The 72,089-nt window shown below is 41.6% G+C and overlaps 1 protein-coding gene across 1 annotated transcript; it reads right to left on the reverse strand.

Moving 5' to 3' along the window:
• Nucleotides 1–12,844: 12,844 nt before the first annotated feature.
• On the reverse strand, nt 12,845–18,880 carry DMRTA1 (DMRT like family A1). Its single transcript, XM_020790394.3, is given in 5 exon segments — nt 12,845–13,580; nt 13,583–13,663; nt 13,666–13,871; nt 13,873–14,167; nt 18,072–18,880. Coding segments are annotated over 5 exon segments (1,341 nt in total). The 5' UTR covers nt 18,586–18,880; the 3' UTR covers nt 12,845–13,335.
• Between the last annotated feature and the right edge of the window lie 53,209 nt (nt 18,881–72,089).

A 72,089-nucleotide genomic window follows, 5' to 3' on the forward strand; every position in this document is an offset into this window, starting at 1 on the left:
CTGCCTGGAGGTGAGAAATCACCACACCATACCTTGCTCATGAATAAAATATTGCACAATAGATAGTATGTAATTATCCCAACCACTGGCTCTGAGTTTGGTTCTCCACTCAAGTCCTCACTATTGCATAATTCAAGACCAGACTTGGGCAAAGTGCGGCCCGTGGGCCACATACGGCCTGAGAGCCGCTCCTGTCTGGCCCGCTGGTCATCGCTCCAGTCCTGTCACCACTCCTGTCCAGCCCGCCCATCGCAGCTCCAATCCGGCCCGCCCGTCGCCACTCCTGTCCGGCCCGCCCATCGCCGCTCCAGTCCGGCCCGCCCATCGGAGCTCCAGTCCGGCCCGCCCATCGCCGCTCCAGTCCGGCCCGCCCATCGGAGCTCCTGTCCGGCCCGCCCCTCGCAGCTCCTGTCCGGCCCGCCCCTCGCAGCTCCTGTCCGGCCCGCCCCTCGCAGCTCCTGTCCGGCCCGCCCGTTGCAGCTCCTGTCCGGCCCTCCCGTCGCCGCTCCTGTCCGGCCCTCCAGTCGCTGCTCCTGCCTGGCCCGCCCATCGCAGCTCTAGTCCGGCCCGCTCATCGCAGCTCCTGTCTGGCCTGCCCGTCACCACTAGGTGAGCCAAAGTTCTGGCTCCGGTCACCCAGCACGGCAGGAAGCAAAACTCATGAGATTTGATGCTGCAACTTCACGAATTTTGACCATTACTCTTGAGCCGCAGGCTGCCGAGCCTGCAGCTCAAGAGGCCAGAAGCGATCCTTGCACAGGCAATCTGATGACACATCATGTTGCCTGCACGAGGCAGAAGACAGTCAGAGAGGAAGGCTGTGGGGGAATGGAGGACAGGTGAGTTAGCTCAGTGTCGGGTTCCCCCCCCCCTGCGGCGAATGAATTACAATGCTCACATAGTTAACTCCCTAAAAAGTTTAGGGAGTTAACTATGTCAGCCTTGTAGTTCCTTCACTGCAGGGCCTCACCCAATGGGGGCCTATTACTACCCACATTTTGGGGACCTATTACTACCCACCCCCGAACACAGTTCAGATTTTTCATGTGCCCCCCTATAGAAATTAATTGCCCACCCCTGTTCAAGACTATGAGAGGCTATGTAGTTCAGGAAGAAGCGTTAACCAGTTCCATGGTCTGAATTTCCAACCCAAACCAGCACTTTAAATAGCCACAATTAGCATGGGATAGGTCTTGAATCTCCAAGTTTCTAAACATCCTTGGGCTGCACAAGCTAAAAGGTATCCCTAATACAAGTAGACTTGTCACCCTTCATCTGTGTATCTACCACAATGTAGAAGATTACTATATACTATGCTGCACAATGAGGAGACACAGTTTGTTATCGCAGCTGGAATATTATATTGGGAGTGGAGAGATCCAGATTCCAGTCCCTACTGAGCCATGAAATGCAATGGGCAGCCTTGACTAGTTATTTTTCCTCACTCCGACCAACCTCAAAGAGTTGCCATGAGGAGAAAGTAAGGAGGAAGAAAACTGCATGCACCACTGCAGGGGAAAGGCAGAAAGTAAATATAAATAAGAGAAACAAAAGCAACTTGATCAATGGTAAGGGGCTGTAGGAACTGTAGTTCAAAACATCTGGAGGGCCAGATGTTCTCCATCTGTGGAACACCATAACTTATGCATGTTGCTGCATTAAATTCTGCCTGTGTAGTGGTGGGCAACTTACAAATGAAATTCATTAGAGGAGCAAACACGTTCTAACAGCAAAGTGAGCAGCATGGAAATGGCAGTAAGTCAGAAGAGCCACAACACTTATCAAATAAAAGGTATATTTAGAACAGCAGGTTCCAGCTCTTTAAAAGAGCAACTACATGCATCACACTCTTTTCTCCTCAGGGAAGGAGAAGCTGGCAGAAGGAGAAGTCTGGCAGCTTGTCTTGACTCTAACTTGGCCTTCACACATTTTGGGGAAAATTAACAGTGTAGACAGACAGCCTGGGATGGAGACCAAGCGAGGCAGACAGACAATCCAAGCACTTCCTGCTTGGATTGAATGCTTCTGTGAAATGCAACGGGGGGCTTTTACCACAGCTCTTAACAGTTATTCTGTTTATTTGTGCAAGTACATGCACAAACTTAAATTCAGAAAATCCTGCTTTTTATTTTTACAGTTGTCATGAGCAGAGTAGCCACAAGATGGTGATCATTGGCTGTAGGTGCAGCTGAGGAGACTTTTCCACAGACTCACACATGTAATGAAGTAAAACTAGCATTGAGTTAATCTTGCTGGAAGATTGAAGGAGGAAATCAGAGCATTTTGAATTACAGTTCTCAGGATTCTCCAGTCACCTTGGCCACACTGCATTCTGGGAGATATAGTCCAAAAGAGTAATATTTCTAAGCTCTGAGGGGAATCAATGCACCAAAGCTCTCCTTCAAAACCAACCAACCCTACATTAATAGCAAAACAGTTTTTAACTAGCCCCAAAAGGGAATTAAACAACCCTAAGGAATCCCCTTCACGGATTGCTGCCTTGTAGTGGCAAAGGGGCTTGAGTAATTCAGAGAAGCTATGGGCTATGCCATTCAGGGACACCCAAGACGGGCAGGTCATGGTGGAGAGTTCTGGCTAAACACAATCCACCTGGAGCAGGAGCTGACAAGCCTCTCCAGTATCTTTGCCAAGAAAACTCCATGAACAGAAACAAAAGGCTAAAAGATATGATGCTGGAAGATGAGCCCCTCAGGTCGGAAGGCATCCAACATGCTACTGAGGAAGAGCAGAGAACAAGTAGCTCCAGAACTCATGAAGTGGTTAGGTCAAAGCCAAAAGGACGGAAATGAAAGGAAAGTCCAATGCTGCAAAGAAAAATACTGCATAGGAACCTGGAATGTAAGATCTATGAACCTCGGGAAGCTGGAGGTGGTCAAACAGGAGATGGCAAGAATAAACATCGACATCCTGGGCATCAATGAACTAAAATGGACAGGAATGGGCGAATTCAGCTCAGATGATTATCATATCTACTATTATGGGCAAGAATCCCGTAGAAGGAATGGAGTAGCCTTCATAGTCAACAAAAGAGTGGGAAAAGCTGTAATGGGATATAATCTCAAAAATGATAGAATGATGTCAATACGAATCCAAGGCAGACCTTTCAACATCACAATACTCCAAGTTTATGCACCAACTACCATTGCTGAGTAGGCTGAAATTGAACAATTTTATGAAGATTTACAACACCTTCTAGAACTGACACCAAAGAAAGATGTTCTTGTCATTCGAGGGGACTGGAATGCTAAAGCAGGAAGTGAAGAGATAAAAGGAACAACAGGTAAGTTTGGCCTTGGAGTTCAAAACGAAGCAGGACAAACGCTAATAGAGTTTTGTCAAGAGAACAATCTGGTCATCACAAACACTCTTTTCCAACAACACAAGAGGCAACTCTACACATGGACATCACCAGATGGGCAATACCGAAAGCAGACTGATTATGTTCTCTGCAGCCAAAGCTCTATACAGTCAGCAAAAAAAAAAAAAAAAAAAAAGAACAGGAGCTGATTATATCTCTGATCATCAGCTTCTCATAGCAAAACTCAAGCTTAAACTGAAGATAGTAGGAAAAACCACTGGGCTAGTCAGGTATAATCTAAACCAAATCCCTTATGAATATACAGTGGAAGTAAAGAACAGATTTGAGGAACTAGATTTGGTGGACAGAGTGCCAGACGAACTATGGATGGAGGCCCATAACACTGTACAGGGGGCAGCAACAAAAACCATTCCAAAAAAAAAAAAAAAAGGAAATGCAAGAAAGCAAAGTGGCTGTCCAACAAGGCCTTACAAATAGCAGAGTAGGGAAGGGAAACAAAATGCAAGGGAGATAGGGAAAGTTACAGAAAATTGAATGCAGACTTCCAAAGAATAGCAAGGAGAGACAAGAGGGCCTTCTTAAATGAACAATGCAAAGATATAGAGGAAAATAACAGAGAGGGAAAAACCAGAGATCTGTTCAAGGAAATTGGAGATGTTAAAGGAACATTTCCTGCACAGGTGGACATGATAAAGGACAAAGCTGTTAGGGACCTAATAGAAGCAGAAAACATCAAGAAGAGGTGGCAAGAATACACAGAAGAATTATACCAGAAAGATCTGGATGTGCCAGACAAGTGTGGTTGCTGACCTTGAGCCAGACATCCTGGAGAGTAAAGTCAAGAGGGCCTTAGAGAGCATGGATAACAACAAGGCCAGTGGAGGTGATAGCATTCCAGTTGAACTATTTAAAATCTTAAAAGATGACACTGTTATGGTGCCACATTCAATATGCCAGCAAGTTTGGAAAACTCAGGAGTAGCCAGAGGATTGGAAAAGATCACTCTACATTCCAATCCCAAAGAAGGGCAGTGCCAAAGAATGCTCTAACTACCATACAATTGCACTCATTTTGCACGCTAGTGAGGTTATGCTCAAAATCATACAAGGCAGGCTTCAGCAGTATGTGGACCGAGAACTCCCAGAAGTACAAGCTGGATTTCGAAGGGGCAGAGGAACTAGAGACCAAATTGCTAACATGCACTGGATTATAGAGAAAGCCAGAGAGTTCCAGAAAAACATCTACTTCTGCTTCAATGACTATGCAAAAGCCTTTGACTGTGTGGACCACAGCAAACTATGGCAATTTCTTAAAGAAATGGTAGTGCCTGACCATGTTATCTATCTCCTGAGAAATCTATATGTGGGACAGGAAGCAACATTTAGAACTGGATATGGAACAATTGATTGGTTCAGAATTGGGAAAGGAGTATGACAAGGTTGTATATTGTCCCCCAGCATATTTAACTTATATGCAGAATACATCATGTGAAAGGCTGGACTGGAGGACTCCCAAACTGGAATTAAGATTGCCAGAAGAAATATCAGTAATCTCAGATATGCAGACGATACCACTCTGATGGCAGAACGTGAGGAGGAATTAAAGAACCTCTTAATGAGGTTGAAAGAGGAGAGTGCAAAAAAATGGTCTGAAGCTCAACACCAAAATAACTAAAATCATGGCCACTGGTCCCATCACCTCCTGGCAAATAGAAGGGGAAGATATAGAGGTAGTTACAGATTTTACTTTCCTGGGCTCCATGATCACTGCAAATGGTGACAACAACCACAAAATTAAAAGACACCTGTTTCTTGGGAGGAACGCGATGACAAACCTAGACAGCATCTTAAAAAGCAGAGGCCTCACCTTATCAACAAAAGTCTGAATGGTCAAAGCTATCATTTTTCCAGTAGTGATGTATGGAAGCAAGAGCTGGACCATAAAGAAGGCTGACCACCAAAGAATTGATGCTTTTGAATTATGGTGCTGGAGGAGGTTCTTGAGAGTCCCCTGGACTGCAAGGAGAACAAAGCTATCTGTTCTGAAACAAATCAACCCTGAGTGCTCACTGGAAGAATAGATCCTGAAGCTGAGGCTCCAATACTTTGTCCATCTCATGAGAAGACTCCCTGGAAAAGACCTTGATGTTGGGAAAATGTGAAGACAAGAGGAGAAGGAGATGGCAGAGGACAAGATGCTTGGACAGTGTCATCGAAGCTACGAACATGAATTTGACCAAACTCTGGGATGCAGTGGAAGAGAGGAGGCCCTGGCGTGCTCTTGTCAATGGGGTCATGAAGAGTCTGACATGACTTAACGACTAAACAAGAACAACAAGGAACTAGTTTAGCCTCACCAAGATATGAGATGAAATTATGGAGGAACAACAAGCCACCTTCTGGACATGTTCCACTTCTCCATCCAAGACTGGAGCTTAACTTTCAGGGGGTTGCTGCATGTAAAACTCTGCCACACAGTCTATCTTGCAATTCTTTTTATTTTTTAAAAAAATTAAATTTCCTTTTACCTGCATTGCCAGTTCAAATCTGACAAACATTTCCACATCCAGGTGTATAAAATTCTGCCAGAACATGAAAGAACTCAATGCAGATATTGTAAGTTTTCAAATAGCCCCAAAACAGGTAAACAACAAACCATATCCATGTTCTCCCATGGCATATACGTAGGCATCAAGTCACTGAGAAGGGTAGAGAGATGCCAGATTTTTGTCACAGAGGCATGGGAATCTGCCTTATATGGAGTAGGATATGAATACTGTACTGCAGCTTCTCTTGCCAAGATTTGTCTGCATGAGATCCCCCTGCCAAAAATTGTGCAGGAAATGTGGGATTTCCTATGCACAGAATTATTACTATGCCTGCACAGACCTAATGAACTATTAGCATTCTGGCACAAAATTATTAAAATTCCTGTGCATGCTGGCATCTTCCTGCACAATGTTCCCTACACATAAAAAGGCAAATGCAAGCAGCACTGAGTTGGACAGAAGTTGACAATTTTCTGTGCAAAAGAAGCAGAAAAAAGTGGAACTAGAGATATTTTCACAGGAAGCCAGGGAATCTCTCTGGCATGGGAAGTCTCAACAGGGGGTTTTGCACAGTGAGAGCTGGAAAACAGCCATGAATGAGAATGGGTGTACATCACATCTGTAAGGGTGTGATTACGTTTTCAAGTCAAATCATAGCAATCCGACTTTGCATCAGTTTGATTCACATTTCTTTTGTAATCACATCAAATTTAGTTACATATGACATACATTGAAGACCCTGGGTTGTTTCAATGCCGATTTCCATACTAGTCCCTCAATCCAATGCAGTTTGATCCACACCTACAGCATTCCTTCCTTTGATACCACTCTCCTGCCAATCCCCAGCTCTTTTTTATGGTTTGTCATCAAATCACAGGAACTGTTTAAACCATTGCATGGTGTGATGTTCGCCCTTCTGGCCCCTGCTTGTCTTTCCCTCACAAAGGCTCATGTCGCATTTTCCTCTCGCTGCCACTGGTGGATTACCTCAATCCACAATATAAATGACGTTTGTCTGAACACTTAATTTGTAAACAGGAACAGAACTTATTTATTGAAGTGAAGCAGATTGAATAATAACAGAAGTTCTTCAGATACACATTATACATTAACAAATAATCAACCGTTCTCTTGGTACATACTTCTTTTCTCTTGCTATATCATTACCACCTTCTCTACCTATTTTCCTAATCAGCTCTATCTCTTTCATTATCTGTTCCCTCTCTCTCTCTAACCAGCCCCATCTGACTCCTCCTTCTCCCGCCAAACCTCATGTAGCTGCTGACTCCACCTCTCCAGTTCTCTCATTGTTGTTTAGTCGTGTCCGGCTCTTCATGACCCCATGGACCAGAGCACGCCAGTCCTCTCATAGGTTCATGCAAATCAGCTCATGAATATGAATGGCATGAGTGACGTGGGCGATCATCACATAAGACAGTAGGGAAAAGTTCTCCATACATGCACAAGCATAGACACATACCATGGAAATACTGAAGTTTGCTGGAGTTGATCAGAGTTGTTTTGATTTTTTATTGATTTTTATCTGTTACATTTGTGTCTGTATGTGCAGAGGTGATTTAGCTCTAAGCAAATGTAACAATGCAGTGATAAAAGTGATCTAGCATATCCAATAATTTGTTTTAAAAAATAAACAACAACAATAACCAAGTCGCTGACAAGCCAACGGGGCTTTGACAGTGTGACTATGCTTTGCCTCACCCCACGGAAGGCGTGAGACCTTCAGGGTCTCATGAGACTTGTTAAAAGAGCGGGAGAATGCCCCTGGCTATATAAGGGGCGTTCTCCTCACTAATCGTCCTCTTCTTTTTCTGGCACCCACCCGCCTGCCCTACACTTGTGTGAGTTTTCTGGTTGCCTTTTAGAGGCCGGATAGGAATGTTTGACCTTCATCCTGATTGGCTTTTGGATGGGGGTGTATTTTTGCCTATCCCACACTGGTAAGGGTATTTGGCATTTTATGGTGGAAATCTGGTCGCACTGGCGGGTAATGCGGAAAAAAACAGGTATTTCTCGGTGAGTCCCACTTTAAGATCAGGTAAGCTAACAGCGCATCGGACTTCCCAGGGCTGCGAATCATGCGATTCAGCACCTGGGCGGGAAAGATGTGCTGGGCTACTTCCGGACCAACAGTCATCAAGTCAAGATGGCTCGAGTTCTGGGGGTGTTTATTAGTGGCCAGCTGGGTTCCTGCTGTCCTTAAGAACACGAGAACCTGGGGCCGGGGACTCGCCCATATGATTACGGATTTATCTGTTTCCACACTACAGCAGGGCCCCCCCATGCCAATTGATGGCAAAAATTTTCTGCATTATTATTAATAAAGTGTGGCCCATGTTTTAATCCATAATACTTGTCTTGCGTCTTTATTCCGGGGTTGTGGGGCAAAAATACTTTGGGGCACCCAGGAAGATTGCAGGGGTAAGTATTCCCACCATCCCAAAATATCATGCTCTAACTTACTACATCATCATAAAACCTCCTAAAGTCATCCAAGTCTTTTTTTAGAATGAAACAAATGAACACACAGCCAAAACAGTATTTTAATTGTTGTGGTAGGTTTTTCGGGCTCTTTGGCCGTGTTCTGAAGGTTATTCTTCCTAACGTTTCCCCAGTCTCTGTGGCTGGCATCTTCAGAGGACAGTATTTTGATTGTTGCAGTTTTTAACTGTTGCAGTTCAGGGGGAAAAGTAGAAGCTCCATGAACAGAAGGAAACAGATCAGATTGGAAGTGGGGGAGGGGAAGGATCGGTTGGCTTCAAATTCACTCCTAGAGAAAAATACAATGAATTCTAGAGAAAAATACGATGAATTTTCCAAAATAATCACACACTGTGAAGGAGGCCCAAAGGAGAGTGTGCCATCTCACGAGACAGAGGGCGGAGTAGGAGGTTTGGTACCAGAAAGTGTTGGTTTAAAGTTGGATCCAAAGGAGAACATGAGCGAGGAAGGGGAGAGAGTCGAAAGAAAGGGGAAGTTTGAAATATGTCTGGTAGAGGAGAGCGGGAATTGGAAAGGGGAGGAGCAAGAACTGTCAGTTTGGGAGGAGGGGATAAGTAACCAGGGAGAACAGTGGTTCGAGGTAGAATTAGAGCTATGGAAACGTAAAAGAGAGCTGGAAAGGTTACAAGAATACGAGAAGATAAAAACCCAAGAGTTATTACAGGATTTTCCCAACCTGAAGTTAGGGGGATTGCTCCTGGATCCCCCACATAATGAATCAGGTGAAACAAGATAAGAGACCTTAGAGTGGTCAGTGATAGTATTCCCAAAGGGGAAAGGGAGAGGACGACAGGTAACTCGTCCGGATTCGAGATTCAACATCCCCCCACCTGAGGAGGACTGGGCCCAGCACCCATGCTGCGGCACCATCTGTGCAATGAGGAGCACATCACTCCAGAAACCTACGCGGAGAAGTTTGGCCCAGCATCCCTGTGAGTTCAATAGACTTTGGGTGGGAGTTTGTACTGGACGGTTATGGCTTGCTGCCTGAGTTAAGTGCTTTCGATCCAATTATGAACAGTGCTGATCATCATGTAAATAATAAAGTTAAATATGTTGGAATTAAGAAGACGTATCCTGTGATATTTCCCACAGAAAATGAGGAGTTGTCAAAATTTGAAACTGAACCTGATCACACACACCACCATGTAATCAAACCATCTGTTAGTCGAACCAATTCTGTGCCAGAGACTCTTCAGAATTTCAGGCAGGATTTGTCTCTAGACTCCTCCCGCGCCCCCCCCCCAATGCCTGTGACTAAAACAGTAACCTCCTATCATAGAATCATGAAGTTAGAAGGCGCCTATAAGGCCATTGATTCCAAATCCCTACTCAATGGAGGAATACAGATTAAAAGATATCGGCCACGTGGTTGTCTAAATTTCTCTCGAATACCTCTAGTGTTGGAGCGCTCATCACCTCTTGAGGTAACTGGTCCCATTGCCACACTAATAGGGAGTTTTTCCTGATAACTGAAACCTGGCTTCCTGTAACTTAAGCCCATTGTTGTGCATCCTGCACTTTGGGATGATTGAGAACAGATCCTGGCCCTCCTCTGTATGACAGCCTTTCAAGTACTTGAAAAGTGCTATCACGTCTCCCTATCTTCTTTTCTCAAGGCTAAATAAGGCCAATTATTTCAGTCTTTCCTCTTAAGTCTTGGTTTCCAGTCCCTTGCTCATCGTTGTTGCCCTCCTCTGAACAGTGGTGTTCAGAACTGGTCACAGTACCCAAGATGAGGCCTAACCATTGCTGAATAGAGGGGAACTAGCATCTCATGGGATTTGGACACTATACTTCTGTTAATGCAGCCTAAAATAGCATTTGCCCTTTTTGTAGCCACATCACACTGTTGGTTCATATTCAGTTTGTGACCTACGACAATTCCAAGATCCTTCTTGCTTGTAGTATTGCTGAGTGAGGTATCCCCTATCTTGCAACTATGTGTTTGACTTCTTTTTTTCTAGGTGCAATACTTTGCATTTATCCCTGTTGAATTTCTTTTTCGTGTTTTCAGTCCAGTGTTCAGCCTATCCAGATCATTCTAAATTTTGTTTCTGTCTTCCAGGGGGTTATCTATTCCACCCAATTTTGTGTCATCCTCAAATTTGATTAGCATTCCCCGCACCCCCTGATTCAGGTCATTAAAACAAATGTTGAAGAGCACTGGACCCAGGACAGAGCCCAGGGGTATCCCACGTGCTAAACTCTGCTTTAGTTTTCTTTGAAATGAAGAATTCTAGTAGAACATGTTCAGTCTCACCCAGAGAGTTTACTTACTGCCACTTCCTCTATTGAGTTGTCCTACATGTAAAGCCAGAATTTTACTAATGAGTTTCGATACTTCCTCTTGTCGCCTAGTGTGGTCGAAATGACTAGATAGGCGGGGTATAAATAAATAAATAAATAAATAAATAAATAAATAAATAAATAAATTGTCCAAGAAACATATCTTGCAGGGATAGGAAAAGTTACAGTTTTGAACTACAGCTCCATAAACGCTGGCTAGAATATTCTTGGAATTATAGTCCAAAAAAGGAACTTCCTCCATTTTTGATGTTAGCATAACAATTTACAACTGGTTTAAACAGCTGGGGTCAAAACAGATAATTATTTTTAAAATGTGGGGTTCTTTCTCTTTTACTCAAGAACAAGCAAACAGGGTAGGGTCCAGATTGTGACTTTATAGTGGGGGAGAGGTTCTATAAGCTTTATACCTTGGTCTTACTGCAGTGTCAATTTAGATCAAGTAACAATACCTATAAGTTATATTGCCAAAAATTTACTCATTAATGGTTCTACTTTGGCAACAGTAGCCACTAATATCTTATAGAAGTCTGTTCCAAAATGATTTCCTTGACTTTGGTTAGAAGCTGTTTTGTTTTGAGGTAGGAGATACCACTTGAAGGCGAGAGTTTATTACTCAAATCTTAGAAAACCCTCTGGTTTATGAATGTGGGAATATTGTGCTTCTGTATCTACACTTTTAAACACCATGAAATGGCCTGATATTGCTGCATAATATTGTGCCCACATTGGCAGCAGGGGAAAAAAAGACACCAAACTTCACATGCCAAAAGGCCACCTTGAATTTTGATAGTGTGCTGCAGTATCAAGACATTTCTCGGTTTTTGAATGGCTTCTATGGATTACACACACACACACACACACTTGATCTTAGCCAAATATAGAAGCACAATAGTCCACATTCATAAACCAGAGGTTCTTTTTTTGAAGAAATGAAATTCTTGGCTTTTTAAAATGGAGGCTTATATTAAATATACATTCACTAAACCCAAATTCTAACAGATACTTCCCTCATGTAGAACTATCCAGTGCTAGAGGATCCTAGAAGATGAGCACATGATCTGTAATATCGCTGCAGAGAGACCAAGATTTCAGCCCCTGCAGCCTGGACTCTTTCCAAATAAAAAATATGTGGGGCCTTATTTCGAGATAAGCAAGACTGGTCATTTCAATTTATGTGATCTGTTTTAAATCTGGGGACACTTAATAGTAATCAATTTCTAAATCAGATAAACAGTTTTACTTTTTTTAAAATATCATATCTCAAAAACCTTTTGCTCAAACTTCCTCAAATCTGACACAGACCAAGACCAGACTGATTGCTACAACTGTACCAAACTTGGTGTGGACCATTTTAAAAGTTGTAAGTTTTTGTTTGGGCTGCCCCCATTTTTAGAAGCTCTTCATACAATGTTGATTTGCTCTGCCAGGACAAGATCACTGGTACACTCTTGTACAGAAATAGTTAGTTCGCCAACCAGTCCTACTGGTTTCAGTCCCAACCACTATTTTATCAATCAATACAGTACCAAGTAAAAAATAACAAACATATCAAACCACTGGTTGTTGTGGGTTGTTCAGGCTCTTGAGCCGTGTTCTGAAGGTTGTTCTTCCTAACGTTTCACCAGTCTCTGTGGCCGGCATCTTCAGAGGACAGCACTCTGTGCTATCCTCTGAAGTGCTGTCCTCTGAAGATGCCGGCCACAGAGATTTTATTTATTTATTTATTTATTGGACTTATATACCGCCCCATAGCGCTACAAGCACTCTCCGGGCGGTTTACAATTTTAATTATACAGGCTACACATTGCCCCCCCAGCAAGCTGGGTACTCATTTTACCGACCTCGGAAGGATGGAAGGCTGAGTCAACCTTGAGCCGGCTACCTGGGATTTGAACCCCAGGTCGTGAGCACAGTTTTAGCTGCAGGACAGCGATTTAACCACTGCACCACGAGGCTAGCGAAACGTTAGGAAGAACAACCTTCAGAACATGTCCAAAGAGCCTGAAAAACCCACAACAACCATTAGATCCCGGCCGTGACAGCCTTTGCGAATACATATCAAACCACCTCAAAAAACAAAAAAGAAAACAAAATGAAACAAAAACAAAACAAAACAACTCCTGGAGTCATATAGCCATGATTTATTGAGGTTCTTCTGCATTTCAAATTGTATTTTAACTCAAAATTTCTTAGACATTGTTTTGTTCCTGCCTGCCAGCCTAATATGGTAACCAAATATGAAAAGCATCATTAAGATTGGTGCTAATTCCAACAAGAGCTCGGCCAATTATACTTTAGAATTTTAGTGCCATATGTTTGTGTCAAAATGAAGAATTACATTAAAATCTATTTTTAAAAAATACAAAGGATTAAAAAGCAATATTATGTCCTTAATAGGAGCTAGTACCTTTGAGAGCTGAACCTAGCTGCTATTGTTAGTTCCATCTAGAATAAACCCACTTAGCAAATGAAATTTACAAAGCTGTTTACTTACAAAGTTCACAGTGAGTCACTGGATTTATTGTACTTGAGACTAATAATTGGATTTAGGCTTTTAGTGCCACTATTTGTCTCAGCCCACCTGAACACAATAGAATAAGTACTACAAAATGAAGATTTATTTAAGATGATACTTGTTTTCTTCACTTTGCCTGGTGTAAATTTTGTTCCTGACAACATCTTTACAGGGAAAATAAGATGTGTCATTAATCATTTCTGAGAAGGAATGGCCCATAGCTGGATGAAAAGGCAGAGCAGGAAACAGTCCAGTTCTTAAATAGGGTATAATCAACCTAGGTCCAGGTCTTCCAGGAGGAGCATATGTCACCCTTAGAAGTTGAATCCCCAGTCTAGGCCGTAGATATAAAAATTCACTTCACTTCCAAAAGAAGCCAGATTGGTGCAGAAAGGAGCAAATGCCGATGTACTGCCATGTGCTGTGATAAACTGAAGAGATTACAATCAGAAGATTGTTGGAAGGCATTGTATTCTGACAAAGGAGGGACTGAATGCTCTCCAAATTCTTGCTTCTGTTCATTCAAATTCAGTATCTGCTCTATAGTTTGAACTATATCTCCTCTGCAGGACTGGAGAAGTCTCTCTAGCCTACTTTGTTTGTAAAGTGGAAAGACCTTCATAAGGATATCAAGCACCAGTAGCAGGAGAAGAAGAAGTAGCAACAGCAGCAACACTAGTGTTGAAGGCAACAAAGTCATTGGGACATTCACTGTCACTTCCTGATTCCATGTCTGAAGATGACAGAGATGTTGAACTTTCCATTCCTTCTAAAGACTCATTAAGACCTGAATGATGAGCAGCCATTTCTTTACTTAGAATCTGCATGCCAGATGACTTTTTTCTATGGCCTCCAACAGATCCAGAATATGATCTCGGAGAAGATCTGTATAAATGTTCATTGCAGCAGAAGTCAAACTTCTGAATCTTTTCTTCTGGGGGAAAAATGAAACATGTAATCAAATAATCTGGATTTCCTCAAGTACATCAACTATCTGCCCATCACATTCACAGAAACAGAGAACCTAGAGTGGTCATTCGACTAGATAGGCAGGGTATTAATACAATAAATAAATAAACCTGCTTCATTATAAAGGTACACAATGCATGGAATTAAGACCAGAAAAGGGAACTTCTCATTTTTTTTCATTCCTACTCTGCATGAAATGGAATCCTTCTGAAAAGCTCATATTTATCTGTCAAAACCACTGATTCAATTCTCATGAATGCTAGGAGTACACATTTACCTCCACTTCATACACCATGGATTTCCTCCCCAGTTACCAAAGATGTGCTCAGCATATGCATAATCATATGTATTTAAATATAAACATTTTATTTTGCACCTATGAGGAGACACTAAGTGTACAAGTGGTGAAACAGATGTGTATGTGCTTACTTCATGTGGTGTTACACAATGGGAAACCAGAAGGCTACCATCAGTACTGTAGGTCCACCATCCAAGGAAGGGGATTGTTTTACCCACCAATGATGGGAAACTGTGGCTCGTTGCTAGGAACACAAGAGGTACATATAACTGTTTTTAACAGCCCTTAAGAAAATAGCCTACACCATTGGTCCCCAACCTTGGACCTCCAGATGTTCTTGGACTTCAACTCCCAGAAATCCTGGCCAGCAGAGGTGGTGGTGAAGGCTTCTGGGAGTTGTAGTCCAATAACATCTGGCAGCCCAAGGTTGGGGACCACTGGCCTACACTGCATAACCATCCTGTTCTCCTATGTCACAGATATAGTTTAACACAAGCTTCTCAGAAACTAATTTGTATAAATACCACTGTAATAGATCTGGGAAAGAGTTGTGTATAGTGGATAGAATGTTGGCTATGGAAACTTACTGGGTGTGTCCAGCAATGATAAAGCACCCAATGACCACCTCACATATATTAGGGTCATTGTGAAACAACTCCATGGGAAATAAAAGCTGCAAACAAGAAACAGCAGTGCTTCACATTTCTTTTCAGCTGATTTTATTGCTAGACAATGTCCTGGTAGTTTGTAGCTTTTATCACTACAGTATAGCAATCTCCAGTTCCTTCAGCCCTGAACCACAATATCAAATGTTGAATGAACACAACTAATACAATCACCCAATCACTTATACTAAGACTGTGGATAATTTCATTTCTGAACAATTTCCAGATTGGGATTTGCATTTAAAGTAACTTTTTCAAACTCTATATACTTACCACATCAGGGCTGCAACACAGTAGTGCACAATGAATACTTCCTTCTGATGTTCTTCATCACTATTGCTAATTATTATTTTCAGTCACACTGCCTAATGTGCTATTATAACCTTCCTGAAATGATAGGTTAATGATAAAATCTCTAACACATATTATAAGAATTCAGCTTCTTCAAATTCACATTGGTCAAGATCACAAGGAAACACTGCAATCTGATCCATTCGGACATCATATCACTCAAACTGGATTCCATAAAATGCCTCGCAAACAACTCTTAATACTGTTATTTAAATTAATACCCTACCTGTTGTTGTGCAAGATAGGACATACTTTGGCCTTAATATCAAGCATTATTTAAATAAACTGGTCTCACACAAAAGGCAGGAGGTGGATTTTGGTTTAAGTCAGGGAGCACTCACACACCTCAGCATATGGGGGAGGGGTAGTCCTGTCAGGAAAAACAGCAATAAGCCTTGTGTGGCCTTAAAAACTAACAGGTGTGATTGAGCATCATCTCTTGTGGACAGCAGTCTGTTTTCTTTGATGCAAGAACTTCTGTTATCATAGTCACAGAGTAGGCAGATCTCTATAGTATAATCTATTAACATCAGTAACACAGATTCAAGAAGACTGTTCCCAGTTGCTGTCCAGGTAATAGCATAGTCCAGGATTCTCTGGCATTTCTTCTGTTATTCATCAGGATTCCAAACCACCCATCCCCTCTGACTGAAACCTGTGCCACCTGTAAGTATACTCATGAAATGAACACACACACGCCACATGTGATTGTTTGATTACATAATCCCCCCCTTAAATTCTACAAAATGCCATTATGCTGCTCAAAGCTTGCTGTCCTATCACTGCCATATGCTCCAAGAAGAACACATTTTGTACAGTACAGTGGGGTCTTGACTTGAGAACTTAATCCATATTGGAAGGTGGTCCTCAAGTCAAAAAGTTCTCAGGTCAAATCTGCATTTCCCATAGGAATGCATTGAAAACCATTTGATCCGTATCTGCTCTTTTCCGTCCATAGAAACTAATGGGAAGCTGCTATTCTGCCTTCGACCACTAGAGGGGGATATTTTGTTTCTTTTTTTCTTAGGTCAAGAAAGGTTCAGGGAAGGCAGGGAAAATACAGTCCAGGCAGTTACAGTACCAGGCAGTCCGAAGACTGTCTCCCAATCCACTCTCTAAACGCTGGGAGGAGTGAGGAAGCAGACAGGCACCCTTTTCACTGGCCAACAGTTAACTGAAAGTTCAAATTTTGCACTTTCCCTGCCTCCCACGTGGTTTTTTTTCAGTTCTTAACTCAAATCTAAGTACTTAAGTCAAGTCAATATTTTCCTAAGAGAGTGGTTCTTAAGTCGAAATGTTCTTAACTCGAGCCGTTCTTAAGTCAAGACCCCACTGTACAGTACATGGCCTTCAGGGAAACGATCACCCTTGTGTGTGTGTGTTTAGTCGTTTAGTCGTGTCCGACTCTTCGTGACCCCATGGACCAGAGCACGCCAGGCCCTCCTGTCTTCTACTGCCTCCCGGAGTTGTGTCAGGTTCATGTTGGTTGCTTCGCAGACACTGTCCAGCCATCTCATCCTCGGTCGTCCCCTTCTCCTCTTGCCATCACACCTTCCTAACATCAAGGTTTTTTCCAAGGACTCTTTTCTTCTCATGAGATGGCCAAAGTACTGGAGCCTCAGCTTCAGGATCTGTCCTTCAAGTGAGCATTCAGGGTTGATTTCCTTTAGAACTGATAGGTTTGTTCTCCTTGCAGTCCAGGGGATTCTCAAGAGCCTCCTCCAGCACCACAATTCAAAGGCATCAATTCTTCGGCGGTCTGCTTTCTTTATGGTCCAGCTCTCACTTCCATACATCATGACAGGAAAAACCATAGCTTTGACTATTCGGACTTTTGTTGGCAAGGTGATGTCTCTGCTTTTCAAGATGCTGTCAAGATTTGTCATCGCTTTCCTCCCAAGAAGAAGGCGCCTTTTAATTTCAGGGCTGCTGTCTCCATCTGCAGTGATCATGGAGCCCAGGAAGATAAAATTTGACACTGCCTCCATATCTTCCCCTTCTATTTCCCAGGAGGTGATGGGACCAGTGGCCATGATCTTAGTTTTTTTGATGTTGAGTTTCAGACCGTTTTTTGCACTCTCCTCTTTCACTCTCATTACAAGGTTCTTTAATTCCTCCTCACTTTCTGCCATCAGAGTGGTATCATCTGCATATCGGAGGTTGTTGATATTTCTTCCGGCAATCTTAATTCCGGCTTGGGTTTCTTCCAGTCCAGCCTTCCGCATGATGTATTCTGCATATAAGTTAAATAAGCAGGGGGACAATATACAGCCTACCGTTTGAGTTTGATAACACTTATTCCCAAGAACATGAACACAGGATTCCACTCTTGGGTCTATCAAATACACCAGTTGGCATTTCCAACGAAAGCAGACCCAGTGGAATCAACTGCTGAAAGGGGACTTCTGTAAATCTCATGAATACAATGGGCTTACTCTAATGGAGAGGTCCCGCGGGTGACGAGTCTGAAGCTCCAGCCCTCAAAGATCTCCATTACGCACAACTGACCCCCCCACCACCACCCCCAGTTCTGAGCGGTACCGCCACACTCCCACCTCTCGGCCCCCGCGCTGACTCCGGACAGCGGCGGGAAACGGGGTCGCCAGCCGTCAGCGAGTACCGCGCCGCCTCTTCGTCGCTCGGAAGCGGAGAGCCCGCCGCCTGCTTCTCCGGCCGCCTCTCGCTCTCTTCCTGCGCCTGCTGCCTGCGCAGGGCCACCTGGGCAGCCATGACGCGCTGCCCCTCCGCGAGGAGGGCGCACTTGGCGCACGCACAGTCCCGCCAGCGGCAGAAGCGCTTGTGCCCCTTCACCACCGAGACCGCGCCGTGGTTGCGGCAGCGGGCGCATTTGGGAGTGCGCGGGGAGCACCCGGCGCCCTCCAGCCCCGCCGCAGCGCCCGTCCAGTAGCCGCTGAGGGAGCGCCCCGTGGCTGCGGCGGCTCCAACCGCCGCCGCCCGTATGAAGAGGCCGGGCGGGCGGAGAAAGGAAAGCGGCATAGGAACTACTCCTAGGGGTGAAAGGGGTGCCAACCCCGGCGCCTCCAGACGAGATGAGTTTCTCGTCGCCATGGCTGAGCAAACGCCGCCTCGGAGCCCCGCAGACACCGCCTGGGTTGCCGAGGGCTCGCTCCCCGCCTCTCAACGCCACGAGCTGGGTCACCCTATACCGAACGGGCGTGGCGCCGGCTGCCCGGCCCCGGCCCAAGGGAAGAGGCGCGCTTTGGCTTTCTGGGCGAGGGAAGGGCCGCCCAGAAATGATGGCCGGCGTTCCTCGAACGTTCTTCTACGGTAACTCCGGAGACGCGCATCTTTTCTCTGCTGCTTAGCCGCCTCGGGCCTTGCTATGAAGCAGGCAGAGCGTGCGCTCCCCGGCTGGCTCTCACCTCACTCTGTATCGCCAGTTCTTGCATTTGTATAGAACGGAGTTACTTGGTAATTAAGGCACAACAAAATCCAGAAAGGAGCTCGAGATTTGCGCAAACATTTATTGTCAAAACAAAACAAAACTTGACACCAGCAGAGCTTGAGAGGGAAAATAGCATTGTCAAATACTTTGGAAAAGTGTAGATCCGGGGGACCAGAGAGCATTGCTAGAATTCAAAATGATGTTCTGTATCAATGTGGTTTTTTTTTTTGTTTTGTTTTTTTTGCACCACGGCTTGTTCAGTTTCATGCCTTTTTAAAATACTTTGTAAATTACCTTGAGTCCTCTTTATTGGAAGTCAGGTGCCATATAAATACAGTAAAGTGCATGAATGAAGTGAGTAAGTAAAATATCTATGCAAGATGGACTGGCATTTCTGAAAGTTGTAGTTTAAAGAAAGAAGAAAACCCAACATTGGGGTTTTATTTGGGGGCTGCATTTTTTTGAGCTTACAAAATTTCCTATAGGAGTTTGGTAGTTTTTACAGCAATACCCATCCTTCATGTGTTCCATTCAGCAGATGGGCGATGAGCATAGGAGCATTTTGGTAATTTTAGGTGCTCCTAGTGAGATCCTAAGCTTTGTGCACTCTCCATTCCTTGAAATGCTGTATGTCTTAGATATCCATCTCTCTTGCAGCTGTCAAACAAACAAGCTGCTTGAAGATAAAAGTTTTCTTAAGCTTCCGTTTTCCTACCTATGAAGCAACTTTGAATCTTTCTCCATGAGAAATTAAGTGGCTGTGGTGTGCAAAATGTTTGTGCAGCTCTTTAATGGTGATTTGCACAAGGCACAATTTTCCATAAGAGGGAGACATGTCTGCCTGGACTTGGAAATGAATATAGGATAACCTGACAACCCTGAGAGGGAGAAAGAATGTTGTGGTACTTGATAAGGATGGGGAAGAGAATCGGGAGAGGAAGAAGTGGGGTCAGGAAGCTGAGAAACAGGGGAAGGAAAAAGGAGGCACAGGGAGGGTTCCAACGCAGGCAAAGCCCTTTCAAGCTGAATAAGTACTGGTGGAGTGAGAGAAGAAGAGAAAGATGAGCATAAAAGGAACAATTTGAGATGGTGTGGTGGCAGAGGAACTAATGGATTTCAAGCCAGGATATGTTCAAAAGTGCTGAAGTAATAAATATGTTGCTCGTTGAGGTGCCACAGTACTCTGCTGTTCTTGGTAAAACAGATTTACATACTTGCCCTTCTAGCAGTACACACTCACTGAAATACTATTGCTTAGTGTAGTATGTTGGAACTAGAGTAGGCCCATTAAATCAATGGAACTTAGGGAGGAATTCACTCACCAGATCCCCACTGATTCAGTGGGCTTGTTCTACTTGCAACTCTCTATGCTAAGCAACAGGATTTCAACAATTGCTTAGTTTCTTAATACTGTTAAGAGATCTTAACAATGCATTCTGTTTTTGTGGTGCTAAAGCCTCTTTTATGGGTCCTGGAGGGTGGGAAGGCCAGTAAAGTCAGTCTACTTCTGTTTTGTTGTTAGGGTTCTGTAAATGACATTCCCAGAAAAGGGCTTCAGAATTTAGTTTACATTTGAATTCTCTGTTGAACATCAATTGGGCTACCCTATTTCTGTTGCTGAAAATAGTTTCAGCTTCTCTGTGTCTTCAACAGTAGTGGACGGGTACTCCTTTGAAAGGAGATGCTTGTTAGCTGCCACACTCTCAATTAAAGGAGCTACAGTATGTGGTTGGAGAAGAAAATACTAACTGTTCATAAGGGAAACTGATGAAAAGGGGAGCCATTTACTCAATGGCTGCTTGCTGAACTCATCATGTGGTTATGTCCTTTTTCAGAGACACTTTGTGTTTTCATGAAGGGTTGCCAGACCACTGCCAGAGGTTTTTGTTTGTGATAAAAGGTGGCAGCCTTTGATCAATTCTTTCAAAGTCAAGGCTTCAGTAAAAAAAAATAATAAAGCCCAACAACATAGTCCTAATATGAGATTTTTAAAAATAAGTTTAATAATTATGTTTATATGTAGAGATTATTATGTTCTTCTGGAACTGGTAAAAGAAAAGCTATACAAAAACTAATGTAGGCAAATAAGATATAAAGGTCAGGATTCAAGGGGGCAATTTCATTGACAGAATTATCTGTTTCCCTCCACCCTTCAGCCCCTATGTTCAACCCAGAAACAACTTCAGAAGGCTTTAAAACTGATCCACCCATTCCTGGTACAGTTGAAGGGAGGAAAGAAATCCACATAACCCTATTTCCAATACCATCATTGTAATTAAACTGCAGTCATGAGGCGGCTCTCATGATTAGTACCACAGCACCATAAGTGATTAACCCATGATACTAATTAATACCCCTACCCTACCCACCCAAACCCTAGCCAGTAAAATCTGGAAAATTATGCTGCAGAAGGAAATCTGCAATGAGCGCTAATGATCTCTTTTGTATGAAACAGAATTCTAGAGGTGGGATTTTGCAGGGCCTGTGGCATGAGAAAAAGGTCAAATGACCCCACATACTGAGATAGTCAACAAACAAAATGAAATGCAATTCTGTATGTCACGGACCATCATCTTGTTTCACCTTTCATTGGGCTCATCCAGAGAGAGTGTTATTGTATTTTCTGTACCCTAAAGTAAAGTGGTGGGGGGACTTTCCCCACTGTCCACAAGATGCAGATCTCTGCCAGCTGACACAAAAACTGTGTGTGTGTGTGTGCATGTGCATATGTACACGCACACTGTTCTGACTTATGGCAGGGTTTTCCAAGTAGAAAATAGGGAGAAATGCTTTTCTATTCCCTTCTTCTGGGGGCACCCTGGAGCTGCCCATGACTATACAGGCTGAAGGCACAGTGGGGAATCGAACTCTCAACTTCTGACTCTGCAGTCAGATACCTAAACTATTATGCTATCCAGCCATCTTTTAGGCTAATGCTAAACTACTAACAAACAGAACAACAATATTTATTAGAAAAGATAATCTGCAAGAGGTTTCTTCTATATCCTTTACAGAGAAGTTGTTTCCAACTGCTTTCCAAAGCAGATTTCTAATAGATATTTCTGCTACCAAAGGTTCTGATTGGATCAGGGATGCTTTCAATATTAGAACTAATCCAGTAAGTAGAAGAAAGCAGAGCAAAGATCAAGCATATCATATTTTCTATAAAGGTTTTCTTCAGGATTTTTGTAAAAAGGCAGCTGTTTTCTGAAATGGATCATAGCAGGAGACGACTATTGCCAAGGGTTCCCATTAGAAGGTTCAGTTTCATGCCAAGCTAAGTAAAGCAAAGGGGAAAAAACAAAACAAAGATTCAATAGTCAAAATAATTTAAAATTAATTCCTTCATATTTTAAAAGCTTTTAAACTTTTTATTGAAGAGAGGCTGATTTCTGAAAGAGAAAACACATGGTGGTTTAAGAATACAGTGTGACCAATGCACAGTATACTAGTCAAGTCCCAAGTATTTCAACATAATTAAGGGATTTGTGGCCACACATTGGATCAAATGGAAAGCATTTAATTTCTGTGGCTGGAAATTTCACAGCTGCACCAAAATTACTGTTACTTAAATATATTTTGATTCAAACTTCACTTTACATTTTTATTGCACAGTATTTTTGTGTTCTCTTCTTTTCATTACACTGGGTAGCTACCACTATGTGAAGAACATTTTCCTTAGCTTAATCATGTTATCTTGGCTCTCAGAAAATATTAGCCTATTACAGAGTTTATACTTGTGTCAATCCTGCGCTTTAGAACCAAATTAGTAATTATGATATAGCCATGGTAATGGCTGCCATAAGAGGCAGCGTTATCTAGCCTCTCCCCCACACCTGTCAGTAGATTTTAACTGTGCCCTGAAATCCCTGGATTTATGTGACAGTCATTGATGGGCATGAAAAATGTGAAAGACAGTGTTGGAACACAGATGCGGTGTCCTGGACTTCATGGAGAGAGAAGACGAAGTAAGAGAAACATTGTGTATTTATGGCAATGTGTATGCACAAACAAAATTGTAAAGAGAGAAAAAAAAGGTTTTCTTTGCCTTGTCTAAAGGGCAAAGGATTTGACTACAGGCAGTTTCTCAACTGGTCCTTTAAATCACGGCAAAGAATTTTTTAAAAATATTTTTTGTAACTGATACAGCACATCACTTGTGCACATCACATCACAGTGATGGCCTAGCACAGTCTTTAAAAAAAATTCACTTCCCCTGCCCTTCTGCCAAGTTGCAGAGGAAGTGTTCATTTGCTTATATCCTGAAGTCATTAAGCCACTTCGTGATATTAGAAATTCAAAATGGAAGGTGCCTTGACAACCAGAAGGTTCACTTTAGGTCTGTTCCGAGTGATCACAAATGTGAGCAATCCTTTCTGCACCAAAAAAGAAAAAGCCCCTGATGGGATCAGAAAGTTATGGGTAGGGATGTTCTGGGGACAATTTGGTTCACTCCACTGATTACATTGTTTGATTGCTGGAAAAAAAGAGCAAACACACCTGTCCAGACAGCCAAAAGCAGGCTTTCTGCTCATCTGATTGCACTTTAACTTTCCTGGGTTATGGTCTAGACAAGAGAGGTTTAACCATCCAGGGTATCTTTTATTAAAAGACCTAGGATCCAAGAGATGGCAAAGCTGTTGCCTGAAGCTTGGGGGGGGGGTGGAGGGGGAGGTAGGAGGAACAAAAATAGAATCATTGGATACACTCAGGCTAGAAGTATTTTAAAAGAAATTGATCTTACATTTCAAGGATGATAAACTGTTCTCTGATCTTGAAGCCTCTGTAATTTAATTCCTAATTTCTACATCAGCTTTTAAAAAAACTAACACCTAAAAGATTATGCCTGTGTTGTCCAGTTTTGTATGTTACAAAAGTTTTGTCCGTAGTGCATTAGAGCACGTTATACCAAATATGGTTTCAGACAAGGCCAAAGTCATGCTTCCTCCACTGAGTTTTACAGGGGCTTAGTACAATATCACACTCCACTTGTAACTCTCACTGGTTCACTGCTACTCTTCATTTTTCTCACCATAGAAGGTCTCTTAAGAAATTTAAAAAAAAATGAACAGTGCATTCTGATTGTTGGTATGAGAAACTCTCCATCTAGAAACACAACTGATCTAACTGAAAGGAAAAAATATTTTTCCTTGCTATAGTCAGTCAGTTTACAAAATAATTAAATTAAAACCACCAGTAATTATCTTTCTGCATTACATTTCTGGTCTTACAAGATTCCGTCCACACACCCTGAAGTTCTCACAGTCTGATCAACCAATAGGCAAGATAAAAATAAAAAATACTCAGTATTTAATTGACATTGTAACTGATAAGATTTATTTCTCAAATGCATATATGGGTGGCACTGGTGGCTTACTAGATACATCTTATTTAAACTTTTTGTCATGCCTCTTGGTGCTTTTTTTACCATTTCAGAATTAACCGTTATACTTAAGAGCAAGTCTAGTATAGTCTCCCACTTTAGGGGCAGTGATGCAAGTTTACACATCAGAAAAAGCAGTAAATGGGGCAGGGGGATAAATACTCTGTCAGAAGAGTCCTAAATTGGGTTTAGCAGATTAAATTCCTTACACACTTACATATATTAAAAACTGCAGTTTTTAAAATGTAGATATGATCTATATTATAGCCACCACCATACCAACACATTCCACTCTGTACAACTTTACTGTTTTTACTGAACTTCTGATATCTATAGTTGACTCACTAAGTACATGACTTCTAACAATTCTGAAGGCCTGTTCCTTACCTTTAAGGAAGCCATGGCTGAAATCCTGTTGCTTAGTGTAGTAACTCAGAACTAGAGTTGATTTACCAACTGCTCCAAGACAGATTTGGTGGGTCAACTCCTCCATAAGTTCTATTGATTCAATAGGCCTACTTTAGTTATGACTTACTATGTTAAGTGATAAAATTTCTACTGAAGGATCATAAGAAGCCATCTTAGAACAAAATCCTACCTTAGAACAGAATCCTATCCAATCATTAACACTGACTGGTGGCAGCTTTCTTTACCAGCCCTGCCTGGAAAACCTGAAGATTAAAACTGCAGCCTTCTCTCTGCAAAGCAGCTGCTCTATTCCTGAGTTATGGCCCTTCCTTCAAGAAACTGAACATGTGTTCCTTGAAATCATACTGAGCAGTGGAGGAGATGTTGCTGGACAGGAATCTTTTATCTCCAGTTGTCTAATTGCTCTAATATTCCTAGCAGTTGACAAGTGGGAAAGAGTGAGACAGCTAATGGAAGACAGGTAGAATCGCAGCAGCGAAGACCGTGTCTCTTTCCTCTATGAAGATAAGTTTTTCTCTCTTTCCTCTATTGTTGGGAGTTTTCAGAATTTTTGGCAATCAAAACTTAAGTTCTTTTCACTGGATAATGTGAGCCCAGTTGTTGTTTTTCCAAGTATAGTGGGCAAGTGTGTCCTTCTAAATTTTGTTGGACTGGAATTCCTGTCATCTCTTTCCATTTACCACCTCTCACCATTAATATCTATGCTGCTAAAGAATTCTGAGAGCCACAACCCAACACTGCCTGGAGGTCATTATTTCCCCCAGTAGTCATTATAAATATAGGTTGGCAGTCTGAGATAAATTTGGAAAGTTCATATGAGAATCTGGATTAATAAGAGGTCAGAAATCTGTGATAAGAACTCCTGTTTCTTACCACACACCTTTAAAAACAGCCACGGAGAGGGGAGAAAAAATATACGTAGAAGGTTGATAGAGCTAGGGAAGAAGAGTTGAACCTTTCACATCTCACCATTTTCTTCACAAGCAGTGATTTAAGTCATGAGGACATGGATACATAATGCTCCTAGAAAGTCCCCCCAAAATAATAAAAGGAAAACATCTCATTGTTGCATGATCGTGTTATTGAATACATTCAAATGAACACAGAGAGGTTTGTCAAGTAATGCATTTGGAATTGCTGCGGGCCAGATAATTTCTGTAAAAATAAAAGGTTTTGTCTCTAATGGTGAACTGGAAACTTGGCCTTCGTTCTTTCTGATCCTAATAGTGATGCTAAGAAGAACCTTTGTCTCTGCATCACAGAAGGCAGAAGAATAAGAGGCACCATAGCTGTTTACTCACTTTTCAGAAGAAGTCTGGACCCTTTCAGAAATCATTGCCTTAGTGCAATTGACTGCATGACTGGAACAAGAACCTGTTGACACTAGAATAGATGGAGCATGATCAATCTATCAACAACAGCATTTGTTATATTCTTCTGTCATTTGCAGTGGATTCTCACATTTTATACGGACTTCATTCTTTCCTGGTGACATTGGCACGTTTTTACACTCCTCCACCAAATATTTGCAGTTTCCAGGCAGTAGCACTGATCATATTGAGAATTCAATAATGTTCCTTGTTGTGTTGTGTTTTGTGGCATCATGTTAGAATCATGATGGGGTGTGAAGGAGAGACAGAAAAAAGAGAGAACAGAGTGAGCCGTCCTCACGAATAGAGATGTCGGAGAGAGAGATAAGAGAGAGAGAGAGAGAAATAATAGAATGGAAAGAAGTGATTGGAGGAGAAAGGAAAGGAATGGAATCAAAAGAGGGAGGAGGGAAAGTTGAAATCTGTCTAGTAGAGGAGGGAGAAAGAGAAAAGGAGGAGGAGTTAATTATACCAGTATGGGAGGAGGATATAAAAGTTCAGGAAAGGAGGAGAGTTTTGAGTATAACAGAAAAGGAGAGAAGGAGAGAGAAGGAGGAGGAAAGAGAGAGGAGAAAAGGTGAGTACACATATGAGAAAACATGCAGGTTGTTGAAAGACTTTCCGAATTTGAAAGAGGGAGGAATACTGCCAGATCCAGAATTAAGGAAGGAAAAAGAATCAATAACAGAAGACTTAGAATGGACAGTGGTAGTCTTTCCCTGAGGGCAAGGTCACGGGAAGAAAGTGATCAGACCGGACCAGTCATTCAATCAGCCACCAACGGAAGGAGACTGGGCCAGGCACCCATGTTGTCGGACAGTATGCGCAGTGCACAGTGCTCCGTTGAGGAAACCTACAGACCGGGAGCAGTTCAGTCCAGCCCCCCAATGAGTTTTTCCCATCTACAATCAGTTGTTGCCACATTACAGACAGTTGCCTAATTTTAGTTGTTCTGATCCTATTGAAGTACTGTAGCTGTGGACTCGCCAAATGTTAAAATAAAATTGTTGGTGTTGCAAAAGAGGCTCAGTCATCATTTCCCACCAAAAGAAAGGAACTGCTTCAAAATTCTAATGAACTCAATCACATTGGGCTTTCAAGATTATTGAGATGTCTAAGGAGTGTTTTGCTCCCACACACACACACACACACTCTTGAGTATCCATGGCCAAGTAGGAATTCAAACCCACATCCAAGTCCATCATGCTGTCCACTACACTGGGTATTTTTATTGTTCTCTATCCAATGTATATACCTGTCTGAAGGTTTGAAGCATCCCTCTCTTGGTCTCACTGAATGGTAAGAGTACAAGACTTGAGTCCCAAGTTTTCAGGACCTTGGAGAGTTCTGTATCAATAGTGTGCTCTAAAATGCTTTGTGGTGCAAATGAGATTTGGCATGGTAGCTTTGCAGCCCAGATTACCCTCCTCAGTCCCTCCTCTATCACTTACCTTACTTCTCTAGACTCTGACTTACAGAATGCTAAGAGCCATGCAATCTAGCTACTCGCTATGAATTTCTTCCTTCCTTGACACATTACAGTTGGGAGTATAGGATTCCGGATGGGGAGACAGTTGATTCCTTAAGAACCTTATGCACAGAAGATCACTGTTCCAAAATCTCATGGCTATCAATCAAGCCTAGTGTTGGAACTTTCACTATCCTGTGGCCTTTCCTGCTCCCTTCTAGGTCAGAGTTCAAAGCCCACGGTGAGGGTGATGATACTATTCAGCACTTGAGTTATTGGATAGCCGGATAATTGAAAATGTTACAGTAACATTTTAGAGCTTTTCAGAAACATTGAGGAATGACTGGAACATTCAGGAATTGCTTCACCCACTTTCCCTAAATATAGAGAAAGTGGGCGAAACAAAAATAGCTGGATTGGTGATGGACTTTATAACACTACTTTTCTCTCCTCTCAAGCACCAGAAGATGTCTGCTTCCACAGCTAGGTCCTCCCCACCGTTTTTTCAAAACTAAGAATTTTGCTAACAGATATTATCCAGACATGCAGCTATTTTGCAAACAGTTCCTCTTCTTCAGCAGTATTTGACTTCAAAGGGGGTGGATTTAATCTGGCAAGTCAATATATGTACAGTTTTTGCAGTTCTTCAACTTTTAATTTATTCTGTGCTGGTTCTGTGTGGATTTTTAAAAAGGAAAATAGCCATGTTTTGGGGCCTTTTTTTAGAAGTGTTCATTTTCATGTGCATTTTTCAAAGAGTATTGCCTGCATCAGTCCATACATTGACTTCAGCAAGTTTGTAGATATTTCTGAAATATGCACTTTTCCATGCATAGATTTCAAATATGCAGATTTATTGCATGAGTTTTTTCTTGTGCTGCAGAATGTGTAATCTGGTTTACATTTGTTTCCAGGTGGTGTATATAGTGTAGAAATCCACCACACAAAAACTGCTTGAGTGGCTTCTCTACATATCCCTACAGTCAACTTACAGTTTGTAACATACGGCAGTCAATCTTTGTCAGAATCTTACAGCTGACTTGTAATTGGTTCTAATAAATATTTATTTATTTATTTATTTATTTATTTATTTATTTGTTTGTTTATTTATTTATTTATTTATTTATTTATTTATTTATTTATTTATTTATTTATTTATTTATTTATTTATTTATTTGATTTATACCCCGCCTATCTGGTCTACTCGACCACTCTAGGCGGCTTCCAGTATAGGATAAAACAATAAAACACGAGAACATTACATAATCATTTGATACAGTTACAATAAAATAGAGTGAGAATAAAATAAGAAGGAATAGAAAAGAAATCAGGTATTGACTGGAGGGAAGGCCTGGATGTACAACCATGTTTTTAATTGGGTTTTAAAGATTGTGCAAAATGCATTTATTCCTTTTTACAATTCAGGCAATGTCCATATAAACAGATGGGTGGAGAACCCAATCAGCTAGATTTGAAATGTTGAGCTTTTTATTTCAGTTCCATAATTTGAACAAGACATTTTGTTGTCAAATTTCAAAGTCAAAGCTAAGGTACCAAATTTTAAAGTTCAATTAACTCTGAATTCCCTCCACATGTACCTCTGCAGAGGGGCAGAAGATGGAGCCTCAACTGCATCCTCCCATGTCCCCCCTTCATTTGATGTGGTTGACAGTGACCCCAAGACCTGCAACTCTTGTCCTCTTCTTTCTACCATTGCGCCCTCCTCATGTCCCTCATGAGGCAGTTGCCCTTTTTCTACTTGTGGCAGGGTATCCCTGCCGATTAGGGCCCCAGCAGACTTGCTCTTTCCTCAGCTCCCCTGCACATGTGTGGTGGAGGCAGATAACTGCTGGTGGCACTCATGGCAACCTCCTCCTAGTAACCTACACAGAATATTCTTGTAATACTTACAGATTCAATAGAACATGTACTTTGATTTCCACCATCACTAGATCTATCACTAGATGGCAGAGACATCACTTTGGCAACAAAAGTCCGAATAGACAAAGCTATGGTTTTCCCTGTAGTGATGTATGGAAGTGAGAGCTGGACCATAAAGAAAGCTGACCGCCGAAGAATTGATGCCTTTGAATTGTGGTGCTGGAGGAGGCTCTTGAGAGTCCCCTGGGCTGCAAGGAGAACAAACCAATCCATTCTAAAGGAAATCAACCCAGAGTGCTCACTGGAAGGACAGATCCTGAAGCTTGACCATCTCATGAGAAGAGAAGACTCTGTGGAAAAGATGCTGATGTTGGGAAAGTGTGACAGCAAGAGGAGAAGGGGACGACAGAGGACAAAATGGTTGGGCAGTGTCACCTAAGCGACCAACATGAATTTGACCAAACTCCAGGAGGCAGTGGTAGACAGGAGGGCCTGACATGCTCTAGTCCATGGGGTCATGAAGAGTCAGACACAACTTAACAACTAAACAACAACAACAAAATTCAGCATCATAGCTGTAAGGTTTTTGCACTGACTAAATGGGATGTTTTGGGATGGTCCACAAAATCTTATTAAAACAAGCTTAGAAAACACTCATAGCCCAGTGATAAACATCTGTCTAGGTGACATTAGTGCATGGAATGGACTAGGCTGCTCTCTTACCATTACTTAGGAAAGTGACTTGGGCTGACCTTGATTGGTCTTCCAAATGATAGGCCAGGAAACTACTTGGTCAGAGCCTGATATAAGGTTGGTTGCAGCACAATATACAAAATGTAGTGGAGGAGGAATGGAAAAGGAAAAAGAGATCATAATTGAAATACAGGTCCCCTGTTCTGGAAAAACAGAACAGGGGCAGTTCTGTTAAAGGCAACAATTAAAGCACACAGGCTCTCCTTGCATTTCTGAAACCATACTGGATATTTATAGAGGGCAATGTCTGCACCCAGTGAATAGATGAACATGAAAGAAGCCTGGCTAACCTTAGACCCTTGTCTCTGGCATTCAGGTTTCTCCTAGTAATAATTCAAATAAAATAACAGCAGTTAGAAAACAATCATCAACAAAAGCTGACAACAGAAATAATGATGTTGCCATTATGTCAAAAGAGCTTGTAAGATAAAAATATCTTATCCAGGTGCCCAAACAACATTAAGATAAAAGAGCACCAGGAGAGCTTCTCTCAGGAAAACCACTAGTTGGAAGAGGCCACCAATAAAAATAATATTGTTTTTTTTTCCAATGAGATGACTTTGTCAGGTCAGCCTGGTGTAATAAGTACTAAGAGCACACATGCATACATGTGTTGTGAGTCAAGTGCTGTAATAAACCAACCAGGGTTCACACCTGCCCAACAGCCCCAGGGCTTCTGGGCACCAACATCCACACTCTTGCCTTACCTAAGGGTAGCATAGGTCAGCTGTTGAGAATGCAGCTAAATTTACAATGAATGCTAATGACTGGGGGCAAGGAGACCTGCTGATGAGAAAACCTTGGGCTTTAGAGAAATGTGCACAACACCCTAAGTTGAGACAGCACAAGAAAGTCATCACTTCCTGCTCTTGACACTGAATGAATACAACAAAGGGGGGCAGGGGAAACAAAGTTAGTAAGCATGAAAGAAGGGGCATTATCAATAAAGGTGCTGATGATGAATGTTGTGGGGGAGGGAGCACTTTTCAACAATATCAGCTCAAGGGTAGCTAATTAGCTTGACCAAAGTTAGTTTCCTGGAGAACATTTGCTGGCATTTGCAGATGTAAGGAAGATGTTGGCTTCTACTCCTGCCATAACCCCCTTTAACTCAGTGTTAACATCTCTGAGTTTTCTTTCTCAAGAAAAGAGTTTTCCTTCTATTTTCTATTAATCCAACCAAGGATAGTTTCAGATTCCTCATGAGAGGGAATTTAATAACTATTGCTAGCATTCCAGATTGATTGGAATGCCCTTATAGTGATTCCCAAACTTGGGTCCCTAGATGTTCTTGGATTAAAACTCCTAGAAGGCTTCATCACTAACTGTTTTGGCCAGGATTTCTGGGAATTGTAGTCCAAAAACATCTGGGGACCCAAGGCTGGGAAACACTGAATAGTATTAGCTAAAACCCTCTTGCTTAGTGTAGTAAATTGCAGTAGAGTAAACCCATGGAATCAATAGGATTTGGTGAGTCAACTCCTCCATAAGTTCCATTGTTTCATACACCTAAAGTAAGTTGCATGGAACTTAGTTGGGTTATCAATTCCCAACTCAGTGGGTCTACTCTAGTGTGATTTACTATGCTAAATAACATTGGCCAAAATCCTGTTGTTCAGCATAGTGTTTTGCACCAAAATAGATCTATTGAGTGGGGATGAGATGAGTCAACACTTCTATATGTACCAATGACTCAATGGGCCTAATCTGGTTGTAATTTACTATGGGATTTCAGCCATTGTGTTTTTATTGACATGTTTTTTTAGAAATTTATGAGCTGCCTTTTTCCCTTCACTAGGAGAAACGTAGTATCAAATCAAATCAGGCATGTGCTGGTGAAGCATTCACAGTAGTGCACCTTGAAAAATAAGAAAAATAGGTTCTTAGTTAAGTTTATTTTTAAAAAATATTAATATCACATTGAATAACTATTAATACAATGAAGCAAAATTCTTCCCTTTTAACTTGTTTAAAGCACCATTTTATTATAGTCTCTGTAACTAACAATGTCATATTATTTCCACTAACTATCCATGAGAGAATTAAAGTGCTAGAATTCCCCCTCCCCACCCCCATTTTTTCCCATACAATGTTCTAGCTGCTGAGAGGAGATCATATTGTTTTTCAATTCTGGACCAATGCAGAACCAAAACAAAATCCTTCTGAACATACAAAGACCAGGTATTTCTTGGTAAAAGGATTTGCAGTGTTTATATATCGGTAGCCTCATCTGATTCTTATGAGAAATTCAGCACCCCTCTATGAAGAAAATCAGATCCCTAAATGAGGGGATGTTGAGAAGAATGTTTCTTAGAAATTTCTGAAATCATGGTTCACAAAATTGTGGCAACAATGGCAAATAAACTGCTTGCCTCATTTAAAAAAACAAACCTGAAGTGTGCTGCTTGTATACTGCTCCATATCACTTAAAGCACTCTCTTAGTGCTTTAACTCAGTTTAAACAAGTAAATTATGCAAGCTACATCCCTCCCCTGGCCCCCAGCTAGCTGAGTATTCATTTGACTAATTGTGGAAGGCTGTTTGAAGCTTGATTAAATGAGCACAGTTTTGGCTGCAATACAGCAGTTTAACCACTGTGCTGCAAGGCTCATTTAACCCCTTTTCTGTCTCATTTCCACCCTTTTTACCAAGCATGGGATGATAGCATAAATGCTGGACGCAAATACTGCTATTGCGCAAAAGGAATGAAACTTGTTTAACAACAGGAGCAGCTTGGGATGGGTGCATGGATATCTATGTTGCCAGACCTTGAGGTATAGAGCTTAAAAGAAACAAATTAAATGGATGTTGGCTGTAATTAATTCCTTTTACCTGATGCCATTGTAGCTGTTTAAGTGATGATAGGATGAATGGGAAAGGACAGTTTTGTAGCACAACTTGTGACTTGAGGTTTTTTTTTAAGTAGCTTAGGTTTAAAATGAAAAGGCTATTTTTGAAATCTAATTCATAACTACTTTGGAGGCCATGGAAATAAAGCAGCAATGCATTATTTTCCAGGCAGTACTCAAATGTTGCTTGTATTTCCAATCCCTGGCCCTCACACTTGGCAAAGTCTACATGGGAGGACAGCAAGGTGGAATTTGAGGAAGAGAAAGCAGCTTAAAAAGGAGTAGTGAGGACCCAGCCCTTCTCTGAAATAACAGCCTTGTATGTTGTCTCTGAAGAAGGAAGTTTAGCCCCATTATAGAAAACTTGGTAAACAGATGGTAATGGAGCCACCCCAGCCAGGAGACAACCCATTCCTATTCTCGTTCCAGCCTGGTTAGGTAATAGGCAACACCAGCCCTACCATTTAACAGAGTAAAGGGATCACAGAAAAAGGGAATGGTGGCAAGATGCTAGAGGACAGAGCTGCATCCACCTCATAGCCTACTCCTCAATCCTCAAGCTAGCCTGGGTTAACAAGAGTACATGGCCCTCTTGTTAGTACTGATGTAAAATTCAGTTGCCAACTTGTGACTTCCATATGTGGTATTGTGTTGGGGGAGCACTATTTTCTCTTTTGCCTTTGAGAAGATTGCATAAAATATATACTTGTTTTATCTGTTTAAAGGAAAAACCAAGGTTGTAGTCACTTAGAACCATGTTATTAGAACCTGTGTAATTCTATCTCATTGACTTTTTGAAGTGTGGATATGGGTGCATCTATTTGTATCTGTGTCTCTATCTGTCACCATATTCAGGTGTTAATAAAGGCAGCCTTGTGAACATACTTAGAGAGGAGCATCTAGCCAGTTCACTCTATCAGCACATTTCTTGAATGTACCCGAACTTTCTTGGGCTTTTGCTAACATGTAGATCCTATGATGCATTACCCAGGCTTTGTGCCCTGGAGAGAACACTCCAGCTTCATGTACAGCATCAAAATACTAGACGCTGTTCCAAGTCCTCCATACAGAGCTCGTTACCATAGTCTCTTGAGAGTGAAGGATGCCTATGAAGATCTTACACACAAAGAAAAACCTCACCTCTTCAAACTGAAGACTGAAAGCCTGAAGAAGGAGATGATGGATGGAATGGGACTCGTTTCGTTTAGTCGTTCAGTCGTGTCCGACTCTTCGTGACCCCATGGACCAGAGCACGCCAGGCCCTCCTATCTTCCACGGCCTCCCGGAGTTGGGTCAGATTCATGTTGGTTGCTTCGGTGACACTGTCCAACCATCTCATCCTCTGTCGTCTCCTTCTCCTCTTGCCTTCACACTTTCCCAACATTAAGGTCTTTTCCAGGGTGTCCTCTCTTCTCATGAGATGGCCAAAGTATTGGAGCCTCAGCTTCAGGATCTGTCCTTCCAGTGAGCACTCAGGGTTGATTTCCTTTAGAATTGATAGGTTTGTTCTCCTTGCAGTCCAGGAGACTCTCAAGAGCCTCCTCCAGCACCACAATTCAAAGGCATCAATTCTTCGGCGGTCAGCTTTCTTTATGGTCCAGCTCTCACTTCCATACATCACTACAGGAAAAACCATAGCTTTGACTATTCGGACTTTTGTTGGCAAGGTGATATCTCTGCTTTTTAAGATGCTGTCAAGGTTTGTCATCGCTTTCCTCCCAAGAAGCAGGCGTCTTGTAATTTCGTGGCTGCTGTCTCCATCTGCAGTGATTATGGAGCCCAAGAAAGTAAAATCTGTCACTGCCTCCATATCTTCCCCTTCTATTTGCCAGGACGTGATGGGGCCAGTGGCCATGATCTTAGTTTTTTTGATGTTGAGTTTCAGGCCATTTTTTGCACTCTCCTCTTTCACCCTCATTACAAGGTTCTTTAGTTCCTCCTCACTTTCTGCCATCAGAGTGGTATCATCTGCATATCGGAGGTTGTTGATATTTCTTCCGGCAATCTTAATTCCAGCTTGGGATTCCTCCAGTCCAGCCTTCCGCATGATGTATTCTGCATATAAATTAAATAAGCCGGGGGACAATATACAACCTTGTCATACTCCTTTCCCAATTTTGAACCAATCAGTTGGAATGGGACTAGGCAATCTCATGTACAAGCATTCACAGTTGCAGCTTTAGTATTGACCTTACTTTATTTATTGTTGATTTAACCCCTTTGGTCAGTCAACCACCATTAGCATTACAACTAAAACTTAAATACAAACAGAAATATGTGCACAAGCAGAGTATTGTTGCTAATATAATGCTAGCAAATTAAAAAGTACAAATACAAAAACATATACAGTATTCACAGAATTTGTAGCTTTAGTTAATGCCTGAATAGGGCTGATGTATCTGTATTTCTATCTAGATTCTCATCTGCACCACTGCGTCCCATTTAGAATGTGTTATAAAAGTTAAAGACGGTTAATCATATTTCAAAAGGGGAAACTAACTTATATCTTGTGATTTCCTACATACAACCCGTAGTTCACAAGTGAAATGGAAAACATTTCACAGTGCTAAATGAGGACATTCATTCATTTGCTTCACAGCCACTTTGATTAAAGTGTTTTATGACATATGGTTGTAAGTAGGTCTTTATTTTTCCAATAAAGATACCAGTATCTATATATTTGTCAAAAGAGAGAATAATTTCTTGCTTGTTTACTTGAACATGGGACTTTTAATTATGCCTTGCCCAGACATGTTGGCATAATCTTTTAACAGCATTCCACTTCTGGTGTAACTTGTAACATTGTGAAAGGCAACTTGAAGTGCCCTTTCTATATTTATTCAAGGCTAATCAACACACACACACACAAAAATCCACTGCCAGGAGCCAGACAAAATACAAAATACATGGCTGTTAAGCAGTTTACTTTTCCAGATGGTCAACCCTCCACTATAGTTTGTGGCTGAATGGAAGTCTAAGTCACACCATTAAAAACAAACCCTGCCATTTCATCCAAGTCAATTTAACAACAACAACCTGTGCTTCTTAAGCAGATTATCATGACAGTCTGAAAAACACTCTTGGATTGCATAGAAGTCAAATCACAGCAGCAAGTTGGAATATTTGGTCGTGTTTTGTTTTTTAAAAAAACAAACTCAGGAAAACTTTCTGTTTCCCTTGGAATTTGATTTCATTCTTTGTCAGGTCATGAATTATATTCGCCTGTGTCATTGCACTAGCACAAGGTCTGTCACATTCATGTATGTACTCTTTTAGTGTTTAAAATAGACATGATGATCAATGGGCACTCAGACCACTGTGGAGTGTAAGTTTGAGTTGGCTCCATAAATAATTTGTGTCATAGTCAAGCTATGTTGGAGACTTGGTACAAAATAAGCTTGGTGCAAAGACGATGTATAAATTAATAGGTATTTTAAGCCAACATAATTTTCTAATTTGTCAAATGCCCCAAACTATGTGTCAGTACAGCTCATAATGTACTATCAAACTAAGATATCAAGCAGATGTTCCATTGAAGATGAAGCTGTATCTTTTTTTTCTGATTTATTCCCAGGTAAACATGGGGGCGTAATCTGGATGAAACCCACAAGTCATTATTGCCCTACATGAGGCAATGTTTTGCCTGTGTTAGGGAGACCACGAGCTGTGCAGCTAGCAAATCTGAGCATGAAGCTTGTCCCAAAAGCATGGCCACCCCTTCAAATCAAGAGCTATAGAAGCAATTTCTTAAATCTTCCAAAAAGTTTGTATTACAGTCAATATAAATTTAAGTCAATGTAAATTTCGTTGTATGGTATACTGTGTATATACTTACAATGACAATAAATTATTATTATTATTATTATTATTATTATTATTATTATTATTATTATTATTATTATTATTATTATTATTATTATTATTATTATTATTATTATTATTATTATTATTATTATTATTATTATAATATAATATTTGTGGGGAAGGAGAACAGGGAGAAGCAATGGTCTCTTGGTGTAAGATGCCTCTTGGCTTTCAAGTGAAAATGCATTCTCCCTCTCAGCCCATTGCTGTCCTTACGCGCACTGGTCTCTCTTCTTGCCCCTCTTGCCTTATTCTAATTGCTGAGCAGAGGTGGACCACAGCCGTACAAGGTTGCATATTGATTTTTGAGGTTGGTTAATCGGAGGAAATGTCTGAACAAACAAGAAGTAAAGTATAGGATATCCAGGTCAAGAAACAGACATTAAAAGCTCTTCAGCAATTACTCCTTCATTCTTTGGGAGGTGTGTGGTAGCCAAAATGGTGCAGCAACTTGGAAAGCAACAAAAATGAACAGAGCTGGCTGAAGATATATTGCTACCTGAGGTAAAGAATAGCATGGATCTTCCCCCTCCTGGTCAACCCCTATACAATGCTCGGAACATAAGAACATAAGAACTGCACACACCTACAGTGTCATCCAGCACCACACTGTAGTTGATTGATTTGATTTGATTTGATTTTTATATCACCCATCTGGCTGTGAGGCCACTCTGAGCAGTGTACAAACAAGTGACAACAACATAACAACAAATGTACAATAACAACCATAAAATTAAGATAAAATAAAATAACTCAAAAAGTGGAAAACAAATACAAAAACTACAAGAGAAGACATAATAAAATAAAGAAAAATAAAATAGAAAAATGGCGGTGGGTTGGAGTTAATTGTTCAGGCACTATTGTATCATAACGTATGTGAATCTGGAAAGGCCTGTCTAAAAACAGACACTGCAATGTTTGGCCCTTCTTGGAAGCCCAACTTGTTCTCTTCATTCATGGAGAGATTATCCCTGTAGATTTAGTATTACAAGACCTCTATAGCAGGTTTCATTCTAACAAAGCAACTTGAAGAGCCATTTTCTCAAAAGTATACTTTTCAGCATCTGACAACAGAAATGGAGTGTACTGCCATCCACAACAGTTTATGAAAACAACAGCAACAACAAAAACCCTGTTGAGCTTATTTTCTGGATCATGGTTCCCAACCTGGGCTCCGCAGGTGATCTTAGGCTGCAACTCTCAGAAGCCCTTGACAGCATAGCTAGTGATGAAGGCTTCCGGGAGTTGCAGTCCAAGAAAGTCTGGGGACATAAGAATGTAAGAACATAAGAGGAGTCCTGCTGGATCAGGCCAAGGGCCCATCTAGTCCAGCTTCTTGTATCTCACAGTGGCCCCACCAGATGCCTCTGGGAGCACACAAGACACCTGTCTCCTGATACCCCCCCACATCTGGCATTTTGAGGTACCTTCTTTTTAAGCCTGCACATTCTACATCCCCATCATGGCTTGTAACCTGCGATGGACTTTTCCTCCAGAAATCTGTCCAATCCCCTTTTAAAGGCATCTAGGCCGGATGCCATCACCACATCCTGTGGCAAGGAGTTCCGTAGACTAACCACACGCTGGGTAAAGAAATATTTTCTTTGTTCTCACTCTCCCAACACTCAACTTGAATGGATGTCCCCTGGTTCTGGTATTGCATGAGAGGGAAAAGACATTCCCTCTATCAACTTTATCCATCCCCTGCATAATCATGTTCCCTCTCATGTGCCTTTTCTCTAGACTAAAGAGTCCCAAACACTATAGCCTTTCATCATAAGGGAGGTGTCTCAGTCCAGCAATCATTTTAGTCACTCTCTTCTGCACCTTTTCCAGTTCCACTATGTCTTTTTTGAGGTGCGGCGACCAGAACTGTACGCAATACTCCGGGTGCAGCCTTACCAGTGTTTTGTACAATGGCATTTATCATGTTGGCTGCTTTATTTTCAATCCCCTTTTTAATGATACCTAGCATGGAATTGGCCTTCTTCACTGCCGCCGCATACTGAGTTGAAACCAAGATCTCCTTCTTGATCCATAATGAATGGCTCAGAGCCCATCAGCTGATAACTAAAGTTTAGATTTTTTTGTCCCAATGTGCATTACTTTACATTTTCATATCTTGAAACACCTTTGCCATTTTGCTGCCCATTCTCCCAGTTTGGAGAGATCCTTCTGGAGCTCTTCACAATCCCTTCTGGTCTTCGCCACCCAGAAAGTTTTGTGTCATCTGCAAACTTGGCTACCTCACTGCTTATCCCTGTCCCCAGGTCATTTATGAACAGGTTGAAAAGCACCGGTCCCAGGACAGACCCCTGGGGCACACTAGTTTTCACCTTTCTCCATTTTGAAAATTGCCTATTGACACCTACTCTCTGTTTCCTGGTTATCAACCAATTCTCAGTCCATAAGACGATCTGCCCTCTTATGCCCTGACTGTGGAGTTTTCTCAGAAGCTTGTGGTGCAGGACCACTTGAAGCACCTGAAATCCAGACAGACCATATCAACTGGTAAATAGACCAAATCACAGCATCCACAATGTTGGGAACCACTGGTTTGGAGGATACCTATAGGGGCTAAAACTGCTGAATTTCCACACACTGTGAATTCAGATGGCAGTAGACAGACTCATCTAGAGCAGACCCATTCAATGAATTGGTGAATAGTCAGTCTACATTTTATGTGAATCTCGTTGAGTCAGTTCTCTAGTTAGGAATACCAAGTGGATCCAGATCATCGTAAAGTGTAAACAAATTACCTACATTTCATTCACAATCCCATTCCGTTTCAGTCCTAAGAGTAATTCAACCTGATATATGTAAGATAGCATATATCACTTTTCCAATTCCACACTGCCATTCTCCAAGATTGTCAAGTCATGGTCTCTCAGATCTCTGATCTTCACAATCATATTGGTTCAGAGTCAGGCTGTTTCTTTGCCACTTCTCCACCATTTATTTACATTTCTCTCATTTACTTTCATTCCACCCCAGAGGTTCTTTTGAAAGGTGTCAGGCAAACATGTTTTATGCCATACTCTTTCATCCTTTCTTAAATATGGCATTTCAGTTTCACACTGTGAGGACAGCATATTGAATAAACCGATGGGCCATAGCAAACTTTGAAAGGTTCACAAGATCAGATTTAATTTTTCTGGAAAAGTATTATCTGGGTTTGTGCAGCAGAACATTATAATATGTATATATATGCCTATCAAATGCATATAAGTAACAATGGCCAGTGATTATGTTCAACTCATTATGGATTGTGAATTCTCCAGTTCTACCGAAGTGAGTCAGTTATACTGGGAATCAGTTATACTGGTGAGAGAAGCTTTCATTCAGAATAAACATGTACAGGATTGAGGCCAAAAATGGAAAAAGCCACAATTTTATATCCTAATTCCTCACCAGCATAGCTAGTAACCACACTTATTTTGAAAGCTGTTGGTAAAAACATTTTTGAAACCATAGATTGGTCTGTATCAGTCAATCAATAGTTTATTTACAGTCCTTAGACCAGTCACATAAGTATAAACCTTATAAAACCTTAAAATTTCTAACTTTCAGTATTTCATTAGAACATGTTGGCATACATACAACTGGGAACGGCAATCTAATTGGTATTTAACTTCCGCAATCGAAGAATTGCTACACAGAACCTCGCAACCCGACAGGTGATCTGGACATCAACATCTGAGAGAAGGAACTCTAGCCTATTTCCCTCCGAACGTCCTGGCAATCTATCCATTAAGGGGGTTATAGTCTCTTTTCGCACTGCTTCATACAATGGGCAGGTGAAGAACATGTGCTGTATGGTCTCAATCTCCCTCAGGTGGCAGGAGCATAACCTTTCAGCAAAAGGGGTATTTTTATACTTCCCTTCTAGTACAGCAGAGGGGAGGGCCAAACACCTTGCCAGAGTAAAGGCTCTTCTAGTTCCTTTAATTTCCAAAGATGTTAAGTATTTGGCCGGTACCATACAATTTTTGATGTAAGTCCTTGCTGCCATATTTTGGATGCTAGAAAGGTCTGTTTGGTATTCATTGTCCTCTATTCTTTGTTTAACTATTTGTTTTGCCTGCTCTATTCCAGAGGATATAAGTGCCTGAGGTGAGAGGCCAATTTTCCCCAAGTAGCCCTGGACCGATTTAGCCCACTTAGATTGATAGTTATCTTTAAATAACAAGGAAAATAGGCCTTTTGGATTTAACTGTCCCTTTAGCCACATATATATAGATTGAATTCTAATCCAGGCTTCTACTTTAAGGCATCCTGTTTCTAGCCTTATCCTTGCATTTGACACGCATCTTGGGACCTGGAGTATAGTTCTTAAGAATTTGGATTGGACTATTTCTTGTGGTGCGAAGTGAGAACTGGGTGGCCCCATGAATGAGCCGTACAGCAGCTGGGCTAATGCCTTTGCTCTATACAATTTGAGGGCTGCTGGTATGAAGGACCCTCCTTGGGAGAGATGGAATTTTACTATACTATTTGCCGATCTTTCTCCCTGATCAGCCACAAATTTACTATGCTGAAGCCTAGATCCTGAGGCCTGTAATACTACCCCCAGATATTTGAAGCTGTTCACCTGCTCGATACTGTGTCCATTTATTTGCCATGACCTACTCTTGGGTCTCTGTCCAAAGGCGACTATCTTGGTCTTCTGATAGTTAATCGTTAATGATTTATATTCACAGTATGAGGCAAGCTTCTTAAGTGCCCTCCTCAGCCCTATGGGGGTTCTGGATAGAATTACTGTATCATCAGCATAGAGTAAGGCTGGCACTGTTCTATCTGTAAGTTTAGGTGAATGGAGATCGGCGGTGTTAAGCCAGCTTGATAAGTCGTTTATGTAAAATATGAATAATGCTGGTGCCAGTAGGCAGCCTTGCCTAACACCTCTGTGCGTTTGCACAGATTCCGTGAGGTGTCCCTGTCTGCTGCACCTGACTCTCAGGTATGTTTCTTCATGTAGGGCCCTGATTAGATATAGAAGTCTTTTGTCTATAGATGAGTTTGATAGATTGTCCCAGAGGTGTGTTCTTGATATAGAATCGAATGCTGATTTAAAGTCCACAAAGGCGGCATAGAGTAATGTTACTCCTTTGGCTGAGTATTTCTCTATAAGATGCTGTATAATTAGGCATTGTTCTATTGTGGATCTCCCTGGCTGAAAGCCTGCTTGTTCTGCCCCAATGATATTTTCTACTTCGAGCCACTCCAGGAGTTTGTCTAGGAGGTGCCTTGCATATAGTTTGCTTATAATATTCAGCAAACTTATTGGCCTGTAGTTGGCTGGATCTTCCCTTTTCCCTTTCTTATAAAATGGGACCACTGTGGCCGTTTTCCATGATATTGGGATTTGGCCTGTGTCATTAATATGGGTGAAGAGAGGTGCTAGAAAGGAGCCCCACCATGTCTTGTTTTCTTTTAGCAGTTCTGGTGGGATGCCATCAAGGCCTGGGGCTTTTCCATTTTTTAACTGATCTATATGAGCTATTATTTCACCTGGGGTCACCGGGGGCCATTTGGGAGTGCTTCCAAGCATTACTGGAGAAGGGGGTACAATGACATCCTCATACATACTTGTAAAGTGGGATACCCATTTATCTGGTGGAATACAAGAGGATAATGGGTGTTTGGGCTCTGATAGTCTGCCTGAGATTAGTTTCCAGAAAAGGGATGGATTTTTGGCTTTTGCTGCTTCAATCACCTTCCTCCATAGTTCTCTCGTGTGTTCTCTTTTACTGTGATGTATCTGCTGTTTGTATTCTTTCTTATGTACCAGTAGTTTTAGGAGGGCCTCGTTTTTGACATGGTCTTCTGCTCTCAGGTATTCCTGGTATGTCTGATTAACTAATTGTTTTGCTGCCTTACAGCTTTGGTTGAACCAAGGTTTGGATCGGTTAAATGAATTCTGAAGGTTTCTGCTATATGAATGGACGAGATGTGGCTGTAATTGTTGTAGGAGAATTTCATATTTATCTATGGGATTCCAGTGGACTGTCTGGCTTCCTACTGGATTAAGGGCATCAATCAGATTTTTCGAAATTAAAAGTTGTTTTAAATTTTGTGCCAGTTTAGGTGACCATCTTACTCGACAACCCACTCTTTCTAATGCTGTAATTTCAGTATGATATCTTGGTTCTGTGTCTAAATTTCTGATGTTTAGGTGGAAACTTAGATGTAGGGGGAAATGATCCCCCTCCATGTAAGGAAGTACTTGGAGAGTTTTGACCATGGAAAGGAGCCCCCTGCACACCAGGATGTAGTCAATTGTACTAGCTTTAGTTGCTGCCATAAATGTATATTTTCCTGGAGTATCACCTGTGATTGTGCCATTTAAAACTGAGAGGCCCAATCTGTAGGCAAATTTGTACAGACAGGCCCCGGCATAATTTGCATGTTGGTCCTTAGATGCCCTCTCCTGATTCAGGGTCCCCACATTATCATTTCTTATGTTGGCTATCATCTTAAATTTGGTTCCCAGATAGTCATCATCTGGTCCCATACGGGCGTTTAGATCCCCACCAGTCAGGACCAAAGCATCCGGATGTTCCATGATAAGCTCTCTTACATAATTTTCAAGGTCTGTCCAGTTTCCTTCTGTTTCAGCTTTTCTGGATGTAGGAGGTAAGTATATGTTAATAATCAATAGGGTTTTCATACTTCCTGTAAGTACTACTGCCATGGCCAGCTGTCTCAGGGGGGGTTTCATAGCAGATTTCACTTTCAGAGCCGTTGATACCAGGATGCTCAGTCCCCCCTTCAGTCTCCCCGGTCCGCGCCCTGGGATTGCCTTTACCATGAAAGAGTTGAAACCATCTAGAATTATATCTTTGTCAGACCAAGTTTCTTGCAAAAGAATGATGTCATATTTGCTACGAAAGAAAGGAGTATCGTGGGTTTGGGAGATACATCTGGTCCAACCTGCCACATTCCATGATAAAAGTTCAATTTTAGATGCAGATGTTTGGTTGCTTTCTGGAGCACACCGCGATTCTTGAGTGTCTGGTGCCTCATTTCGCTCCTGAATGTTCAGTTGTTCTGCCTTTGGGGTCATTTCCCCTCTTGTGGCAGAGAGCATTTTAATGGGGTTCCCTTCCTTGTATAACGTTAGCTTCTCCAGAGCAGGCAGGGATACAACTGATGACTGACATCCTCTGTAGGTGAGGGGAGCAACTGGTGTGGGAAAAGGATAATCTTTACGGGCCCAGTCTTTGTTGTTTTGATTTCTTTGTGTCTGTCTGCTAAAGGGATATCTTTCAGCTTTACCCAGGTAGGTAGTCATTGTTGTGTTTGGAACTGTGGTATCTTTGTGGAGTTGGACTTTTTGTTTGTTTTCCCCCCATGCAATATTCCTGGACAAAGGCTTATTAAGATGTTTATATTTTTTGCCTTCCAATAGTCAGTTCTGGGGATAAGCTACTAAAGGGGCATATCTATTGCCCATATGCCACTCGGAGGTGGAGTCGGAAATAGTTCCCATCGAGCAGGCTGGATGTAACTTCTCTTTGTATGGATGGTATATTCTATTTTTTCTGGAGGATGTAATACCTTTTGAAAGATGCCTTGGCCTTGAGAGCATTTTCACCTGATTACTCTGGTTTTTGATTTTGCTTGTAAGATCACGAGGCTTGTTAATTGGGATATTGTTTGGGAAGGTTGCAACATTGATCTGCATTTCCTTTCCTCTGCCATCTGATTTGGTTTTGGAAGGTGATCTGTTGTAAATGGTGGAAGCTTCAGCCCTATCTCTGTACAGGCCATAGCTAGGATTTTCGGCTGTTATCTTCCTTATGGAAGCGGCTGTGGGGCCATCTCTTTGTTCTGGAACCTGAATTTCTCTGGATGTATTTGTTAGTTTGTAGGTGTCCAATTTTGTGATCGGTCTTAGGTTGATATTTGAGTAAGTTGTATGTATTCCCCATTTGAATGATACTGCTATTTTTTCAAACTTGTACAACAGGCTCCAAAAATGATGGGCCTGTTCACTATTGGCAAAGATCAAGTGCACCCTGCCTCTTAGTTGCCCGGGCTTGCTGGGATAGATGCAGTAACATTTTGTGTTCATTTGAGCATCCCAATCCTTGCCCAGAATTTCTGTTATTGTCCGCAATACTTCTGAGTTGGAGGCCCAGGTGCCATTTGGTTTTCTTAGTGGCCAGTTGTAGATGGTGATGTGGTTCACAGGTTTGAGTGATGGGCTTTCAGCAGGGGTGGACCCTTCACTGTCTGAGGTTGCTGACCATTGGGGTTTTTTAATCTGTATATTTTCCTTGCATGTTGTCACAGCAAGTGGATGCTGGGGATAGGGTTCTTCTGGGGTGTTTCCCCACCATTCGTCTATGGTTATTAGCTCTAGATTAGAGGATGTTAGATCAGGTCCCTCTGTGTCCTCTGTGTCCTCATTTCGCTCATATGGATCAGCCCAGGCCTTTGGGGTCTTCCCAGAGATGGGCATTCGGTCCTGAGTTGCTTTTTCTGATAACTGTGGGTAACTCTGACCTTTAAAGGCTAGGGAGTTATCTTTGTGTGTTTGATCTTTTGTACCCAGCTCCTTTTTTGCCTGAAGACCTCTCTGTTCAGTATTCTGAGGGTTTGAGGGGGGTGCTGCTTTTAAAATCCCCAACTTTATCATGTCAGCAATGCATTGTAGTATTGCTTTAGTATCCGCGATTTCTTTCTTTAGATCATGCAGATTATTGAAAATTGTCTGGTTGGATTTAGCTGAGAGGAGACACTGATCACGTAGTTGGGTGTAAATAATCCTAGTTTGTTCACTCTCGGGCCCTTGAGGATCTTGGGGGCCTACTGATCCTTCCATATGGTTCTCCTTAGGCCCAGGTGTTGATAGATTTAAGTATTTATAGAATGATTCCATAGAGGCAGAGAGAGCCTTCTCTAGGAGTTCTGGGTCCAGAGACCAATTGCCGATTTCTCCTCCGGAGTGCGGAGTTCCAACTGCAGCCCCCTGGTATGTCTCTCCATTACTTATGCCTACATTGTCCGTAGTAAGTGGGGTACTTGATGTAAATTCCCTCAGCGGCCTTTGATTATAGGAGGGTACATGTTCACGTTGATCTGAGACCACACAGAAGTCTGCTATAGATTTCTGATTTCGCTTTTGGGGAGCCTTTTTTAACTTGCCATAGGTTTTTTTGGTCCTAGTAGTGACCATAGTTATACTCCACCAATTAAGCTTATTTAGTGTCCCCTTCTACTTCTGCAGGTGCAAACTACCACTCAAAGGGAGAAGAATGTGGGTTTCACAGTTACGGTCAGTAGTAGCTGTATAAAAACACTTCTTGGCTCCGGTAAACACTCAAACATAAACCATTAAAGGGCAGGTTGTTCCACCCGTTCCTTGGAGGACTTTTACTCACTGTGAGTCAATTGTAGATTGACGGAGTCAGCGGATCAGCCCCTGCTGTATGCCAAACAACCCCCGAAGGCAGATGGCTTTTCTTAAACAAAGTAAATGTTTTTCTTGCAGACTTAATTCAAGCAGGTGCTTACTGTCCACAATAGCGGTGTTATTTTCTTCTGTTTTCTTCCCAAGGCTGCAGTTGTGTAATTTTGTTGTACAGAGGAATTTCTAATATCTCTCGGCAGCTCCAGTGGTCATTATCTCTGTGTTTACTTTTACCAAGGTTAAAATCATGCCTTCAGCCAAGAAGTAGAATAGGAACTTCAACTAAACAAAAGCTATAAAAACCATATAAAATTACATAAAATAAAGATAAAATCACCGCTGCGTAGCCATGAGCGTCTTGCCTGGCTCGGTCTGTATCAGTTACCAGAGAATAAGCTGTCATCGTGCATGCAAGCAAATTTTATTTTATTTTATTTTAAAAGAATCAATAAATAACAGTCAGTGCATAAATGTTCTTAGGTAGTAATTCTAAGCAGCCCCTTATCTCCAAAGAGATTTATGGGGGTGCCGGAGACTGGGATGAGTACGAAATCCAGACAAACCTCTAACTGCTGAGCAGAGCCACTTAGTTCCCAGCCAGGTCTTGTCTAAATTTCTTCCTCAAAAAGCCAATCCCCTTTTTGAAGAAAGCAACACAGACATAACCATGAGATATACTCAGATTAATCTGGGCTCTAGAAATCTTTGGTAGCGAACATATCAGGCCAATTAATATTCCTCAGCTAGTCTGAACAAGAAACAATGCTTCTAGATAGAAATCAATCATTACTGTTTTATTAAAAAGAATTGCTTTAGAAAAGGTTTCAGTTGATAGTAATATAGTTTAGTAGGTACATTTTCATTCAAGACCAACGGAACACTCCACTCCCCCCACTCCAGCTAGAAAAATAAAGAAATGAAACTATGCTAACTAATATAAAGGGTAACATAGTCCATCTCACGTGTCTTGAGTCTTCATAGGCTGATGCTAGATGAAAACCAGTTGACTTCCAACAGTCCAAGGTAGGAAAAATAGTCCATTATGGGAATAGCACGTGTCTGCCCTTTCTCAGACCATCTCCATCTTTTTTCCAACTCCTCACTAACTTCCTTCTTCTTCCCAGAATTCTTCATAAGGAACACCCCCTCCTGGGTCTTGTTGTTCCGCCTAACTTTCTCATGGAGCTTCAGTTGTTAACATTCTTTGTGGCAGAATTATTTTGACTACGAAAGTCTCTGCTCTCTACTCAGCTTAGCAACGAGATAACCAGAGAGCGAAGCTTCTCTGAAACAGCATGTAAAACTTTCCTACTACAGAACAGACTTTAAATCAAAATGGATGCTATTGGGACAATCTTAGGACTACATATCCCATTCTAATACACATAAAAACACAAATCATCACATGCCCCCCCTGATTATCGTTAAAATTCAGAGCAGTTAATCTGATCTAATTTTAAGAAATCAAGTAAAAGTAACTAAAAAGTAATTCAAAGTAATTAACTGGTTATATCTCAAAATTCAACTACAGATTAACTATTACAATACTGAAACATAGCACACTGTTGAATACATCGTTTCAACGTTCAGGTTCATAAGAATCTTCACAGTACATTCTAGAAAGACCATCTGCCACAACATTCAATTTTCCAGGAATGTGTTGAACTTCAAAATCAAAATCTTGCAATGCTAGACTCCATCTCAACAATTTTTGGTTGTGAGATTTCATCTTCTGTAACCAAACTAAAGCTCTGTGATCTGTTTGGAGTGTAAACTTACGCCCCCATAGGTAAGGTCTAAGTAAATTTAGAGACCAAAATATAGAAAGAGCCTCTTTTTCAGGTACTGCGTAATTTCTCTCTCTATCCAAGAGTTTTCTAGAGAAGTATGAGATAGGGTAAAGGTTCCCATCTTCTCCTTGCTGTAACAAAACGGCTCCAAGGCCTAATTCAGAGGCATCTGTTTGTAGAACGAATGGTTTGTCAAAATCAGGGGATTTCAGTATAGGTGCATCCATAATCTTAGCTTTTAAAGCATCAAAGGCACCTTGACACTCTGGTGTCCACTTTACCTTGACAGGCTGTCTCTTCTTAGTGAGCTCTGTCAGAGGTGAAGCCAAATGACTGAAATCAGGAATAAATTTTCTGTAGTAGCCAACTAGGCCCAAAAACGAGCGTACCTGTTTCTTAGTTTTTGGAATAGGCCAATCATTAATAGATTGTACTTTGGCTTGTAGAGTCTGAATTTCTCCTTGCCCAATCAAATGACCTAAGTACATGACTTTTCCTTGCATCCATTGACATTTGCTGGCTTTGACTGTCAGTCCTGCTTGCTGAAGTCTGGACAAAACAGTTTCAATGTGAGACATGTGTGAATCAAAATCAGAACTGAAAATGGCAACATCATCAAGATAAGCACTTGCAAAAGGTAACCCTTGTAAAAGTTTGTCTATCATCCTTTGAAATGACGCACCGGCGTTCTTCAAACCAAATGGCAATCTTCGGAAACGGAAAGTTCCCACGTGTGTGATGAAAGCGGTCTTATCTCGTGAATCTTCAGCTAAATCAAGCTGCCAATAAGCATTCTTTAGATCGAGAATGCTGATAAACTTAGCCTTTGAAAGATGTTCAATTAAATCATCCATTCTAGGCAATGGGTATGGATCTGGAACAGTAACACTGTTTAACTTTCTGTAATCAACACAAAATCTTACTTCCTCGAGAATTTCACCCAAAGCGTTACGTTTTGGCACCAGAACCACCGGAGAAGCCCAAGGGGAGAATGACGGTTCAATCACCCCCAAAGATAACATCTTTTGTATCTCTTGTTCAATTTGGATAGCATGATTACCAATTGCTCTATATGGGCTAGACCGTATGGGCTGGGCATTGTTCTCAGTAGTTATCACATGACTGATCAATTTGGTGTAACCTGGTTTATCTGAAAACACATCTTGGTATTGTTCCAAAATTTGAAACAACCTTTCTTTCTGATCAACGGTACCTGTTAAAACAAGATTATCAGACCATGTACCTGCATCTTGCAATTCAGACAACATATCAATAGGTTCATTTGCAGCATGAAAATATTCAGCATGACATTGAAAAACCATTGCAGATCTATCTTTGTACAGTTTCAAACTATTGACATGGTAAAGAACAGGTTTCTTATTAGAATCCAACATTTTGACAAGATAATTGACATTTCCCAATTTTTGAACAATTTCACCTGGACCTTCCCAGACAACTTCTAGCTTAGAAGGTCTGAGTGGATTCAGAACAAGTACCAAATCACCCACAGAAAATTCCCTGTGTCTGGATCTCTTGTCATGGAAGAACTTCTGACTTGCTTGAGCGTCCAACAAATTGTCTCTGGCCAACTCCTGGACAGCCAAGAGTTTCTCTTGAAGTTTTCTAACAAAATCAGCAACTGGCACAGTACTACTTTTAACCACACCTTCCCAATCGGATTTCAGGAAGTCCAATGGTCCTTGTAGATTTCTTCCAAACACCACCTCACTTGGAGAAAAGCCACCTAGTGAAGAATGAGCTGAGCTACGGTAAGCAAACAAAGCAAAAGGCAAAAGATCATCCCAAATGTTTCCATATTCTTGGGTCAAAGTTTTAATCATCCTAAGCAAAGTTTGTTGACCTCTTTCCACCATACCATGAGATTGAGGATGATGGGCCGTACTAAAACTGATGGTTATTCCACTTATCTCGCAGATCTTATGCATAAGTTCACTTGTAAAGGCTCCTGCTTGATCACAAATTATTTTGGATGGTACTCCAATACGCGAGCACAAGTCCACGATGATTCTGGCTATGGTGGTAGCTGTAAGGTTGCTAATAGCATAGGCCTCGATCCACCTACTGGCAGAACAGATGAAAGAAATCATGTATTTCTTCTTAGATTTAGTAGGAACAAAAGGTCCTAGCACATCCATTTGCAAACACTGGAACACTTGGTCAGGAATTTCCATAATCTGCATTTCGGCCTTTACCTTGTCAGTTTGATGGCCTGTGCGTTGGCAATAGTCACAAGAACTGACATAGTCCTTTACAGTTTTTGTAATACCAGGCCAGTAAAAATGTTGAGAAATCCTCTTTAGGGTTTTTTGTATTCCTTGGTGCCCACTACTCGGATGGTCATGAGCCATTTCTAGTATTCTCAGTCTATATTCAGTAGGCACGACTAACTGTTGAACAGGTTGGGCATCCAAGTTGGATTTGGGGAAATATTCTCTGTACAAAAGTCCATTTTCTCCCCACAGGAAACTAACTTGCTGATGCGCAGAACGTTCAGCATAGTTGTCTGCTTGTGACCTCAAAGAAGCTAGAGAGGGATCATTAAGTTGCTTCAGCCTAAAGTCCTCTGATCCCTTAGGTATCACCTCCTCTATTGTAGTTTCAGTTGTAGCTGCATTATCAGGTTCGGTCACAAGAGGCTGCTGTTGGGTAAGGTCTCCATCTGAGCTATCCTCAGTGGATTCCTGCTCCCGTTCAGGAATATGCATCTCCCTACTTTGAGAACGTGTAACTACCGACATCGAAGTTGCATTTTGACTCTGCATGTGATCCAAAAAAGCAAGATCATTTCCAAGAAGAAAATCAGGTTTTCCCTCATGGGTTAAAATATGTTTTGCACCTGACCAGGACTTATAGGTAATTTTTACATAAGCTAGAGGAATGAAATGCTGATCAGTCTCTATAGATCCATAAGTTTTTACTGGACACCTCAGGTTGTTCAAGATCAAGGTGGGGTCTAGAAAATGTTTGCTTATCGAAGAAATGTTGGCACCCGAGTCACAAAAAGCACTTAAAGCCATATCCCCTCCAGGTGTGTGAAGAAAAACCACCTCAGAAAATGTACGGGTTGCCCAGTCCCTTTGTGCAGTTGGTACTATGCAATCAGGATCCATAACAGAAAACCTCTCTCCTGATGCAGTCTCTTTTACAATTTCTGAGGAAATTGAAGCAATTTGTAAGTCCAAAACTCTAGGCACATATTGGTTTACTGCTGCCTGCATTCCACTGGTTTGCGAAGGGGTTACAGTTAGGTTAACTCCTTCCTGACTCTGTGAAGGCACAATGCTTGACTGGTGAGGCACAGAAACTGCATTACTGGCAGCTGGCACTTTCAACCTTGGGCAGTCTCGTCGCAGATGAGAGCCACCACATTCAAAACATTTAAGAGGTGTTTTACTCTGGCTAGGAGCTAGGCTCCTGCGTTGCTCAAATGAACTTTGCCTGGGCTCTTGAGAAAAAGACTTTCTAAATTCAGGCTGACTCTGTCTCTTAGGCGCTACTGGTGCAGTCTTTGCCCTAACAGCAGGTTCATGCGTTTTAAAGGAGAGAATTTCATCAGTCTTTAAAGCAAGGGTTTGCAAGTCTTTGTAGCCTCTCTCCAACAAAGTACTCCTTATTTCCGAAGGCACTAAATTAAGAAAATGCTCCATGTACAACGCAGTTCTTAAATCCTCAAAAGTACTGGCGCCCAAGGAGCTCAACCACTGATCACCTAGATGTTCTATTTTGTCAGCTAGTGCAGAATAACACTCATTAGGCTGCTTTTTCAGTTTTCTAAAGTTCTGCCTCAGTATTTCCGAAGTGAAACCAAATTTTTTCTTTACCACCTCTTTAAAAATAGGCCAGTCAGGGTCCTCATCAGATAATTTGGCTACTATGTTGGCAAGTTGCCCAGAACACTGAGTACGCAATAGCTTGAGATACCAGGCCTCCGGTATCCTAAGATCTCGACATGCTTGTTCATAAAGAGATAAAAATGATAAGATATCATCGCCATCATGGTAGTAAGGTAGATTGCTTCTATCAACACTGGCTATTGAGTTCTTAAACTCCTCTTTTTCCTTCAGCTCATTAACCAAACGCTCCACCTTTGCCTCTCTGTACTGCTTCAATAACTCATCAGCAATGTTCTGATTACGAATAGTTTGAGTGTGACAAGCAACAAAATCAGCAAACATCATTGTTAACTTATCCACTGGTGATAGACTTTTGTTAGGATCAGGGCCCTCAGCACCGGCTGCTGCTGCTGCTGCTGCTCTGCTGTCCCATCAGAAACGTTTCTGACTGGCACTCCCCTCCTTACTGGAGTGCTGGCACTCGCCATTTCCTCTGCCTGATCCATCTGTTGCAACTTAGTCCAAGTCTGATCTGAATCAGATCCAAGTAGATCCTGGACGTCCTGTGCTGGGAGTTTAGCCATTATATTTCCCTTTTGTAATTCCCTTCTCAGTTGTGAAGAACCATAAGTAATCCTTTGCTTAGCTCCACTTTGAGTCAAGACGTCGTGCTCAAGAGCCTCCAAAAGCTCTTGGTGCCAGGGCTTCGTATCTTTACTAACCAAAGGCAGCCTAGCAGATGCACCACCAATCTTAACTTTTCTCTGAGTCACAAACAGCTCTCCAGGCAACTCCAAAAATTCTTCTCCTTCTAAGTGTTGCTCCATGCAAGCTGCAACTAACGCAGACGCCAAGCAATTCCAAAAGGAAAAATCCTCTCCCCACTCCTGCAGCCTAAACTGTAGGGTGTGGGCAAGCCATAAAACATTCTGGCAAAAAAAAAAAAACCAGCCCTACCCTGGAGCTTCAGAAGGGCGACCGCTTACTTGCATGAAAATGCCCACTCATTAAACAGCCCAATTAAACAGATTTTAATGTCTGTTAAAACCTAAGCGTTGTTTCTTATCAGACCTCACTGCAGCTAAGTCTTTCCGTAAGATCCTTAGCTGGAAAGAGAAAAGCAATTTGGCTAATTTACAGCCTGTCAGCATGCACGCACTCCCTCAGCCAAGGCTTCCGGAAGAACGCCTGCAGCTTCACTTACAAAGCAAGCACCATAAATCCATAAATCACACTAAAGCACGTGTTCCGTCCCACGCTGCCTCCATGTAAGCAGCCCCTTATCTCCAAAGAGATTTATGGGGGTGCCGGAGACTGGGATGAGTACGAAATCCAGACAAACCTCTAACTGCTGAGCAGAGCCACTTAGTTCCCAGCCAGGTCTTGTCTAAATTTCTTCCTCAAAAAGCCAATCCCCTTTTTGAAGAAAGCAACACAGACATAACCATGAGATATACTCAGATTAATCTGGGCTCTAGAAATCTTTGGTAGCGAACATATCAGGCCAATTAATATTCCTCAGCTAGTCTGAACAAGAAACAATGCTTCTAGATAGAAATCAATCATTACTGTTTTATTAAAAAGAATTGCTTTAGAAAAGGTTTCAGTTGATAGTAATATAGTTTAGTAGGTACATTTTCATTCAAGACCAACGGAACACTCCACTCCCCCCACTCCAGCTAGAAAAATAAAGAAATGAAACTATGCTAACTAATATAAAGGGTAACATAGTCCATCTCACGTGTCTTGAGTCTTCATAGGCTGATGCTAGATGAAAACCAGTTGACTTCCAACAGTCCAAGGTAGGAAAAATAGTCCATTATGGGAATAGCACGTGTCTGCCCTTTCTCAGACCATCTCCATCTTTTTTCCAACTCCTCACTAACTTCCTTCTTCTTCCCAGAATTCTTCATAAGGAACACCCCCTCCTGGGTCTTGTTGTTCCGCCTAACTTTCTCATGGAGCTTCAGTTGTTATCATTTTTTGTGGCAGAATTATTTTGACTACGAAAGTCTCTGCTCTCTACTCAGCTTAGCAACGAGATAACCAGAGAGCGAAGCTTCTCTGAAACAGCATGTAAAACTTTCCTACTACAGAACAGACTTTAAATCAAAATGGATGCTATTGGGACAATCTTAGGACTACATATCCCATTCTAATACACATAAAAACACAAATCATCACAGTTTAGGACATTTCCTGGAGATTAGTCCCCTGTTAGTTAATTATGAGAAATGCTTTGAATGTTGCTTGTTGCTGTTCTAAATTGAAACAAGAAAGATCTACTGTATAGATGCATGGATAGTTAGCTTTTCCACCAGTATGAACATAGCTATCCCTGTTCTCTTCAAAGATAATGTACAAATTCATAACCAGTCCCGCAAAATGTGAGGTGTCCCAGGTGTCAAGCAAAAGGTCTGTCTGAGAAATGGCTTCTTCTGTTCCTACTTGAGGCAGTTAAGACAACAAAGTTTGGATTGTGAGATAAGCCATCCATGGCTTTCAATTAAAGGGATTGAGTGTTGGGATATGCCTCTGCATCATTCATCATGTGACCCTGAGCCAGTTGCTTACACTCAGTCTAATGTACCTCACAAGATTTTTGTGAAGACAAATGGGAAGGGACAGGGTTGACCAGCCAGCGCTTCTGGAAGAAAGGATGGGATGAAAATGTAATAAATTATCAAATATTCATTTAATTTGATCTAAGATGCTAATTCTACATGGAAGAGTAATCTAAAACAGAAGCCTGGTCATGTAAGGGAATAATGTGTCTTCTTAATGAAACCAATGATTTAATAATGCTAAGAAGGAAATGAGACTTCTCTTACCACAAGTTAATGCATATGGAAGATAAAAAGTCCAAAATGGTTGTGCAAACTAGCTTTGGGAAGGGTCTTTTATTTTGCTTTCTTCAGAGGAATCAGAGATGTGCTCAGCTGGGGATACAGAGAAAAGAGATAGCAGGGTGGGGTAGTGGGAGGGATTTAATCTATTGAACTTCTTTAATCTATTGGACTTCTTTAATAGATTAAACTAACTTTTCTACACAAAGTGTTGCAATGCTGGGGTAAGGAAAAAGAATTCTCCACAGATTAAACACAGCTCTGACCATTAGTTCCTTCTTCCATGCTGCCTGCTTAAGTTGGCTTCGAAGTGTTTGACTAGTATGTTCCAAATTATGGATGTACTGTCAAGTCTAATCAGCACCATAGGTGTTGTTCTGTTGGTAATGTTTGGTCCTGGCAAAACTTGAAACTTTCCTGTCTTGTTCTTTCCTTTCTATTTAGTCCTGGGATTCACTTATTAAGAAAGAGCCGGCTGCTTTGCTTCAGTATCTTTAATTGCCTAAAGCAACCAATAGCCAGCAGTCACAAACACAGAACACACTATTAGTCGAAATTACATAGGGAGACCAATCCTGAAAGGTGTTGAGCACCCCTATGAGAACCCAACTTCCTTTGTCTGCCCTTGAATGGTGAGACAAATTAGCCCTTCTCAGGAACCATCTGGCACCTAACACTATCAGGCCTTGAATTAGCATTGATGGCAAATGCTTTCTTGAAACCATGCAATTATCATCAGCCAAACACATTCTTTGTACAATTTCAAGATTAATATTACACCTTGAAACAGCCTCAAAAAGCAAAGCATAATTAAGGGCTGCCATTTCCCATATTTTCCAAGTAACACTCCTGTCAATAAAAGTGACTGCTTTGAAACCTTGGGAGAGAATTTTGAGGCTGGTGCTGGGAAACTAAATTCATACACAAGTCTTGGTCTCTGAACAATCACCATCTTCCCTTGGCATTGTGCTCTTCACCCATCCCACTTGTGCTGGGGTATCATATTTGTGTGTGTATTTAAGTATTTGATTTTCATTCTACTGATCTTATATAGCTTGTCCTGTAAATACTAAATGTTTCCCTAAGACTCGAATGGACTTAAAAGGAAAGGAAGGAAGGAAGGAAGGAAGGAAGGAAGGTTAGGAAATTAAAAATCTACATATAAATTGTCTTTTGTTACACAGATTTTACTGCAAAAGCCAAGATATATTGGAAAACATGAGGGGCTCAGTATATTGCTGCACATTTTCTAAGATGGTTAAATTAACATTAAAAAATTAAAATAGCATTTAAAGGTTCCATGCATATGTTCTGAGCTGGAGGGTTTCAGGATGTGCGTTATGCATGAAGATGTAAAATAGCTTCTGCAGCTATTATAACATGCCTCCCAAGCACAGAATTCAAAGCAAATAAGAATATTTCTGGTTTAGACTTTTAAATGTTACAATACAAATCTTAAAAACATTTTTCCTGTGAAATTAGATGTGCAGCTGCATGTATTCATGTATACTCTAGCATTTATAAGAACATGTGCATATAGTATACATATACTCCCATTGACAGCAAATGTATATTTTAACTTTCAAAAAGCAAAACAAAAAGAAGTCACAAAATTTGACTTTAGAATGAACAGGATATCTGAAAAATGAAAATGTGTGGGTTTCAAGTTGGAATCATTCAGCTGGATTTTGGATACTGTCTGTAACAGGCAGCCCTGACCTCACCTGTCCGTCACTGCTGGAGCAGTGAGTCATCAACCAATGGTGTGACGGAGGGTGGAACTTAAGGGGAGGAGCTGGTGTATAAAGGGGTGTGTGAGAGAGAGATTGGAGAGATTGCTGACTGGAATTTAAGATAAGGGAATGAGCTGAGAGTTAAAGTGATCTTAGAGTCAGTGAGAAAGAGTCTGTGATAGCTAGTGCCTGAGAAACAGTGATTGATTGATTATTTCTTCAACAGTGATTTACCATTCCTTTAATTTTGTAATCAATAAACCAAGTTTTTATTTTTGAAAGTTATACTGGCCTTATGTATGATTTATTTATTAAGGAATGGTTGGTGGCAGTAAAGTGGAGTAAAGTGTTTTAAAGTGACGTGACGACCTTCCTTTGTGAGTCTTGAGGAAGGCCATCACACTGTCAGATTTCTATTTCATAGCACTAGTTCAACACAGAGTTGATTTACCAATAAGAGTAAATTAAATAGCTGTAATCATTATAAATTCTGTGCTGGATTATAGTGAGATATGACAACTCCTTTTGACTGTAAATATATCTGTTATCATAACACTGAGGTAAGTAGAATTCCAATCAGGCATTTTTACGTGATATAATTTTTAATCTGCTTAAACCAAGAACAGTGTTGTGTTTATATGTCATTCCATCTATATCACAACTGAATATGATGCATTTTTCTTATTGCCATCAATAATGCTATGTGGTGGACAGGTAAAGTGGTCTTACCTGACCAGATAGGCGGCATATAAATAAATAAATAAATAAATAAATAAATAAATAAATAAATAAATAAATAAATAAATAAACAAACAAACACATACATACATACATACATACATACATACATACATACATACATACATACATACATACATACATACATACATACATACATACATACATACAGTAGAATCGAGATAGGAGATGTGTGTTTTTTGGACTGCAACGTATTGGCTGTGGGATTCAGGGAACTGTAGTCCAAAAAAGCAATAGTCCCCTTCAATGTTTCCTCTAATTTTCAGCCCCACTGGACAGGGCTGTGCCCCTTGTGCATGCGACTTCACCCGCTTGCACATGAGAATTACTCCATACCCCACGAGGGGTTCCATCATGTGCAGAACCAAAGGGGATGAAAAAAATTGCTATATGTGCTCAGGGGAAGAGGAGTGCTGCGCAGAGGGGGCAGAGTGGTGTCCGGCCATGCAAGCATGCACCTTTGGGGGAACCTTAGTTCCAGTCTCTGAAATATCATAATCACCTGTATTGTCTTGATGTGTAGCTTGAATATCGAGACTCATCTACCCCTTGCCATTTCCTTGAAATGAGTCTAAAAGGAAAAAAAAGTGTGCTGCTTATATATTGCTCCATAGTACTTAAAGCACTCTCTCTTTGGTAAGAAGTGTTTTATGCCACCATTCACCATTTCCTATATGATCAATTCTTCTGGCCCAGGGAGTGTAATGAACAAACCACTTGTTATTACACAATATCTTATATTTGAAACACCCTACTGGGTGATGGCAGATATTTTCCTGAGAGAAAATTCCATAGTCTCCTATTGCAGCTCATTCTTAAAGGGGCTTCTTTTGAAATGGAATAATCAAGAAGTCTCCAATCTTCATGAAGATAAAATCCATTTTAAAAATGTGAAGAAATATCCAAATCTGCTTCTGTGTCATTTTGGGTACCTAGAGAATACCTACTTCATGGCTCAAATAAGTAGTACCTTACATGGCATTACCCCCTTTTGTTTTTGTTGTTTAGTCGTTCAGTCGTGTCAGACCCTGATGTTGGGAAAGTGTGAAGGCGAGCGGAGAAGGGGATGACAGAGGACGACATGGTTGGACAGTGTCACCGAAGCTACCAACATGAATTTGACCCAACTCCGGGAGGCAGCGGAAGACAGGAGGGTGTGGCGTGCTCTGGTCCATGGGGTCATGAAGAGTCAGACACGACTAAACAACAACACTGGCTGGTAGGGGCTGTGTGCCCACTCACCAGGAACAGCTTCATCTCTGGCTCCTTGTTTATACATATGCTTCCTTTTATAGTCTCTTGCATAAAGTAAAGTGCAATCATAAAAGATTGAACTGTGCCATAAGCCCACAGAGGACTAACTCCCAGTGGGTGACCTGGCCCCAGCCGGCCCAGCCCAACAACTACGCTTCTTCTTCCTGCGCTGTGTCTCTCTCCCATTTTTTAACAATGCAATATTGTCATGTTCCGGGGGGTTTCAACAGCAAAGTCCGATAAACCAGTCCAATATCAGATGTTCAGAGGATGCAGAGCCGATACCAAAATGCCAAAGCCAAATCACAAACGGTAATCCAAGGTCAGGGTCCAAAGCCAAATCACACAACGTAGTCCGGGGTCAGAGTCCAAAGCCAAAGGTCCAGAGAACAAGGTTCTAGGTAGATAGGAGCATGGATGCGATTCAGAGTATTGATGTTGCTTCCACAAGCTTGCAAGCATCTGGGCGCAGATTTTATAACAACAGCAGCCATCTAAACACCTCATCCTGCTAATACTCAGGGCTGGTCGACCTGATGTTCCTATGGGAAGCATTTATGCAGGCTTCGGATCTTCATGTCATGAGTCCTTGCCGAAGCTTGTCCCTTACTCTGGCTACTGGGGGAGGAGAATCTAGTGGTGATTCAGCTGTCTGTGATTCTGATTGCCTAGCATTCTCCTCAGCTGTGATTAACCCCTCAGATTCCAGATCTTCTTCAGCTGAACTCATGACAAATATAAAAGAGAGTTCTACATTGTGCAATCTATCCCTAAAGGGAGCTGGTGCACAATTAGCAAAATGAGGCACCGATGCAACCCCCCCCCCATCCTCAAAGCCAAGCCAAGCTGCAAATGGGAGTGGCACAGTTTGCAAATGAAACAAACTGCAGATCTCTCTCTTCCTCGGATGCAAGGAAAGAAAAAGCTGAAGGGAGGGGGGGAACCTCCTTTAAATAACTTCCTCCTTCCCCCCTCCCTTCCAGAATTGCTCTCATGAGGCAGCTACGTCTCGTATTATCCAAGGAAAGGGATAATGGTGGCCCGCACCAGCGAAGAACCTTGCCAGTGGACCGAACATTCTGAAAAACAGGCATTATTGTTAATTAATTAAGTTAACTCTGTGTTGTATTATTGCTTCAAAACAGAAATCTGAGAGAATCCAAAATCCAGCTGAATAATTCTAACTTGAAACCAACACATTTTCATTTTTTTCAGAATGTTTGCCCCTTTTGGTATTTCTGTAAGAATTTTTGAGAGTCAGCTAACCATCTGAGAGTAGTTTGGGATATTGTTCAATCCACTGCAGAGAAAGGAGGCATGTAGTACTTCCTGTTCACTACATTTCATTATAATGTCCCCACATCAGAAGCCTGAGAAATCTGATTATATAATATGCAAAGACTGAATTCTTCAATACCGAAAGCACTCTTCAGAACAGGAAGCCTGAGTAATTGGAGCTTCCTTTTCCATTGCTTTATGTAACATCCAGGGCCACTCCAGTCATTTTGAGTCCAGGATGTACTGCCACCAAACCCATAAGAATCATAGACAGAAATTAGGGATTGTTTGGGATGGGGAAACAGAGACTTTAAATTTCTATTGTCTACAATGTTGTACTATAGTTAAATCAGTCAATTCATATAACTATTTCTAGCAAAACAAACAACCCTGCATTTCAATGAATACTTGAGTAGTATGTCAATCTATACATCATTTTTTCAAATACAATCTAGTTACCTCATGTCACTGACTTCTAAATGAAATATGCTAAACAAGTTACATATTAAAATAGTTTTGATATGCTGTTATATGAAGTTGAGCTCTATCATTTCCATCTCTGTTGCTGTTATGTGCAGTCAAGTTGCCTTCAACTTATGGCTATCCTATACATTAATGATCTCCAAAATGTCCTGTCCTCAACTGCCTTGCTCAGCTCTTGTAAAATCAAGCCTCCTTAAGGGAGTTAGTCCGTTTTATGTTTGGTCTTCCTCTTTTCCTGCTGCTTTCCACCTTTCCTAGCATCATTGCCTTTTCCAGCAAATCTTGCCTTCTCATGAGGTGCCCAAAATAAGAGAGCCTCATTTTCAATGTTTTTGCCTCCAGTAATAGTTCAGGCTTGATTTTATCTAGGACACATTTCTTTGTCTTGCTGGCAGTCTGCAAAGCTTTCATTCATACCACATTTCCATCTTTAGCAGACTTGAAATTTGTGAAGAATGCACAATGAGAGACCTGAAAAGTTTCTGATGTTGTTAATGAACAGTTATCACCACATTTTCATAAAATGTCATGCAACAATAAAATTCTGTACTAGACAAATACTCAACTGTTTGCGAATTGTAAGAGAATATGTCAATATCCGAACTGTTAGTAGCATTTGCACCCATCACTGTTTTCTTTATTTTCAACTACTCTTACTTTTAAAAAAAAATTAATTACAGACCAGTGCTTTTAGAAATAAGCCCCTTGATTATATCTGGTCTCTGCAGAGAGCAACAGCACTTCCTTTTCTATAAGGAAGGGGAATACTTTTCCCTTAGTAATTAGATCTTCTGATGCTTAACTATGGGCAGATGGTGGCAAAGCTTAAGCTATTGTTCCCACTTAAGATTGCTTAAGAATGGTAATTATGTGCAAAGAGAGATCTTTAATTCACTTTAAAAAAAAAAGAAAATAATGGTAGACAGTCCAAGGGGAAGTAAATTTATCCGTAACAAAGATACCTCCTTGATCATGTCAGCCATCATAAGTCACTGTTCTGGGATGGGAAGGGGATATCATTGTTACTCCTCCTCCTGTTTTGCACCCACCTGCCTGTGTCTCAGAATCACAGTGTCATAGAATTGTAGGGACAGAAGGGGCCTCAGAGTCATTGAGTCCAAACCCCTGACAAAGTACAAAATTTAAGGCTATAGCATCTCTGACAGATGATGTTCCATACCTTTTTAAAAACCTGCAAAAAAGAGGGGCCCTCACTTTCTAATGGAGGTAGTCTACTCCATTGTCAAACAGCTCTGTAATGTTGGGAAGCAGCAACTGTGGGAGGCTGTATTGTTAACACCTAGCCAGGTTCGAGTGATGGGCTGTCATTGGGAATCCAAGGTTCAAGCAGAGAGCTCAGTTCAATAAACCAACCAACTGTCACCCAGGGAGCAGGCAAATTTTATGTCAAATGTGGGTTTTGGGGAGTTCCAATGAACGTAGACAAACATAAGTGGCATTAGACGTGGGTCAGATAAGACTATTGTTGTCTGTGTTTGAGCCATCTATCAAAGTAAAATTCAGAGTTCTCAGCAGGTCCAACCCAGGCTCTGTTTGTTTCCAATTAATTATCAGGAGCCTGTTCAATCTTGAAAATGCTTTTTCTGTTTCTGCTGTACAAGCCAAAGCATGTTTCACTCCATTGAGCAAATAGCCAGTTCATCTGCTAGGCTGCTTTTGTTCTCTCAATCTCAGTGGCAGGATTGGCCGCACTCTGTGGAGCTTCTGAGAGGCTGTTGCCAGCTGATCCATCAAATTTGTTTTTTGCCCTGGCTTCATCCTGTGGAGGTAGATCGTTTTCTTTCTCTGAAGAGAACTCAGCTGAGTGAGGCATGACAAGCTCTTACTGCTAGGAAGTTGTTCCCTAATTTTAATCAAAATTAATTTGAATCCATTGGTTTGGGTCCTGTCTCCTGGATCCACAGAAAATAACTGCCTCATTTTCCATATCACAGCTTTTCAAATACCTAAATACATAGCTCTTATAGCAGTGGGCTGTCTTCGGGTACTGTCTGTTAACCAGCTACATATACACCACATAGTAGCATTACTTGGCCCACATTTACCAGCCTTACTGCAAGAATATCATGAGGGACCTTGCAAAAAAAAAAAAAAAAAACATAATGAAAGCAAGTTACACTCCGTCCTGGGCATCTCACTCCTCCCTCCATCTGCAACCTTGTGACTATACAGTAGGACTCCCCTATTTGCGTGATTAGTATCTGTGAACTCACTTATCCCCTGCCTGAAAATATTAAATAAAAAGCTCCAGAAATACATATTTATATATTCTCTAAAAGGGAACCTACGGCCATTCTGCATATGCCCAGGGGGAAACAGCAGAGATGTGTATAGAGGGGAGAATGTGTGGTTCAGCAGTCTTACCTCTGGTGGTTTGTTCTAATTGAGAGCACCAGTGATTTTTGTCCTTAATGACCATTCAGATTATATTTATACCTCTGTACCTTGACCTATATAAAATCTAAAAATCTGTAGACTGAATTCTCATTATGTCTGTATAATAACACAATATATAATCCATTCTGAATTGTAAGACCAAGAAACAAACCAATCCTCTAAGTGAACAGTTGATTAATTCAAGTGTAAGATTTAAAATCTGGCTCTCTGAAGATGAGATAGGCAGTTACTTTGAAGGCCAAAATATACAATTTCTGTTCTTGGCATAAACAGCAGCTATAAATCACGCCAGATCATTTCCTTGGGCATTACTGATGGACAGATTTAAACGTCATTTTCAGGTTTGAAAAACAGAAAGCAACTTTCTTCAATATTTTATTTTAATTTAGTTTATAATCCTGTTTGTGGAGAGAGTGGAGGTGGCCCTCTTTTTAAACATGCCATAGGTTTGCAGTTTCTGGATCTGGATGCTAATTGCAAGTGACTTAGTGCTTCTCTGAGGTGACTTTCAAACATTCCTTCAGCCAAAGTTGTCTGAGACATCAGCAAGTTGAGCAATGTACAATGGCTGGCAGTCCTAATTAGCTAAAAAAAAAACTTTTAATGACAACCATTTGTCCTCCCAACATGCAACTTGTACTTTACAGATTTACTATTTCCTTCAAACAAAATTTTGAATATTAGCTAATATCACAACTACGTCCACCAGCATGGTGCATGTATATACCTGAACAGCGCCTACATTGTAAGCTCTCCAGCCCCACTTTCAGAGTTGTCCTTTGATAATTTTTTCCAAAATTAACCATGTTTTCTCAGAAGAGAACACTGTCATGTATTACCCATGAACTTCACCTATTTGTTATATTATGTCATTGCTGTTTCCAATAAAAACAATGTTGCCTACAGTGAACGCTTACATTAACACAACTGTTGACATAAAGCACAGTTCATATTTGGTTTTTCAGAACATGCTTGTGATGACATTCACCATTTTTTCTTTCTTTTTCCACAGCATATTGTTTGGATTATAGATCATTGTTCAGGATGAATTTGGAGGGAACTGTTTCACCTCATTAAGACTACTGGAAAGCAATTTGAAATTTTAAAAAAATCAGTCTTGCTAAATAACAAAAAGATCTTTCTCCAAGTACAGATGATAATACAATGCAAAATTCTGCAGCGTTATGACACAGTGCTCTAAGAATACAGATGAAGGGTACATTGGAACATAAGAACATAAGAAGAGCCCTGCAGGATCAGGCGAATGGCCCATCTAGCCCAGCTTCCTGTATCTGACAGTGGCCCCACCAGATGCCTCTGGGAGCACAGAAGACAAATAGATACCTGTCTCTTGATACTCCTCCCCTGCATCTGGCATTTGGAGGAATCTTCCTTTTAAGCCTGGAGATCATACATCCCCATCATGGCTTGTAACCTTCAATGGACTTTTCCTCCAGAAATCTGTCCAATCCCCTTTTAAAAGCATCTAGGCCAGATGCCATCACCACATCCTGTGGCAAGGAGTCCCACAGACTAACAACAGGCCAGGTAAAGAAATAGTTTCTTTTGTCTGTTCTCACTCTCCCAACACTCAATTTGAAGGGATTCTAGTATTGTGTGAGAGGGAAAAGAGCTTCCCCCTTTTGTTTAAACCAAAGAGCTCCAAACACTTTAGCCATTCCTCATAATAATTCCTCATAATAATTGTATTATGTTAGTTATTCTTCTATATTGTTTTAATGTGTTTTAATTTTTGTAAGCCGCCCCGAGTAGACCTTGTCTAGAGGGGCGGGGTAGAAATTGAATAAATAAATAAATAAAATAAATAATAAGGGAGGTGCCCCAGCCCAGTCATCATTTTAGTCGCTCTCCTCTGCACCTTTTCCAATTCCACTATGTACATACATACTTTATTGTTACAGCATCAAGCCATACGAAATTGAATACAAAACTTCAAAGACTGGCGTGCACTACAAAGAGCCATACCAGACATACAAAGGTAAAATATCTAAAACAGCAAATATAGCAATGTAAGACCAAGGTCTAAGGGTTTAGCTGTCTGTTCTGTCTGTTATAGCAGTGGTCTCCAACCTTAGGCCTCCAGATGTTCTTTGACTACAACTCCCAGAAGCCTTCACCACCACCTCTGCTGGCCAGGATTTCTGGGAGTTGGAAGTCCAATAACATCTGGAGGCCCAAGGTTGGGGACCACTGTGTTATAGCATGCCGCCCAAAATTTCGCTACCAGTTCTGTAGTAATCCTATTTTGGTCGGTTAACAATTGATTACAGTAGTCCGAATCCAATTGACCTGCCATATCTTTTAAGAGAGGTGTAATATATTTTCCTCGGATCTTATTATGCCTGTTACACCTGAGCATCATGTGCTCGATAGATTCGATCTCGCCAGAGCCACAAGGGCAGAATCTCTGTTCCCTCAGGATTTTTTAAAATCTGCCTTCCAACACCACAGAAGAGAAAGCCTCGCATCTAGCCAGAGTAAAGGCTTTCCTAAACTTATATGTCTCAAGCTGTGACAGGTAGGCCATAGGGAGCGGACGATATTTATGCATGTCTATTGCTCTAAAATTGGGGCATCTACTGAGATCTACCTGTCTCTCCATATCCATTATTTTCTGTTTTAGGGTTGATTTTGCTTCATCCCATTGCATGCTTAATATTGCTTGAGGAGAGAAGCCCATTACTTGCAGTTTATTTAAGACCGCTTTTAACCAGCTCGATTGGAAATTATCCTCTAGGAGTAGATGTGTTAATCCCTGTAGCTGGAAGTTTATTTTAAGCCAGTATTGAAGGGAGGCTAGTACAATTTTGGCTACCATTATTAGTGAGCCGGTTTCTAAACGGATTTGTGCATTCGTTACACATCTTGGGACTTCAAGTATTGCTCTAAGGAATGTTGACTGAACCCGCTCTATCAGATCAAAACTGCTGGGTGAAGGCCCCATAAAGGTGCCATAAAGCATCTGGCTGACCACCTTTGCCTGGAAGAGTTTTTGGGCTGCTGGGATATAACGACCCCCTTTTGAATGGTAGAATCTTAGAATGGTGTTTGCTGTTTTTTCCCCTTGGGTGGCTGCATATTGTATATGGGCATTCCTGTCCCCAGTGGATTGCAGGGCCATATCTAGGTATTTAAAACAGGAAACCTGTTCAAGAGATTGCCCATTTATAATCCAAGATCTTTTCTTTTGTCTTCTACCAAAGGCCATATTTTTTTGTCTTTTGATAATTTATTTCTAATTCCTTCTTTCTGCAGAAGTCTGCAAATTTCTTAAGGGCTCTCTTTAGGCCGATTAGCGTTCTCGCTAGAAGCACGGCATCATCCGCATAGAGAAGGATAGAAATATGTCTTTGGTGTAATTTTGGAGGATGAAGACTAGGAGAATTCAGGTGTTCTGCTATGTCGTTTATATATAAATTAAACAATGAGGGGGCCAGTAAGCAGCCCTGTCTGACTCCTCTATAGGTGTTAATCGGTTCTGTTAAATTCCCTTTCCTATTGAACCTAACTTTGAGATTGGTATTATTGTTAGTACATGCAGCAACAGTAGCAATCGTTTATCTATTGAGGTGGCTTCTAAATGGGCCCATAGTTGACGTCTCGAGATTGAATCAAAAGCCGCTTTCAGATTGACAAATGCAGCATATAATGAGGGTGGGCCTTTTGCCGCATATTTCTCTATAAGATGTTGAATAATAAGACAGTGGTCCATAGTGGATCTACACTCTCTAAAACCAGCTTGCTCTACAGCAATCCTATTTTCTTCGATCAACCAGGTCTCAAATTTGTCCTGCAGATGCCTAGCATATAGTTTACTGCATATATTTCAGAGACTAATAGGGCGATAGTTTGCCGGCTCATCTCTTAGTCCTTTTTTGAATAAAGGTACTACTATTGCTGTGTTCCATTCTACAGGAAAGAGGCCCGTGGAGTCGATGTAGGTGAATAATGCTGCTAAAAAAGGTGCCCACCAATCAATATTTTCTTTGAACAGTTCCGGAGGCAAGCCATCTGACCCTGGTGCTTTGCCTATTTTCAGTCAGGCAATATGGGATTTAATTTCCTCCTGGGAAACTGGAGGCCAGACCGGTAGATCTTTGAATTCACCAGCTGGAACTGGTGTTGGTGGAAGGTCTTTATAAAGTTGATTAAAGTAGGCAACCCATTTACAATGGGAAATTGGAGGATCAATTTGGCAGGGGAGATTTTTTTTTTCTTGTCCCTAACCAGTCGCCACAACTTAGAAGAGTTTTTCTGTTTTGCAGCTAAAATTATTTCCGCCCATAGGGAATGAGTGTATTCTTTTTTCTTTTGATAAATTAGATGTTTGTATGCTGCTTTTTGAATCCCAAGCTTCTGTTGGATTTCCTGTCTTTGTTTGTTGTTTGATTTTTTTAAACAGGTAAAAAGATGGCTGTAAGGGCTTTTCTTGCTCCTTGCAATCTTTATCAAACCAGGGTTTGGACTTCCTAAAGGATGTGAATGGGTGGTCTTTAGGTTAAATTTATTTTTAATTCCTGTATTAGACTATTATAGATCTTAACGGGGTCGTCCTGTGTATTGTGATCCCACTCTTCAAATTTAGGAATACTGTGATCTTTGACCTCTATTATTTCTCTAAACCTGAACTGAATTTGTGCGGACCATCTCACTCTATGACTTAATACTTGCAACCCTTCATAAGAAGGCTGATCAGTCATAATTTGGGTTGTAAATAAGAATTTAGCCTGAAGCAGTAGGGGGAAATGGTCACTCTCTAAGTAGGGTAACACCTGGAAGCTGGTTATAAGTGGGATTAGAGAGGCACAAACTAGCATATAATCAATAGTACTAGCTCCTTGGCCTGACATATAGGTGAACTCCACTGGATGATCCTCTGGAACGGTTCCATTCAAAAGGTACAGACCCAATTTGGAGGCTACTTTGGCCAGATACAATCCTGCACAGTTTGAGGATGAGTCTTTAAAAAGCCTTGGTAAAGGGAGAAATTTATAGGAGTTATCCGGATCACTAAAAAAATTCCTTGTACTTAAATTCAAGGCTGATATCATCAGGGCCAAGACGTGCATTAAAATCTCCTAGAAGTATCAACTTTGCTTTTGGGTGATCTACTAGTAGGTTTGCTACATATATCTCTAGAGAATTCCAGGCTTCAGTTATTTGTTGTTTTAATGTGAGTGGGGGAATATATACATTCCACTATGTATTTTTTGAGATGTGGCAACCAGAACTGTGCACAATACTCCAGGTGCGGCCTTACCAGCATTTTGTACAATGGCACTATAATGTTGGCAGTTCTATTTTCAATCCCCTTTTTAATGATACGTAGCATGGAATTGGCCTTCTTCACTCCTACCGCACACTGGGTTGACACTTTCATCGAGCTGTCCACCAGCACACCACGATCTCTTTCCTGATCCATCACAGACATCTCAGAACCCATTAGCTGATAACTAAAGTTTAAATTTTTTTGTCCCAATGTGCATTTTCTTTTCTTGAAATGCAATTGCCATTTTGCCGCCCCTTCTCCATTTGGAGAGATCCTTCTGGAGCTCTTCACAATCCCTTCTGTTCTTAATCACTTGGAAAGTTTCATGTTATCTGCAAATTTGGCCACCTCACTACTTATCCCTGTCTCCAGGTCATTTATGAACTGGTTGAAAAGCACCGGTCCTAGGACAGATCCCTGGGGCACACCGCTCTTCACCTCTCCCCATTGTGAAAATGCCTATTGACACCAACTCACTGGGATGAGGCTTTCCACCATCTTCCCTGGAACAGACGTTAGGCTAACTGTTCTGTAGCTTCCTGAGTCCCCCTTCCTTCCCTTTTTAAAGAGTGGTGGGACATGTGCTCTCCTCCAGTCCTCTGGCCCATCTTAAGGGCCAAGTTGTATATTTTAGCTGAGAGATCAGCAACTTCATCCCTCAGTTCCTTAATAACCCTTGGGTGGATGCCATCTGGACCCAGTGACTTATTGATCTTCCATTTATCAATTAGGTCTAAAACATCCTCTCTTTTAACCTGTATCTGATGTAATTCATTAATCAGGAGGGGCCATTTGGGCAGCAGAATCTGCCCAAAGTCTTCTGTCATGAAGACAGATGTGAGGAACTCATTTAATTTCCCTGCAACCTCCAAGTCCCTCTTTACCTCCCCTTTCCCTCCAGAGGGCCAACTGCTTCTCTGGCATGTTTCCTGCTTCTAACATATTTAAAGAAGCTTTTATTATTCCCCTATATATTGTTGGCCATACATTCCTCAAAGTCCTTCTTTGCCTTCCATATCATCTTCTTATATTTCTTTTGCCAGAGTTTGTGCTCCTTTTTATTTTCCTCATTTGAGAAGGATTTCCATTTACAGAAGGACTTCTCCTTGCCCTTCAAAGCCTCTCTAAGTCTGCTCGTTAACCATGCCGGCACCCTCTTGGACTTAGTTGAGCCCTTCTTTCTTTGTGGTATGCACTTTTGCTGGGCCTCTGGATTCTTTTTACCTTCCCTTTCAACTTATTTCTAACTAGTTTCCTCATCTGGGGGACATCCACCCTTTGGAAATCAAGGGTTTTTGTGTCACATTTGTTTGGCACTCTCCCCCCCAACATACATGGCAAAAGAGGACAAGTGTGGTCATTGTACCCTAGGGGCTCAGTGACATTCACGTCCATAACTGGGTAAAACACAATATTAAATTCAGAGTCATCTGTCCTCTGGTGGTCTCCATGACAAGTTGCTCCAAGCCACAGTCATTTACTGTAGCATGTCAAGAAACCCAATCTCTCTTTCTTGAACCAAGCACACATTGGCCCAGTTGATGTGAGGATAATTGAAGTCCCCCCCCCATGATTACAATCCTGTCCCTCTTGGACACCTCCCTGATTTGTCTCCTCATTTCAAGGTCCCCCTCAAATTTTTGATCTGGAGGACGATAGCACATTCTCACTAACTCATCACTCCTTGGGCCTGGTAGTTTAACCCACAGCAACTCTATGATGGAGTCTAACCTGCCATTCATCTCCTTTCTGCTGGATTCTACCCCTTCTTTGACATAAATGGCCATCCCTCCTTCAACATGCCCTTCCCTATCCCTCCTATAGAGTTTATAGCCTGAGATTGCAGTATCCCACTGGTTCTTTGAATTCTACCCGGTTTCCATTATGGCCATTATATCAATGTTATCCCTAGCCCTCAAATGTTCCAGTTCTCCCATCTTTACTCAGATGCTTTGGGTATTTGCATAAAAGCACCTGCATATGGGCTACTTGTTTGTTCCTTTTTTCCACAGCTGCTTCTTCCAGTGGACCAACAATCACATCCCATTATATTCCCAGTCCTAATTCCTACACTGTCATCACTTTGGCGTTCTCTACCCTCTCCACCCTTATTCCACAGGTCCCGAAACAGATGCCACTCAGCACCTTTTGAATTTCCTCCGGCATTCAGTTTAAAAGCTGCTCTGCCACCTTTTAAATGTTACACACCAACAGTCTGGTACCGTGTTCGTTCAAGTGAAGCCTGTCCCTCTTGTACAGGCCTGGCTTGTCCCAAACCGTTCTCCAGTGCCTAATGAATTTAAATCCCTCCCCTGACACCACTGTCTCATCCACACATTGTGACCCCTAGGCTCCGCCTGTCTAGCTGACCCTGCACATGGAACAGGTAGCACTTCTGAGAACACTGCCTTTCAGGTCCTGGCTTTGAGCTTTCTCCCTAACAACCTAAATTTGGCTACATTTCCCCACATTGTTGGTGTTGGTGTAAAAAGAAATTGACAACATGAAACTTCAAATCAATTATATCAAAAGTCTCTCCAGGGGGGCAAGGTATTTCTTCCCCTCAAGGAAACACTCAATAGGCCCATAAGAAGAAACCAAGCTTGGCAGTGGACAACACTGGCAATTATAGGCCAGTCGCCAATGTTTCTTTCCTCAGCAAGGTAGTTGAGAGGGTGGTGGCTGACGAGTTGCAGGTTCCACTGGATGAAACCAATGCCCTGGATCCATTCCAGTCAGGCTTCAGGCCATGCCACGGCACAGAAACTGCATTGGTCGCCCTGTTTGAGGCAGGCCGACAGGGGCAAAATGTCCTTGTTGGTTCTCCTCGACATCTCAGCTGCCTTTGATACCGTTGACCACCGTATCCTCTGGGGAGGCTCTCCAAGTTGGGGATCAGTGGTCTGGCTCTTGCCTGGCTCTGGTCCTTCTTGGAGGACCGTTCTCAGAGAATCCAGCTTGGGGAGAATGTATCGGCCCCATGGCTCCTCAATTGTGGGGTCCCATAGGGTTTGATCATCTCTCCAATGCTGTTTAATATCCACATGATGTTGCTAGGGAGCATTCGCCGGGGGTGTGGTGCCTCATGTTACATACAGCACTGATGTTACCTGTCTGTCATGGGTTTGGAGGGAAAGTTCCATCCTATGGGGAGTGGAAGGCGGGACATCAGGAGGAGGGGCTGTACTGTATATATATGTGGAGCTTGTGTGAAGCAGGAGTTGAAGAAGCTGGAGAAGAGCTGAGAGAAGAAGCTTGAGTGGGAGTCTGTGTGTCAGACAGGGTACTACTGTGTGTCAGTCAGTACCAACCTGATAGGTTCAGGTGTCTGTATGGTTAGCCAGAACTGATAGGTTCAGGGTCTGTGCTTCAAGTTAAGTGTTCTGTGTGAACCAAACTGTGTGTATGTATGATTGAGACTAAGCCACGTTACTGTATCTTATTCACTTGATCCTTTTATTTTTCCCTGTGTGTTATTTAATAAACCTTGTTCTTTTATTTGTTAAAAATCCATCCCTGGTCTGTGTGACTTCTTATAGGGAATGGTTGGTGGCAGCTTAGTGAAACTGTGGCATATCCCAGTAGGTCTGGGTTTGTCACATTGATTGGTGTCCAGCGTGTGGGATACGACTGGTCCAGTTGTCCAGTGGTCCAGCAAAGCCTTGGCAAGAGTGCCCAGAGCAAGGGGGGTCTAGTCAGGGACAATCTGAGAGCGCGTAGGTAATCTTCTAGGTGTACCTCACGGGGAGGTGCGCTAGTGGAAGAACGTGTAACCTCAGATTGGGGACTAGATTAGGGAGCTCTGAGGCAACCGGTTTTGGCGGGAAAAAGGCTGAGGCAAAACTGTGTAGTAGAAGTGATTTAGCCTGCCTGCTGTGAGGCCTAGCAGAGGGGGGTAGACTCTGGCTCGCAACTGTTGCAAGTTAGTGCTGAAGAACAGCAGCAATCTATAGAAAGCTGGTTCTGAGGCAAAAGAAAAAAAAGTGGTCGCTTTATTTTGAGGCTTGACTTTTGAAAGCAGCCTGTTCTGGGGGGGGGGGATTATGC

The sequence above is a fragment of the Pogona vitticeps genome, chromosome 2 (genome assembly GCF_051106095.1).
Source record: "Pogona vitticeps strain Pit_001003342236 chromosome 2, PviZW2.1, whole genome shotgun sequence".
NCBI lineage: Eukaryota > Metazoa > Chordata > Lepidosauria > Squamata > Agamidae > Pogona > Pogona vitticeps.